The following is a 72,089-nucleotide window of genomic DNA, read 5'->3' on the forward strand; positions in this document are numbered from 1 at the left end:
TTGGATCCCTTTTCATGGGAGTTCTGTGTACCTCTGTGGTCTGAGAGGCCGTTTCCTACCCTAGTTTGGGGAAGTTTTCAGCAATTATTTCTTCAAAGACACTTTCTATCCCTTTTTCTCTCTTCTTCTTCTTCTGGTACCCCTATAATGTGGATATTGTTCCTTTTGGATTGGTCACACATTTCTCTTAATATTGTTTCATTCCTGGAGATACTTTTATCTCTCTATGCATCAGCTTCTATGCGTTCCTCTTCTCTGGTTTCTATTCCGTTAACTGCCTCTTGCATCTCGTCCATTCTGCTTTTAAGTCCTTCCAGAGATTGTTTTATTTCTGTATTCTCCCTCCCTACTTTGTCCATTAGCTCTTGCATTTTTCTCTGCAGCTCCATCAGCATGGTTATGACCTTTACTTTGAATTCTTTTTCAGGAAGATTGGTTAGGTCTGTCTCCCCAAGCTACTTCTCAGGGATTTTCTCTTTTAGTCTGGTCTGGATCAAATTCTTCTGCCTTTTCATAGTGATAGAGGTAGTTGTGGGGAGTAGGCACGTGTGTCAGCTGGGAGATCGTCCCTTCTTGCTAGTTTGTGGCCTTCCTCTCCTTGAAGAACGGTGACCCCTAGCGACTTGTGCTGGGCAACTGCGCACAGATGGGGTCTCTGATTCTTGCTCGGCTGCTGTGGGCATGGCTGGCCTCAGGCTTCTGCTCTGCTATGGTGGGGCCACGCCGGAGGGGTAACAGGCGGGAGGCTGTTTAATCGCTGTGAGGGGCCTCAAAGCTGCGCTGCTGCCCAGGGGGTTAGCACGCCCAAGTTCCCTGGGACTCCCAGCTGCTGGGCTAAGTGTCCCAAGATGTTTCCATCCAGCTGTGGGGTCCCTGTCCCTTTAAGACTTTCAAAGAGCACTCGCTTTTCTTTGTCCCAGGGGCACCGGCTGCGGGGACCCACTCAGAGATTTTACTGTCCTGTTTCCTTAGTATCCAGCACACCATGCACTGTGTGTCTGCGCTCCGATGCGGATGGCTAGGGCTGGGTGTTTAGCAGTCCTGGGCTCCCTCTCCCTCCCCGCTCCGATTCCTCCCCTCCCGCTGGGAGCTGGGGTGACGGGCGCTCGGGCTCCGCCGGGCTGCGGCTTGTATCTCACCCTCTTCGCGAGGCGCTGGGTTCTCGCAGGTGTAGATGTAGCCTGGCTGTTGTCCTGTATCTTCTGGTCTCTCTTTTAGGAATAGTTGTATTTGTCGTATTTTCAAAAATATATATGGTTTTGGGAGGAGATTTCCACTGCTCTTCTCATGCTGCCATCTTGGCTCCTCCCTCTAAAATTACAATTTTTATATAAAATTATTTTAGAAGATTTAATTAAAATAAAAATGAAATATAAATTTTAGCTGTATTTAACCAACTCTGATTTTAATTTTCAATTTTCATTGTTGTATTTTGACTTTTGAATTCTAATAAATCATTTAAAATAGTTAGATAAATGGCATATAGGTCTCTGTTTATATCCTTGTCTTAGAATTAGGGGTGAGCTTCATTTGACAATCTTCCCTCCCCACTTTGAACTAACTTTCTCAGTGTCCTTTTTCAAAGCAGTATCTAAAGCTGGTATGTTTAGTGTGTTATTTGCTGGGATGTTGGTTACAAACCCTTTCCTTGTTTCAATCTAGTGTAGTTATTTCAGCAACAAGATCCAAGTAAGCAACTTGGGACAAGAAATGTAATCATAAAGTAGTGCTCCACACACACAATAAAAATATTTGGAATATGAAAATAAAGTCTGAATCTGTTACTTAAATGCACAAAATAATAACATTCATCCACTTTTACTATCTGGCCCAGAATCTCCATAAAAATGGAACCTCTTTCCGCATTATTTATTCTAAAACTCCTGGGAATTATGACTCCCTATTTTTCCTCTTTCAGAAAAATGCTCACTTCAAGTTAAATGCCGAATTCAACTTAAAATTCCAAGCTTTCACATCTCCTGAAAAGAAGGGTTCTTTAAGACAATTACAACTAACTAGCTGAGTTGAAATCTGCTTGAAAGTTGCAAGACTCTGGGCAAAACCTTAACTTTTCTGAGATTCAATTTTCCTGTTCATGCAAGAGGGATAAAATAATTCGTGTGTCATAAGTGTAAGATGCCAGGCACAGACTTAGCAGCTTAATATTAGTTAGCTATTATTAGAGCAGAAAGGAAATCTGTGCAGAACATACAGACTTCAGAGGAAGGTGGACCCAGGTTTGAATCCAACTCTGCCACTAACTGAATGTGTGAATTTTAGTCACATACTTCACGTCTCTGAGTCCCAGTTTCCTCTGTAGCATGGTCATCAGGAGGATCCAGATTTAATAGTTCTTAACACATAGTAGGAGCTCAATAAATTGTGGTGAATTGCCCTCACTACTGTAAAAGGGGTCAATTACACCAGAGAATAAGTATATGTTCCCTATTGCAAACAGTTATTCTTGTACCTTAAAAAATGTTTCTTTCTACCCAGAGAAACTGCTCCCTTCTTATTCCAACTTTTCTTAAAAACTTTGCTACCGTTCAACAAAAAGAAAACAATTAGCTAATACAGAGGAGGTCATTTATTCATCTACATAATGGAAGAATTTCTAGTATGCTATATAACCTCTGTTCATATTTAAATGATCTTAGAAAACCTAGTTGATGGGTGAAAATTCATCTTTCAGATATCATGGGGTTTGGCTGGAACCCAGGAGAAGCCAGGAGTAAAATGATTTCTTAGTGTTTTTTTGTCTGTTTATGGTTGTGTATGGGTTTGTGTTTTAGGGCTCAATGAACTTGAACTGGCCACTGTTCTTTCGGCCTTTAAGACAAGCTGAATTCTACATAGGTATAAAAAAAACTCATAAAAATTGAGAATTAGGTTTATTGTGTCCAGGACTGATCTAGTGGTGGTAGGGTGGACATATGCAAGGAAAGATGTAGTTGAGAGGGTTAGGGCAGGTTTAGCATGTTGGGCACTTCCTAAAAATGATGGAACGTACTGGTTATCACCTTAGGAAACTCCTTGGGTCACTGATTATAAAAATCATCTGTAGGTCTTAAATTTTATTTCTAATAACGGTGAATCATTCAGAGCAAGAACTGCAACAGACTAATCCCTCCCGGCTCATTCTCTGGGATGCTCTATACTTCCTCTCCTGAGAAAGACCACTCACATGGGTAATAATAACTTAAGCCTTCTAGGAAAAGAATGCCAACAAAGAAATAGTTTCCCTACTTTATTTACATGAGTCTCTGTTTTGAGACGAGGAGAGGAAGTGGAGTTTGCATTTTGCACCTTTTTAAAAAAATTTTTTTGTCATACTAAGCTCTGTAACCAGCAGGGTGTAGAGGTCAGGGCATGTCCTGAATATCAGCCACAGATATCCCCAGACACCCAGCTGGAGTGTCCCTTTTCATCTGAACTCCAAAGTCAGGGTTACATGGAGTAAGGGATCCACATGCTTTTTCAATTAGACTTTGTCCACTTCCTCTCTTGCTTCAGCACAGGGCAAGTTCAGCTTTCCGGGTCAGGGCTGATTCCAGCCCCAGTCAGCCTCTCTGCCCACCTTACATCCTCTACCTACCATTCACTGGGAGCAGTGGCACGACTTGCCCCATCACATTCTTCTTTGGTGTTGGCTTTAAAATGCTCCGGTTGTGGTTAAATATATGTTGGAGGGGGAGGGGAAAGGGCTTGGTCAAAACACACACAGGCCGACTAGTGAGAGAGAGGCCGCAGAACCTGCGCAGCGCTTAGGAAGTACTAAGAGGGGCAAAGCCTGACTTTTCTCCAAGCCATTTCTCCCTGTGACTCAGAAATGTGGAATCATGTCAGTTTTGTGCAGTTCTTTAACATTTAGCACTGCATGTGTTTGACACCCACATCTCAGCAAAGAAACTCTTTAGGACAGAAACACATCTCCATTTCTTCCTCACCCCATCTCAGCAAAGGACACCATCATCTCTGACTGTGGTAATCATAAATCTAGGAGTGTCCTTGACTCTTCCTTCCTTCTTACCCCTTTTTATCAATCCATCATCAAATCCTATAGATTTATACCTTCTAAAATAATTTTTCAATACATTGACTCATCAGTAGTTTCAGCTGGGGGTGATTTTATCCATATGTTGTCCAGCAGCTGTCTCTGGGGAGGTCTCTCCCTGCACACTAGGTGAAACCTCAGCCTAGACAGAGGAGGGTTCTTGATGCTGATGATAAAAAAAGAATTTTCAAACAGGTCAGAGGAGTAGAGGTAAGGAAGAAATTAATTAAAGCTAGGGTAGCAGCAAATAGCAGCAGTGCAGGCAGCAGAGCACAAGGACGAGCAGAGGGGGAAAAAGGAAGCTCATTGCATTCCTGCTCAGCATAGGGCAGATCCCTTGCCAACTTCTGAAGCCAGGGTCACCTGGCATCTGGTGTCTGCTTGAATCTTCCGGGTGTGGGTACTAAGCCCCTACCACCCAAGGATTTGGGGGAGCCATAGAGCACTGGATGGAGTGAGATTAAGTTCTGAGAACTTCCCAAAGGCAAAGAAAGTAGATTTGGGGGCAGGCTACCAAAGAGCATGATCTTACAGCTGCAGTCCTATCTGAGTAACCCACGTGACAGTGAGATAGGGAGGCAGCAGGGAGTAACTCTGCCCAGTTAGAGTATAGTGTGGACCCTGAAAAAAGACAAAGTCTTGCTGAGGCTTCAGAAATGTAGAGGAAGAACAGGGTGCTTGAGATTGAAACAATGTAACAATGTACACCCCATCGGGACCCAGTGATATGGAAAAGCTTGCTGGCAATAGTCACAGTAGGCCCATTAGTTTACATTAGGGCATCCGGGTAACCTTTACAGAGATAGGATAAAACATAACTAGCATTCTGCTAAACCTATAGAAAACTAACAGCTCCCACTGTAACAAGCATAAAACCCTAGACACTGAGACCCCAAGCGGCAGCCTTGCCCCTCCCTGCACCTGTGGGGAGTTCCAAACTTTCTCTTATCCTGAATAAAACTCTCTGTAAATCTCCTACCTTGCTCATTCATGAAGTTCATTCTTCAACTCTGTGAACAAGAACCCCAGTATCAACAGGAACTTGCAAGCCCATATCAGAGATCCCTGCAGCCCTTCCATCCTTGTCTGAAATAGAACAGAGAGAGTAAAGACTTGTGCTTAAGTCTAGAAAACTGAATGAAATAGCAAAATAACAAAGATGCTTACCATTGGAAGAGTGAAGAGACAAAATGCAGTAAGTTGAGCAGCAAGAAGTCTTCATTTAAGGCAAAGTACAGACTTGAAGACAGGGCAGTGTGGGCAACCTCAGAGAGAAGGCGCACTTAAGGGCTTAGGGTTCTGTCTTTTAAGGCTCTCAAGAATGGGGCAAAGGGCCAGGGGGAAGCATAGGTTTGACATGTAGTCTCATGATGTCTGTCTCCCGTAAGAGACATTATGTCACCATCCATAGTAAGTCCTCTAGATATTCTGTAAGATAAAGTTAACACAAGGAATTTCTTGCTCCTGTTGTTCCCAAGACAGTGGTTACCCTCAAGCAGTGGGCATATACCATTTAGGACTACTTGCCCTGACGTAAGACAGGGTTAGTTATTGGTTGATTATCATATAGAAAGCTTACCTGTCAAGTCCCAGGTTTTTAAAATGGAATCTAAGCCTTAAAATGGAGTCTCTCCTTTTCTTCCTTTTCATCATAGGCAGGAAAAATTAATCCTGACGCTTGTCTCATTTCCCTGCCCTACCTCACATAGACATTTTGGTTGTCCCATCTGGAGAAGTGCTCCTGGCACCCCCGAACCCCTCTTCCAACCCCAAATGCCAGTAGTGCTGGGCTTGAAAACCCTGCTTTGCTTTGCTTCCCTTGTTAGGACCATGAAATAGGCTCCTAAAAGATCTTCCTATTTCTATTCTCCCCACTCGCCTACCCAATTGATAACCCTCTTGCAGCCAGAATGATCTTTTATAAACATAGATCTGATCATATCATTCTTCCCCTTAAAACCATTTAATGTCTTTCCATGGCTTTTAGGGTAAAGGCCAGAATTCTCAGCCTAACCTTTACCTGGCCCTTGGCTGCTTCTCCAGGCCCATCATCTCCCACTGCTCCAATCACACCGCTTTTCCCAGTTCATCCAATCTGTTGTTCTGCCTTAATACCTTTACAAAAACTCTCAGCCCATTTCCCCCTTCCCCCTTGCTGTGCCTCCAGCAATCACTCCTCTTCCTTCTGAGCACGTGCGCAGACAGACCATCTGTCACTGCCCATCCAATTAGGTGAGGACCCTAACAAAAGCGCTCATGATATCAATTGCCTTTTCTACTTACTTCAGTCTATAAATTCTATATTTGTATAATGAAGTGGGTGTCTATTCTCCTCCCTGTAACTAGTTTCTAAGTTCCAAGAAGAAAGGAATTTTATCTGTTTTGTTCGTTATTTGTTCTAAGTGACTAGCACAAGGCATGGGAGGTACTCAGTAAATATTTGTGAATGGAATGAAGGCAAGCAGGTGGCTAAACAGCCAGAAGAGACCTAAAGAAGGAAAGAGGACTGGAAGGGAGGAAAGAAGGAGAGAGAGAGCAAGGGAGCGTCTGAGAGGGAAGGGAAGAAACAAGGACACGCAGCCCCTTCGATCAGGTTACTTCCAGAAGTGGTCTGCCTCCTTGAAGTGATGGAGGGTCTATTTCAAAGGGTAATGTAGCAATTAAAGCCTTGGAGCCCTAGATTTGGATTAGACCTGGCTTGAATTCCACTCAGATTGTAGCCTAGGGCAATTTACGTCTCCCATTCGCACTTCACTTTCCTTATCTGTGAAATGGGGCTGGTGAGGGATTGGAAGATTAAATGAAATAGTGTCTGCATGGCGTTTGAAACAACGTCTGGCACAGTCAGCACTCATTATTAATTTCTTCCGCTGGTGTCTATTAATTTTGTAATTATTTGCCCTGGTCTGGGCTACTCGGCACCCACCCGGGGGGCCCGCCCTCGCTTCGTTTTCCACTCGCCCATTGGCCGAGACAACAGCAGCGCTTCCGCCAACCCGCTTGGCTTGAGAGGGAGGCGGCCGACAGGGCGGAGCCAACGGGAGCCGGGCTTGCGTTCTCCTGGATACGGTGTCAACAGCGGCGGCAGCGCGGGCTCGGCTGCCGGGGGCCGCGGGGTAACCGCTGCGGACCCGAGCCGGGATCCGGCGTTCGCTGCCCGCGGTCGGGCTGAGAGACACCTGGCCGATGGCGCAAAGGCCGGGAGCGAGATGAGTCCGTCTACGCAACCAGCCGCTCAGCCCTGTCCGTGAGGTCGGCGTCCACCGCCCTGCGACTGACTGCGGTCTCGAGGAAACCCTTTCTTCCGACCTGCATCCCCTTCCTGCCTTCTTCCTCCTACCATTCTTTAGATCTGCTCTTCCAGAAACTTCGACGTCTTCTCCTTCAACCCCGACGCCTTCCTACGAGCTCCTTCCCTGTGTGATCTCTTTGCTCCACCCGCTCAACCCTTATCCGACGACCACATGCCCGGCAGTCTACCCCCGCCCTGTTTCTGCGACCCCACCCCTAGCTCGCTGACCCAGTAGTGCTTTCCTCCACTTTTCATTTCTGCCTCCTCTTTCTGGCTCAGTGTTCCCTTCAGTGACTTGCTGCCCCCCGACCTTTCATACATATCCCCAGCCCATGCTTGTCCCACAGTCTTCCCCCACAGGGCCATCAATTCCTGCCTTCTAACTCCTATCCACTAATTTTGGATTTACTTGCATTTATAGTGGCCTTTGGAAAGCATAAAGTGCAGCACAGATAAAAGGGGGTATTTCCTTACACATTCTAGACTGTTACATGCACTCTGTTCCATACAGCATCGTCCTTCTGTCCTGGCTGTATACACTCAGTTTCTTGAAGTTTCTCACCAAACGGGTGTCCGTCTCTTGCCCTCTCCACCATTTTTGAGCATAGCTTTAATATTTAAAAGTAGAATCTCCCTTCATCTCAGATTCTCATTCCTTGTAGAATACACCCACAACACACTCCTTATTTAAAAGTATGTTCCTCTTGTGTTCTAACTTTTCCATTCATGTTGACTTAATTCCTTTTATTTCTGCATTTATCTGTATTTTTAGATCTAAAATATAGCTACACATGCTTCATCTCTGCAAAGATGCAGTTTTCTACCCAACTCACAACCACGAAGCAGGGCTGCCCTATTCAAAGTTGTTTTTTAAAGTTTATTTTTAAAATCAAAACAAATGATGAAAGAAAAGCCTAGGATATAACCGTTTTCTATTAGGATCAAGCTCTTCTTTCACTCTGTTGTTCTCCCTTTTTCTTTTCCAAGTATACAAGACCCCACAATGCTTTCTGAGACTTTCTCAAGTTTGTTCAGAGGATTTGCTTCACTGAAAAAGTTCTCTGAAGGTGGCTCTTGAGACTTATGGAACTTTAGATCTACTTTTAAATTTCTGTAGTGCCTGGACTAAAACTGTCTCACAGCCAATATGTGTTCTTTTATGTTTTTTCTTTTTCATCTTAGAGATTGTTTTGGGCAGAGAGGGGGTGAAAACCAGATAGATGTGTTTCAGAGAACTTGATGACCTTTTGTTTGCTTTGTTAAAAAAAATAAAAAGTATTTGAAATGTATTGATGGTGAACTATCTTTTCCCAAAGATGGGTGCAAGGATTCCCTAAGCAGAATGTTCATTTTGTCAACAACAGCACCATTTGCTATCCTTGTGGGAATTTCATAATATTTATTAATATTGAAACCAAGAAAAAGACTGTCCTTCAGCGTATGAATGGAGTTGTGGGCGTCGTGGCAACTAATCCTCCTTATGAAGTTGTGGCTTTTTCTGACCGGAAGCTAAGACCTATCTTCTATATATGCAACTTCCCTGGTTTGACCAGAAGGACCAAATTAAAAGGTATCCTGCAAGCCCCTTCCTCTGCCATAACTGAAAGATTTTGTTATAAGATGTGACCAGATCTAGTTCTTATCAATGAGGGGTTTTGGGGGAAGGGTTTTGTAATATACATTTTTAAAGAAGGAATCAGGCTGATCATGGCTGATTTAATCACCTGGGCTACAGCCTTGCTACTCAAAGTGTGGTCTGCTTACCTTCAACATGGCATCACCTAGGATGGTACACATACAGAAACTGTCCCATCCCAGACCCAGTGAATCAGAATCTGCATTTTAACAAGATTCTCCAGGTAATTCATATGCACATGAAACTTGAGAAGCACTGGATCAGAAGACTATCACAGCACTTAAAGCAGTTTGAGAACCTTTTTCAGAACATTTTTTTCTTTCCTGTTGATTTATTGAAAATCTTGGTGAATTGATACTGTGTAACTTCTAAAGATAAGTCTCCGAGCCTCAATTTCCTTATCTGTGAATGGGATAATAGTAGTATCTACTGTTAAGTCTGTGTTGATTATAAGTGAAATTGTATGGATATATGTATATACATACAATTTCATTTATGTAATGTGTCAATCAATGTTACCTATTGCTTAAATTATTGCTGAATCCTTATAGAAACAGCTGACCCAGACCGGACAGCTGCATATCTACTGGAGTCTTCATCTGATTCCCTCACTTAACACATTAGGGCAGAAAGCTCCAGGGAGCTTGAGGCTGGTCCTAGTTATGTAGCCTTACAGGTCAAATACGTGTTTGGGTCAAGCCAGGGAATTCCACTATAATTAATAACATCTTATTTGTGGAGAATTAAGTTTTCCTCATTATTCAGACTACACTAAGTAAATTCAGCAAATAACAAAGTTTAGTGTTATATTATGCTCAGTTAAAGTGAGAAGAGTAAAAAAAAAAACAGAAACAGAACCATTAAAAATAAACAGAACTTGCAATAAAGATACTAACGTAAAAAAAGACAGATGTAGAGAAGTCAAAGCTCGTACCTGTCTGTGGAAGCACACTGAAGAACAGCAGAGAGGAAGACCAGAGCCCCACACAGGCAGGCAGAAGCACACACCTCCTTGTCTTAGCATCCTCATAATGCACATTTTAAATACAGTGTTGCTAAGACTTAAAGTCATGTTTCATTTCTTCAACTACAGGTACAAACGAGAGTAGAACTTTGTATAGTTCTTCCAAGAACTGGAAGATATTAAGTAAAGTGCCAGATATCGCCTAAGGTACAGAGATATGGAAGTAAGCTAAAATGATTACAACTCCCCAAGTATTTAAAGTTGTTTGAATAACTTTTCTAATTACAGAGTTTCATAAGTTTATGGAATATTTTATGGTTCTTAGGTCATTTCAACTCACACTGGGACATACACACTGCAGTATGCTCAGTCCTGCATGGAAGTCTCCAGACAGTGACCTAATGGTCTTAATTTACTCTTAATATTTTTTAAAAGCAGATCTTAACTTTGCTCCTAGTTTTCTATTCCTAGTCTTAAAAATCAGCCCCAGGAGATCACTTTTTCCAAGAGCTAAATGCCTTTGAATTATGTGAAAATCTTTAGATAAAGGAAATAAACTCTGGTCTGGGCTTAAACTTAATCTGAGCATGATAATTAAATCCTTGTAATGGATTTTGTATTTCAGGCAATGTTCTTCTGGACTACACTTTGCTTTCATTCAGTTACTGTGGCACCTACCTGGCTAGTTACTCCTCTCTTCCAGAATTTGAACTGGCCCTCTGGTAAGTTGCAGCATCCTGCAGATATTCTTTCACTGAGTTAACATTTTAACCTTGTCCTTCTGGGTGTTATCAAAGGATGAAGACATGAAAAGTCTGTAACAAAGAAAAATGGAAGGAATCAAAGCCCTAATCATAAGGTTTAATATAGTTGCTACTTTCAGGCATAAAGTTTGGCAGGGCAAAAGCTATATGAGACTTAAATTGCTTACTGTCCTCCTCTTTTTATTAATATGTTGTATTTCCTTTGTCAGGTAAAGAATACATTAATAGATACATAAAAGTTTCATCTTCAAATAAATAGTAACTGAGTTGTTTGCATATTTTCCACTAATGTTGAAATTAAGGTAGTCTCTATATAGAGCTCAATTTGAAGTAATTGTTTTTAGACACATCGAAACAATTATATGTCCAGAGAGTGGAACATTCTACCACATTTGGCAGCTGCATAGGAAATACCTGTGGGCAAGTATTGTGTCTTTGCTGGATCATTTCATGTGACCAACTTCAAAGCTGCACTTACCCTTCCATCCATAATATAAACTTCTTCAGGCAGAAATATGTCTTTTAAGAAGTACAAAATGTTCCAGCAATAATTGAGGGTACACCTTACATACCAACATTTCTCATACAAAAATGTAATAATCTAGATTCAGAGAGCCACATTTAGTTTATGCAGTTTCTTCTTCTAAAAAGTTTTATTCAGGTACAACTAATATTAATAAACTGCTCATATATAAATTATGCAATTTAGTAAATTTTGACTTGTGTATACACCCCTGAAACCATCACCATAATCAAAATAATAAATATATCCATCACCCCAAGAATTTCCCTGTGCCCCTCACTGGCCTTCCTTATTGGCCCTTGCCACACATGCCCCTCCCCCACTGATGCCATTCCCCCACCCCCAGCCCCCAGATAACCACTGGTGTGCTTTCTGATGTCCTCTGCATTAGTTTAGTTTGCATTTTCTAGAATTTCATATACAGGGAGTCACACATTATATACTCTTTTTTTGTCTATCTTTCATGTGGCGGCATTATTTGGAAATTCTCTTATGTTGCTGTGTGTATCAGTAGTTCATCCCATTCCATTCCCTGGTATGGATATACCACAGCTTGTTTATCCACTCACCTGTTGGTAGATATATTATTAGTTTGCTAGGACTGCTGTTAACAAAGTACCACAAACTTAGCGCCTTAAACAACAGAAATATACTGTCTCAGTTCTGGAGGCCGGAAGTCTGAGATCAAGGTGTCAGCAGGATTGGTTCCTTCCGGGTTATGAGGGAGAATCTATTCCAGGCCTTGCTCCTTGGCTTGGAAATAGTTTTTAGAGACATTAAACATGTCTTCATCAACACGTCTTCATGTTCACATGACGTTCTCGTGCACGGGTATCGGTCTCTGTATTTCCCCCTTTTATAAGGATACTAGACGTACTGAGTAAGGCCACACTAAATGACCTCATTTAATTTAGGAAAGACTCTACTTCCAAATAAGGTCACATTTTGAGATGTTGACGATTAGGGCATCAACATATTAATTTGCCTGTGGGCAAGTAAATGGGGAGGATACACAATTCAACTCATAGAAGTACTTATGAGTAGGAATCAGCCTCTGAAGAGCAGAAAGAAGATGATTCCAAGCAGAGAAAGGCATTTGCAAAGGCCATGAGGTCAGAGAAAATATGGCAATTTTGAAGATTTAATTAAGAGGTCATAAATGGAACAAGTGCTTGGCCATGAGAGGCAAGCCTGAAGGGACAGTCTGAGGCCCGCTCATGAGCAACCTTGTAAATGAATAACCATGTAGTTTTATCATCCAAATCAGGATACTTGTGGAAGTGACAAGGGCTGTTATTAATTAATACAGAAGGATACTTTCCCTATCTACGAGCCATGCTAATGAGCACATCCTTTATCCTAAGGGCGATATTAAAGGGTTTTAAGTAGGAATGTGACATGCTCAGATCTGTGGGTAGGAAGACCCCTAGCCATACCGTGAAGGTATACTGGAGGGGATTAGTGAGAACATGAATTAGAAGGCTGTGGTGGTCCAGGTGAGAGATGATAGCAGCACAGACTAGGGCTGTGGGAGTAGGGATGGAGGGCAGTGGGGATCCTGGGAGTGTTGAGGAGGCAGCACCATGGCACTTGATTACTTGGCTGTATGTTGGGTGTGGTGCTGAGGGAGAGGAACAGTCAAGGGTCATACCCAGAGTTGTGATGGGCAACCTGGGGACATTATGGTGCTATTTAGAAAGATATCCCAGAGGGAAGTTGGGAGAGGCAGTCAGGGAAGATGAGTCGAGACAAGCTGAGTTGAAGGTGCCTGTGACAATAAACAGATGTGATCACCCTACAGAAGTGGCTTAAACAAGACAAAAGTTTCTTTCATGTGCCTAAGTCTGGGTATGAGCAGCCCATGGCTGGTATGGTGTTCCCTGGTGTCAGGGACCAGTCACCCATTATCTTGTTGCTCTCCCACGCTTAATGTGCTGCCCTCGTCTCTAGTTTAAAGTGGCCACTGCCCAAGTAGTTTTGGGAGCCAGCGGGAAGGGAAAGGGATAAGGGAAAGGGCACAAACCTTTCTTGGAATGCATAGCCTGGAAGTTGCACACATCACTGCCACATGGTTCCCACTGGCCAGCTTAGAAGCAGGCCTTGTTGAGCTACAAGGCTGGCTGGGAAACATGGCCCTCACCATGGGTGACCATGTGGCTGGCTAAAAACCAGGGGTTCTGTGACTTGGAGGGAGAAATGGAGGATAAATGTTGAGGGCCACACTAGCCTCTGCCACAGATATCCAGGGCTGGAGCTCAGCAGAGAGGGCTGGAGACAAACATTTGGGAGTTGTTAAATCAGACTGGTAATCAAAGTGCTAAAAGTGGTTAAGAACATCTAAAGGGTGGAACCAAGAGGAAAACAAATAAAAGGGACTGAAAGAGGACAGGGAACCTAATATGAGATTCAGGAGGAGCAGTTGTGGATGGAAAATGGACACTAGGCACGAGGGTTCCAGAATATGGCTGTGTTCTGTGAAAGCAGAGCCTGAGGCAGCAACTCGGGAACCCCACCTTTAGTTGGGGTTCCCCAGGAAGGAGGAAAGGAGGAGAGCTCAACATAATGAGGGCTCGTTATTTTGCTGGCCACCACTTAGCACCAATTGACGGCTTCATCTCCCAGGTGGTCTTCTGAGAGGCTGTATGAACTACGTGAACGGGGACAGTCCTCAGACAGTGGGCTGGGAAGGGCAGAGGAAGAGGTAAGAATTTACCAGTTCCTGCTGTCCCACCAGTCAGAAGTTCACTGCACAGGGTGGTAACTGCTGCATTTTCAGGTTTAGTGAGACCTTCTGTGTGTCATGCCCAGGGGCCATGCCACTAGGCATATGGAGCAGGCATGAGGGGAGGCACATGTACCCACGTGAAGTCAGTCGGAGCCTACCCAGTTGGACAGCCCCTGAGTCAGCGAGGCAGAACAGGCTCCAGAAACTGTGGAAGCTGAGAGGTTTGAGATGTCCTGTAAGAGGTGTGTGCCAGCGAGGCATTCCAAGAGTCATTCCAGAGGCAGTAGTGGTGAGCTGCATCAGATCCCACAGACGTGAAGTCAGACAAGGACCAAGAAGAGCCTGCTGGAATTAGAATGAAGCCAGATACTGCATTTGGAGAGGCTGTGTCAGTGGAATGGTGGTGGGTCCTGGGACAGGAAGAGATGGGGAGCAAGGAAGAGGAGGCAGCGAGCTTAGGACAACCCCGTCAAGAAATTAGGCTCGAGGGAAAGGGAGAAAGACATGGAAGGGTAAATTTGAAGGAGGCTTTTTTACAGTTGGTACAGATGAGCACTCAAGTGTTGACAGGAAGGAGTCAGGAAAGAGTCTAAAGATGCACAAGTGAAGGAATAACGGATGAACTAATGCTCCTAAGAAGGTGAGACCCAGCGCCCAGAGCACAGGCAGTGCGAGTGGCCTTAGGTAGGACATGCCTTCCACTGTGATGGGAAAGGACAAGGAAAGAATGATACAGGGCCTCACAGGTTGTTATGCTTGGTAGCAGAAATTTGGGGAATCATCAGCTGACGGCCTCTATCTTCTTCATGGGACCCAAGGCCATTTAGTGGGAGTAAGAAGGAAGTGGAGGAGTTAGAGGCTTTGGGAAAATGGGCAATATTGAAAATGGCTGCTTTTGAGAATGGGAGAAAGAACTGACCAGAGAAGCAGCAGGACCAGAGGTCGTACTGAGGGTCCAGTGGAGTGATAACCGTGAATGTATAATGTCACTAACACGTGGTCCTGTGTTCTTTGTTCCTCTCTCTCCAGCAGCCTGGGCTCCCAGTGGTATGTCTCCAGGGCTGATGGGTTTTGCCAGGCATCTGAGGCAGAAAGTCAAAAGATTCCGGGAATCAGCAACGCTGGTTGCTGGCTGATAAGATGGACAGGACACTTGTGATGGGGATGCAAGGACAGGAGAGCCAGAAGGGAGCTGAAAGACAGGGCAAGCTCAGTAAGCAGCAGTGCCAGGTTCTTAGTCACAACTCTGAATGGAGTGCTGGTTCCTTGCATGAGGGGGCAGCTCACATTTATTTTTTCCTCCCATTTCATTTAGCAAAAGATCTTGCCTGTGGAAGGAGTTCAGGATATTCTCTTCAATGGGTAAATGAATGAATCCATGTTAAAGTACTAATACTGTGATTTAAAGTCAGGAAATGATCAGTTGGTATCAATGTGTATAGTACACCTAGATCCACACAGAGTATTCGTATTTAGTAATTAGAGATTTAGACACCCACAATTGTTTCTCAGCAAATGCGATGATACATTCCACTTTCTAGATGTGGATGGATTAAATCCACATTTAATAAAGAGGATAAAATAGTGTTAGTAGCATATGATAGAGTGTTATTTTTAAAACACTCAGTTATTTTGCTTTTTTAGAAGGGTATACTATAATTATTTATAAATTTGATATTAATATGGAGTAAATAAATTGCATCATAAGTTAAGTCTCAATCTATGTAAATTATTTTCAAATAATTAAGTAAATGTCCTCAAGATATGAAATTCAAATGAATTATTTTTCACCAAATGCAATTTTCCTCTAAGGAACTGGGAATCAAGTGTTATTTTGTGCAAGAAGTCACAACCTGGTGTAGATATCAGCCAGATGACTTTTAACCCCATGAACTGGCACCAGCTGTGCTTGTCAAGTCCAAGTACAGTTACTGTGTGGACCATTGAAAGAAGTAACCAGGATCATTATCTCAAATCCAAGTAAGAGACTTCGTTACACACAACAGAGTTGTGGTCTTCATTTGCATTCATGTGATGTGACTGGATGCCGTGTGTGTGTGTGTGTGTGTGTGTGTGTGTGTGTGTGTGTGTGTGTGTGTGTGTGCGCGCGTGTGTTTGTGTGTGTGTGTGGTGTGAGAGATACGTGATAGATCCTCTCCTGTGATGCTGGGCAGAGGCAGCCAGCTGCAGCTCCCGACCAGCCAGGTGATCCCACAGGTAAACGACCCATACAATTACAACCATTCCGTACCTGTACAGCCATTCTGTTTTCACTTTCAGTACAGTGAAATATTAAATACTTTATTGTAAAATAGGTGTTGTGTGAGGTAAGTCTGCCCAACTAAGTCCAATGTAAACGTTCTGAGCACCTTTAAGGTGGGCCAGGCTAAGCTATGATGTTTGGTAGGTTGTGTATTAAATGCATTTTTTACTTACAGTGTTTTCAGTTTATGATGGGTTTATCAGGAGGTAACCCCATTGTAAGTTGAGGAATATCTGTATATTTATTTTACTCAGTGTTTTCAAACTTGCATTAATTGTCAACATTTAATATTTGGTAAGATTTCTCATAAATATGCAGATTACGATATTCTCTTGAAATTATGGAACCAAAATTCTCATGTCAATAGACCCTCTTGACTCGAACTGAGTGCCACCTACCACCTTTAGGAGGGAAGACACTTTCCTGTTTGCCACAGTCCTCACCTGGCCACACACATCACTTGCCTGACCTGTCAGTGCTCAAATTTACATTTCCTGCTTTCGATATTCACTTTGAACATTTCTGAAAATCTCTGTGTACTTAATGTATAACTGCATTACTCATCCTTTGGTGATCTAATATATAGTTTAAAATCTACTATTTGGCTTTTATCTGTCTTTTTTCGTAAATTATAACACTTTCGTACCTTGCTTACCACCCATAAGCAGCAATTACATCAGTGACTGGTTTCTGTTAATCTGATTATTCTGATGTCTCTTATTTCTACAGGTTGGTAAAACTACCTATGGAAGATGGGACATTTTTTAATGAAACAGATGTAATTTTCCCCCAGTCATTGCCCAAGGATCTTATCCATGGACCTGTGCTCCCACTGTCAGCCATGGCCGGGCTAGTAGGCGAAGAAGCAGAAACTTTCGGGGTAATCACCCGTCGCCTCTCCCAGTTTGCTTACAGTTCTCATAGTCATCCTATGAGACATGCAGGATAGACAGGATCATCTTGGTTTAGCCCTGGACACCACAGAGAGGAAGGCTCTGGAGATTTGAGTTTGGACCTGGGCGGATGATGGCGCTGACAGCAGAAACAGGGAGCCCAGATGTGATACCCGTTTTGGACACACTGAATTTGTTGGGAAGGCCTGGTGGGAACTGGCCAAGCGGACCTAGCACTGGGGAGAAGGCAGGGCTGGAGACGCAGAGGTCAGAGTCATTCCCACGGACAGGCTGATGAGAGGGCTGGGGAGGGGACCTGTTTCGACGGAGAGGAGAGAAAGGGCATCAGGGAAGAGAGCCGGAGAGGAAACTGACTGCCAAGAGCTGGGAGGAAGAAGACGAGCCTGAGGAGGAGCAGTCACAGAAGCAGGAGCAGGTCTGGAGAGAAGAAAAAGGCCATGGAAAATACGGCCTTGAAGAAAGTTTCAAAGAGAATTTGTCAACTCTCATTCATTCGTCCAGCGTATTTTTCAGGCTCCTCCTATGCAGCAGGCACTGTTTTAGGCACTGTGGTCACGTGGTGACCAGCCAGGCATAATCCCTACGCCTTGGAGCTTCACTCTATCAGGGAGACAGAGCAACACTACCACCACCACCAAGAGTAAAAAGATCCATTAAATCATTGCAAAATGCGATGGTTATAACCTGATAACTGGGGAGGGCAGGAGGTGGAGGTGAGGGATGAGGTTAATATATGGTCAATGGGGAGATGACACCTATGCTACAGGCAGGGTAAAGAACGTTCAGGCAGAGGGAACTGCATGTGCAAGAGCCCTGGGGGAAGAAAAGAACTCTTATGTTTGAGAAGCTGAAAAAAGACCCATGTGGCTGCAGCAAGTAAATGAGGGGACGTGCAGAGCAGGCTGGATCAGAGAATAGCACATTCAGGGCCTTTGCGATGAACCTAAGGAGTTTGATTTAGCTAAGCTCCAAACTGCAGTATACTAATGTTTGTGTTTGAGCTCTAAAACACCAATAATGGAAGTAGAGGCTCCCAAATATCTTTGACCACTGCAGAGAAGGAAGCTATAGATACTAAAAATAAATCAGTGTGGTAAATTAGTTGATTAAAAAATCTCTGGCAAGCAAGAGAATAGGTGGTATGCTCTTAGTATTTCCTCTAAAGGATGACAACTATTCACTTTTAAAATTACAGAATATGCCTAATTCCTTCTAATAGCACAGGTCTTAGCCTTGAAATTCAGCCACAGAGCGGCAGCCAAGTAAAAAATAGATCAGTCATCAAGGTTTACAACTTGAAAAAAAAGTTTCTATGTTTATTATTTGATGCCTAGGAACCCACATTTCCAACTATTGCAGGTCTTTTTTCCTGCAGTAAATTTCTGTAGGAGTCCTCATCTTTCACATTTTGCACCAACATGATCAACTCTGCATAAAATATTTAAAATTCAGGCATTTGTCCTTGTCATTTGAAAAATGCTATGAAATTCCTGCTTTAAATAAGTGGAGTTATCTTTTTTTTTAATGCTCATAATAAACAGGCGTCTTTATTTCCTAGGACTTTCGCACTTAGGGTATTTTAAACTTTTTCTGAAAACGGAAATTTAACGTTAAAGTTTGACATCTCTAAATCATATGTGGAATATTAATGAAGTGACATAATTTAAATCTACATTAGAAATTAATTTTCCCAGTACTTTTTCATGGGATGGGTAAATAAGGTGAGAAAAATGACTAAAATGTTGATTAATGTCTGAACAATGAGTGAAATCATAACCAAAAACAGATCTCAATGTCTCAACTCTATTCCTGCAAATGACAGTTCTCATGACCTGGGTAAAATGGCAAAGAAATCAGTAATGACTTGATCTATGTAAGAGTCTTAAAAAATGTCAAGCTGTGGACTTTTACAAAATTACAAATATTAAATACTCCCATTCTCTCTCTTGTAGCTAACACTAGAAAGGTGCATTATAGGCCTTTAAATAGGCCTGCATCACATTATACAACTAATTTAAGGCCTTAGAAATGGTATCCAGTAATAGCATGGGGGAATCAAAGACAGATGTTATCTGAGCAGAAACTGGATCGAAGATAATGAATTTAATCTCAAGTGTCCACTTTTCTTTTTCTATCTACCTTTTTTTTTTTTTTCAAACAGTTGCTAAATAGGAATTCCTTTTATAAACTCAGGTATTCTGAGACATATTCAGATGCTTACAATTTTTGCAGCAATATTAAGTTAGACTTAGATTTTTCATTTTTGGTGTTCAACTGATCAAAATGTTTGATTTATGATTCCAGAGGACTGAACAAGGAGGTGGTGTTACCAACAAATATTTTTAAACACTATTGAAATCTTTTAAAGTTCTCAGAATTAAAAACAGTTTGTTTATATAATCCATAATATCACATTCATTTTTAAATTGCACAGAACATGTTTATTGATGAAGGGAAATAATAGAACAGGTTTCTTTTAAAGTAAGAAAAGCCACACACAATACTACTTTAACGTACTAAGGCCAGAAAATTCCAAGTTTTAATCCTCACCTTCTGTTGCACACACACACACATTCACTGGTGGTGTAAGAACCATATACATGTGCTTTTTAAGCATTTTTTTTAGCCCATTGCCATACCAGGTAAGAGTATGTCTTTTTGTGATTTATAGTATAAGACTAGATGGCATCAAGACAACTCAAGAAACTTTTAAATAATGGTATATAATTAAATAATGGCATTTAGAGGATAACTCTTTTCCCTTATTGTCAAATCTCAGACACACAAATGTCATCAATCAACAGCACTTTAATCCTCTTGGGTGGTCTCACCCTTTACCCACTGGGTGATGAAACTGTTACTCATGTATTTATTTTCTGACCATCCAAGTCTGTGAGGGCATGAAATAGACCAATCACACACCTCAAGTCAATGTGTCCTCCTAAAAGCTTATCATGATGAGTACTCCTATGTAATGCTCCTGTGGGATTTCTGCCTTAGTCATATTTCAAGGTCCATCCCAAATGATAATTCTCTTTCTCCACACTTCCTGTAGTCCACGGAGAACCAATTGCTTTCTCATCAGTGCTCACATAATATTTAAACACCCTTCTACTAAAACTTACTATGCTTCCCAATTCTGATATTTGTTGATACTATTTCTTCCCTCAATAGGTAAAATAATTACTTTGGCAAAGCCACACCTGTTCTGTGCTAACAGAAAGGGGGATGGCCTCTCCCTTCCTGGACATGAGGCTGCAGAGGGCATAACATTGAAGTATAACTGTTTAATAAGGCAGAGATCAATGAACTATGACCTGTTTTTGTATGGTCCCAAGCTAAGAATGGTTTTTACACTTTTTAAAGGGTTGTAAAAAAAAAGGGGGGGGGATATGTGACAGAGACCTATGTGGTTCACAAAGCCTAAAATATTCACCATCTGGTCCTCTATAGGAAAATTTTGCCTTAAGTCCTTAGTCCATGTTATGTTTAGACTCCAGAGCCAACTTTTATTCTAGGTACCTCTCATAGATTTTGTATACTTCTTTTTGAGTTTTCCATGGAATTAAAGTTACATAGGATGTTTCATGAACCTCACTAGGGAGGCCACCAGAATCAGGCAAGGGATCCTCTTCTCATCCCCAGTGAAAGCTAACTAAGCAGAGGATGTAGGCCAGCCTCTCAGTAACCACTCAAGGAAAACCACATCCATGCCCTCTGAGGAACCAGGAGGGAGATGTGGATGCAGGTCTTCCTCCAAAAGGGCGATTTTAGCTAGACAATGGCTTTCTTAGAGATGCCAAAAAAGTCCACCAAAAAAGAGTACAGAAGTTATTACTCAAAACTTTCACAAAAATCTGTGACATTTGAACTCTTGTTCTAGAATGCCTCATTTTTTCCTGGTGATTTAAAATGTAGCGAGAGAAATGGAGCCAGGAAGTTCACTTAACTGTTGGCAAATGACAGGACCAGTGACTGTATATAGGTCCGTATGCATTTGTTCCTTTTTGGAAACTGTTTTGATGGGTATTATTTATCTGGCTCTTAAACCATGACTGTTGTCTTAACACAAGGTTTCTAATCCTTCCCTGAAGCCTAAAGATGATGTATATCCGTTGCTCCACCCGACTATGCATTGCTGGACTCCCAACAAGTGACCTTTACATTGGCTGTGAAGAGGGTCACCTTCTGATGACTAATGGAGATACCTTGAAGGTGACAGTGCTTAGTAAAACAGAAGATGGACCACCAATGGGTGAGAAACGGCTTTGCTTCGTATCCCCTTAAGTGCAACTACTTCTGGTGTTGGTTTTGCACTCAAAGATGGATGTTTTGTTCCCTGTTTTTCTCTTTCTTGAGACAACGTTGATTCTTCATTCTCCTTTATCTGCTCATTAAGTTACCAGGTTCTGTGGGTATTCCTTGCAGCTATCTGATGTTTATTCAGTGTTCTATGCTCTAGGCATTCTGCTACCATTCTATTTGCATATTTCATATAATCCTCAAGACAACTTTATAGGAGATACATTTTTATCTCCATGATACAGATGAAGAATGGAAGTACTGTGAGGTTCTGAAACATGCCCATAGTCACATAAGTAGTAAACTGTGGAGCTGACACCTGGACCCAAGCAATAAGACTTCAGAGTCCAAGTTCTTGGCTACTACGCTGTATCCTTTCCCATACATATGCCTGTTCTGTTTAATAAGCTGATTATGCCTATTCCTGCTCTCCAACCCTTCAACTCCTTTTCTCACAGTGACCTTCTCTTTTAAGACTATCCACCATCTTTTTACATTTGCCATCAAATTACCCTTTACATTGCTTGGTGAGAATTTTTAAGAAAATCTGATCTATTCTGCTTAGATCTGGTGTCCATTCCTGGTCCCATCTGCTGTGGCCAGGGTTGTGGTGGGTCACAGGAGCCAATGTCCACCCAATAGGGGCTAGGTGGAGATCCTTTGAGAAGGGAGCCTCACTAGGGCAATCTCCCCAAACCTGTGCAATGCACTCTCAATTCCATTTCCTGTTTTTATTTCACGCTTTGATTTCCACAGCAACCTTAGGACCCATTGCACTGGCCTTCAGCTCAGCTGACCCAAACCAGGCATGTCATCCCTGCCAAACTGCCCTCTTGAAGACTGCAACTCAAGGACAGCTCTGCATGATTTCAAGCCCTCTCTAATCTGATCCTACCTGCTCCATTAGTATTATTTCCTACCATTCTCCAGTATGAATGTTTGTGCAGCCAGTCATTGCTACCCATCATTTCAGACATCCCTCCAAGCTCATTCCCTCACTTTATTCTCTGAATCCTCAGGTTCCCTACTCCAATCCCGGCTCCTGCTGCAGTGCCCCTCATTTGCTCCCTCTCCTATTTTCTGACTCTCACTTCACTGATAAACCTGAGGCCGTTAGGTTCAACTGGCCTGCCCAGCCCCTCTTGTCCCTTTGTCATCACCTGTGCTGTCTGCTTTGGTTCGCTCCAATCTTGCATCCATCCACAATGCCATCCCACAGCTGGCTAGAAAGTAAGCCTCGTTGCTGGCCTACCTTTCCAGTTTCAGCTCCTCCCATGTGGGCCTTTTACAAGTTCTCATCATTCCTGTGCTCGCTCCAAATTCTCCCTGCCTACATCTGCTGCTCCCTTTTTCTAGGTAGCTACCTGTCTCTAGGCAGCTCTAGGATGCTTTTCTCCACCTTCTCTATCTGGTGAAACTGTCATCTGTGGAGCCTTGCCTGTCCTCACCCCAACCTTCAGGCAAAATTAGCTGCCTCTGTCTGGGGTTCTGTCATGCTCGTTCCTTTGTCAGAGTCTCGCCCTGGGCTATTACAATGCTCCGTGTGCACGTCTGTCTTTCTCATCTGTCACCAACTCTTTCAAGTCAGGAACTGTTTTACTCATCCTTTGGCTCCAAAGCTGAATCCCAGAGATTGCTACAGAGTAACTCAGCACCTATATGTGTTCATAAAATGAATTATAAAACAATATTTCTCATTTCTAAACTACTGTCCCACTCATAGAATGTAATGTACAATTTTGGACTGACTCATGTGTAGTTTTATATTGTTCACTATTTCCTTCCTGTATACTGTTTCTAATCATTTTCGTGATATATTATACATGCTTTCAAATTAATATTTATCTAGCCTCTACAATGTGTAAGGCACTAAACAAGGTGCCTCAGAATTGCCATGGATGACAAACACAGAATCTCATAATCTCCACCCTTAAGGGATTTATATTTTATTAAAGAGAGTAAGACCAGTAGATAAATAATTACAGCTGGGTAGATTAACATAATATCATTAAGGAAGAATGTCACAAAGTGCTACAGACTTCAGGTGAGGGAAACAGACCAAGTGAAGTCATTTGGAAGGTGGCATTTGAAATGGACCTTGAAGGATAGGCTCACAGGCAGAGATGAAGGTAAGTGGATTTTTTGGGTGATGATAACTGCATAGACAAGAAAACACAGGAAAGGTTGAGATGCACGAAGTGGTCCAGTTTGGAACATGAAGTATTACAAAGGGATAGTGGGGAATGAAGGGACATCTCTGCCATGTGATCTTGAATGCCTAGCTAAGATGTTTATACTTAATTGAGCTAACAGTGGGAAGACATCAAAAACTTCTGGATGGGGATGTACCCCAAGTGGAACTTTGCTTGGGGAGATTAATTTAGCCATCATTCAGGAAAGAACAATCCCAGAGCAGGTGGCTATAAGCAGCAGGCACCTAGACTAGACAGACAAGAACTTGGACTCCAGTGGCTGTTGGATTAGAAAAGAGGCTGCTGGGAGATGAGCAGTCTTTTAAGGGAAGAACAGAATGCCTCTTAGCATCTGGCAAAATGCCAACCATGTGTGCGGTAAACAATTGGATAGGTGCTGTCTGAGCCTTTGATCTTGTAGTTCTCATGTTTTATTTACATAAAAGGTAGGATGCTTTTGTTAGTTTTCCCCAAAGACAATTTTTATTAGTACCACATGTCCTTACAGCACACTTTCTCCTCTTATTTTCTTGTTGTCCACTGTTCATTATTTACTTAAGTATAGAATTTACAAATCATAAAATATACAAATCTTACATATGCAGCTTGATAATAATATAGGTTTAAGGGTTTGTTTTTGTTTGTTTGTTGCTGGCCTCTTAAAATCTCTGACAATGCCTTCCTTAAAAGGAAAATATATTTACTATATAGTTCTACAATATTAGTTACATAGATCTGATGACAGAGAACTTTAAAAATTTCATGTGATTTTTATCAATAATCATTGCTAGGCAGCTTTTATTATTCAGTGTTTGGGAGGCATCATAGAACATAATTCTGACATGAAGTTGGTTTTAGAAAGAGGATTACAAAGAAATGAATAGTCCAAGGAAAGCAAATCAGAATTATTTCTTTTTTCCAAAAGATGGAAGAAATCTCATCAGTCCAGTCACCATGGCATATCAGAAGGGATGCGTGCTTGCTTCTGGAATTGTAGTGTATTTTTTTCTTAAAATTTAATTGCTTTCAAGAAATATACAATTTCCCTTTGCTGCCAGTTACTCTTATGAGCCATAACTTGGGATGTCAGTTTCTTTCTAATAACCTTATAATTAAAGTTGTTTGCTTTCTGGATGGTATTGTAAACTTTTTATATGAAGAATTTCAAATATTATTACAAAAGTACAGAACAATATAATGATGTAGATATACTATGTTATTACAAACAAGCAAAAACAGAATTAACCCCCTTGCCAAAAAAAGGCAAAAACAAAAATCTAATATCTGTACAACCAATACCGTGCCTGTTTGTGCTTTTAATAAATTAGGTTATCAGACACAAGTGGAACCTTTTGTCTAAGCATCAGTTTAGCTTCTTGTGCACATTTAGGTTACATGTATCATATTGTTATTGCTAATATTAAAGTTAGTATTAAGGAGGATACAAAGGAAATAAACAGCATGCTCCTTACCTTTGGGTTATTTAGGGAGGTAAGAAATGCACATAATAATGATCAACATACATTACAGCTAGTGTCCTTTGAAGTAAGGAGACTGCTCTACACAAGCCACACAATAAACTGCCTTATTTGCCGTACCTTCTATATAATGAAGAATGTGGTAAGTAGATGCTAGAGATGTGAAAAAAAAAGAGAAATCAGTAAAATTTTAGGTGACTGAAAAATGTGTCACAAAAGAGATAAAGCTGAAACTCAACCAGGAAACATGGTTAAAAGTTACCTAAATAAGATAATAAGACAGGACACTCAAGATAATGTAAACATGGATGATGATTCCAAAAATTAAGAGTAGATGATAATCAATGAGACTTAGCTTGTCTGATAAGGAAAGTACACTATGCATTGACTGAGACTGATTTTCTATCTTTATCTCATTGTTTTTGGTCTCTAGGATGGCTTTGTTTATTCTGTTATTATTAAAGATTCAAGTTACAAAGTAGAGGATTTTCTTGAGGTTGAAGGGCCTGTGGAACATATGATGTTTTCTCCCAGTTACAAAATGTTGCTGATTCAAACAGACCAGGTATGCTAGCTAGATGGTGATATCTTGATATACAATTTTCAAATATTATTATCATCATTTCATGACAGGAATGAAGGACGGAGTGGGCTGCATAGTGATATTCTACTCTTCAGGACTCTTCAGGTTGCAAATGAAAAGTACCCAATTTAAAAGGCCTAAATAACAAAGAGATTTTTGTTTGTTTTTATGCACATAACTAAAAGGGCAAGGAGTTTATCTGGATCCAGGAGCACACATGTTGCCACTGGTCTTGCTTTTCTGCCATCGCTTAGCTCTGTTTCCTCTCTGCTGCCTCCCTTTCCATGCAAACTCTCTCCCCTATGATGTCAAGAGAGCCTCCCACAACTCTAGTTTATATTTCTATCCTCCTGATGATCCTGGTAGAAACATACCAGCTTGAAAAGATGTCCTGGAATCTAGACCCATTGTACTTACTTGGGTTACCTTTCTACCCCTGGGTCCATTAGTATGTCCAGGAGGATTCTAAGCTCCAACTGGCCAGGCCTAAGTCTCATGCCTATCCTTGGACTCTGGGTAGAATCAACCAGCCCAAACATGGACTGAGATTGGGATCATGGGTGATTCTCTAAGGAAAATACAGGTTCTGAAAGAGAAGAAGGGGAAGAAATAAATGCAGGATAAAACCAAATACCCACTTCAATTATACTGTTAGGAGGACCCCTAGTTAATGGAATGACCCTCAGAGGTCAGGTTTGCAGCAGTCTATATCATTAGGCAATGATTTTGGATACAAATAAAGTTAAATGATTTTCTCCCTAAAAGAAATTTAAATGTAAATATGGAAAGACTTCATGTTCTAATAATTATCAATAGTCAAAACAACTGTGCTATGTTTTAATAAATGATAAGTAAAATGACAAACTTAAGGTATCTATAGAGAACAGGAAACCATAAAAGACTGTAACATAACAGAAGGGAAAAAGTACAAGAAAGCACCTCTAAAGAAGAAAAATATATTAACAAAGTAAAAGTTAAATGAATATGTCTGACAGAAATTGGATACAGCCAAAGAGAGAATTAATAAACTCGAAGATGGATTAGAAGAAGTTATTCAGAATGTAGCCCAGAGATGCAAAAGGATAGTGAATATAGAAAGCAGGATAAGAGACATGAATGATGTGGTGAAAAGATCTAACATACAATCCCAGAGAGGAGAAAGAGTCAGGGAGAGGCAATGTTTAAAGAGCTATTTTCCAGAACTGATTAAAGACATGAATTTACATATTGAAGAGGCTCAATGAATCCCAAACAGAAAGATACCCACAAAAAGTTACCTACAGAAAGATTACACAAAAATATATCCACTCTTAGACTTAACAAAGTGAAATTGTTGAATACTAAAGACAAAGAGAAAATCTTAATAGCAGTTGGAGAGGAAAACAGATTATTTCAAAGGAATTTAAATCAGACTAACAGCTGCTGTGGCAATAATGTAAAAAATAGCAGAACGATCTTCCATGAAGTGCAAGGGTCAGCAAACTATGGCCCCATGGGCCAAAACCAGCTTACTGCTATTTTTGTGAATAAAGTTTCATTGGATCACAGTCACACTCATTCATTTATGTTTTGTCTATGGCGGCTTTCACACTGCATGGTAGAATTAAGTAGTTGTGAGAGACCACATGGCCTGCAAAGCCTAATATTGTTACTATCTGCTCATTTATAGAAAAAGTTTGCTGACCCTGTTGTTGTGAAATAAGTTAACTACCACCTGAAATTCCATACCCAGTGAAAACACTTTTTCAATATAAGAGTAAAAAAAGACATTTTTTAGAGACTCCAGAACAGATTTTTGTCAGCAGCAGTTCATCCTTAGAGAAAATTCTAATGAATGTAGTTCAGGCAGAAGGAAGATTATCCTTGATGGAAAGACTGGGATGCAAGAAGACTAAAGAGCAGTGGTGAGTGCATGGAGACATGTAAGTGAGTATCACTTGTATAAAACAGCAAAACTAACAGAAAGTTGGGTTAAAAATAACATAGAATTAAAATCCAAGACAATAATAATGTAGGTTGGAGGGGGAGAAGTAAATGGAATAAAGCATTCCAAGTTGTTTGTATAGCCCAGGAGGGGAGTAGAGGTTTTAAGTAACTTTGTGATATTTATAAATGAAATATCCATGTTGTAATTTCTAAGGTAACCACTAAAAGAACTGAAACGGAAAATGAAATCTCTACACTATAGGGGGGAAAGTGATACGTTAAAAAAAACGAAACACCCAAAACAAGGTAAGAAAAGAGAGAAGGAGAAACACAAAATAAGTGAGAAAAAAGCATAATTAAAATGCAATGTTTACATTAAAATATATTACTAATTATAATCAAAATAAAACAGACTAAGCTAGTTAAAAGGCAGAGATTGCCATACTAGTCAAAAAAAAAAAGGCAAGCCCAACTATGCTGTTTACAAGTGACCTATCTAAAGATTGAAAGAAAACAAAAATAAAAAATACAGTAACACTGAATGTAAATGTAAAAATTGACAGTAAATAAAAAGATGGAAAAAGATAAATCATGCAAACATTAATCAAAAGAAAGCCAGGTATAGTAATATTAGACAAAATAGACTTTAAGGGAAAACAAAGATAAATGGGCTTATTTCTAAATAGTAAAAGGTTAAATTCACCAGGAATATATAAACATTTAAAATGTATATGTACTAAATAAAATAGTCTCAAAATACATAAAACAAAACATAGTAGATGACAAGGAGAAACAAAGTCATGATCTCCATGGGAAATTTTAATGATAAAATAAATTATGTACCCTCAATACAGCAGCCTAAGTGAGCAAAGCATTTCTTTTTACTAGTCATAGTCCTCCAGATTTCCTCTGTTATTCGGAGCAAAAGTCAAAATACTCACTATGCTTTACAAATTCTCACCCTTCATAGTGTGGACTCCAGTCTTCACGCTGGCCTTGTTTCCTGTTATTCTGCTTCCGGGTCACCCTGCTCCAGTCATGCTGGACATCGTGCTGTTGTCTTGAACTCATCAGTCATGCTCCTCCCCATTCTTTGCAGTGGTAGTTCCTTATGTCGGGAATACTATTCCCACAGACTCCACATGAGTCCTTTCCTCATTTCCTTCAACTCTTTTCTCTAAAGTCACCTCCTCTGTAAAGCCTTTCTTGGACACTCAGTTTAACATTTCACCCTCTTTTTTTTGTCACATCATATCCTCTTTTACTGCTTTATTTTTTTCTCCTTAAAATTATTGCTCTTTAGCTTACAATATATCTTATTTGTTATCTGAATCCCCCAGTAGAATGTAAGTTCCATAAGAGCAGAGAATATCTTTTTTTTATTGAAGTATCATCGATATACAGTCTTACACTGGTTTCAAGTATACAACAGAGTGGTTCAACAGTGACCCATACTATTAGATCCTCACCCCCACCAGGGCAGTTACTCTCTGTCAACACAGGAAGATGTTACAGAATCATTGGCTATACTCTCCAAGCTGCACTACCGTCCCTGTGACCAACTTATCTTACAAGTGAGAATTTTTGTGCCCCTTTATCCTTCCCAACTATCTCAGCCCTTCCCCCATGGTAACTACCAGTCACTTCTCACTGTCTGTGAGTTTAGAGGGCAGGGAATTTTTATCTGTTTTATCCTCTGATGTAGCCCCAGCCTCCAGAGCAGTTCCTGGCAATATATGTTGAAGGAATGAATGAAAGGTAAAATAAGTAAGTACTTAAAAGTTGTAAATTTTATGTAGTTGTATGTTTTAAACGAGCAAAAATGTTTGTGTTTAGCTCAAATAAATTGAAGCACTTAGTATCAGTTGAAGGCAGACTTCTTATTCCTAGTTAAGTGGCTACACCATATTACAGTTACTTTGCAGAGATATATAACTTACAAGGTATTTTTTTTTGAGAGGTGACTTTGGGAGCTGAGAATTATAGATATGTCATAAAGTAACAGCTTCAGCCACACCTCCACAATTTCCACAAAGGCTGACGTAGTTTTCATTAGTGCCACCATGGTCTAGTATGTAATAGGATTTAGTTCATCTTAACAACTTTACTGGTTTTCTACATTTTATAAATTTTCTACATAAATAGACATTATTTTTGAAGTCAGGAAAAAGTGTTTTATTACATTTTGTTACTTTAAAAATGCATGGAATTTGAGAAAAGAAGAAAGTCCTATTTACTGATTATTTTAAATGAATGAATGACTTAATCAATTCAGCAGCTAGATTTTAAGCTTCTCAAGGTCAGAGCCTTACTGAGTTGCTCTCTAATTTTCCATTACCTTTTCCCACACAGTGCCTTGCTTACAGGCATTTAATACATATTTGTTGAACTCAGGGTTGCATTACTTTTGCATTACTTTTCTTTCTTTTTTCTTTTTGGGTATATTTAACAGGGATCTGTTTATATTTACACTTTTGGTGAGGAGCCAACATTTGAAAGAGTCCTAGAATCTTGTGATGGGAAATTTCAGGCAATTGATTTGATCACACCTGGTAATGAATACTGCATGGTAAGGAATATTTTATCATTTTACAGCAGGATTTAAAAATGAGATTTTGGAAGTTTGTGTGTGACCTGATACAAACAGGAGGCACAGGGTATTCTTGAAGATGTAGAAATGCTAGCCACTTCCATCATCAAATCTATTGCCCATTTAGAATGACATCATATTGTGTCTTCATAATATTAAGTCTCTGAAAATGGCCCAAGCAGTTGAAATCTTAGGAGTCATCCTGCTTGTATTCACCATCCAAGCTTTCCAAGCCAGGTCTTTAAACACAGTCATTGCTAATGAGTTGTGAACACTCATTAAACTATTAATATTTACCATCTTTCAGAGTGATGAAGTCCCATCTGAAGATGAAAATGAAATAGTTGCCAAGCATAAAACATGAACTCAGTCTATAGAAAGGAAACACACCCTCTACATTTAGAAAGTAAACTGTTTTTCTGGTGCTTAACTGTTCACCTGTTGTTGATCTCAAGAAACGTATTTCATTTTTCATATGATTTATCAACAAATCCATTAAGATTTTGGGAATTCTAGCCAGAAAAAATATGTAGACTATGGAATAGTTAACATGTAAAGTATTTCCCAGCCTTGAGGTTCTGATTATATGATTTTTCTTCCAGGCCTTCTCTGATTAAGATTTATGTCTATTCTTACGGTTGTTTCAATGTGATATTTTTCTTTCTTTTATATAGACGCTCACACATTCAGGAGAAATTAGTGTTTGGTGTATAGAAGATGGTGCTTGTGTTAGCAGGGTTTATCTGAATACCCCAGTAAGTGTGCCTTGTAAAGGCATTTTTTAAAAATACTGTATCCTAATCTAGTCTACTCATTCAAATCCACGTCAATAGCCCACAGAAATACTTGTTACAGATGTGTTATTGCATTTTACCTTATATAGTAAGAGTAATTCTTGTGTATAAAGTATATTCTATAGCCCAGAGGATAGAAAATAAGGTATTATATTGGTGTATAGAGAGGACAAATTTTTCTGTGGTAGTGATTATTTCTGAAATCCCAGCGGTTTATATCTCACTCATGCTATAAGTTCATTGTGGTCTGGCAGCGTATGTGCTCCACATGGTCTTTCAGGAAGCCAGGCTGATGGAGGCTCTACCCAACAAGAGCTCCTCGGTGCACTGGTATGGGAAGAGAGGGCTGGAGGGTCTTAAATGAGCAATTAAGTGCTTTTACGCAAAAATGAAACATCCCCTTGGCCATAATTAGTTAAATGGCCCCATCTAACATCAAGGGATCTGTTAGAAATGAAAGAAAATTGCTCTCTAAGCAGCTTGAGCCAAAAATAAGAAATGGGAGTTATTGCCTTAATCAACTATAAAGTATAGAACTTGTCTGGCCTCAGGTATAACTTGATCCAGCAACTCAAATCCTACCAAGGATCTTGTCTTTCTGTCTGTCTGTATACCATGTCTTCAGTTTCATCTTAGGCTTCATTTAGTGATACCAAGTGCCACAGGTGCCAACCTCCTGCCAGGCCATCAGGGAATAAAGCCTTCTACAGTGAGAGGAGAAAAGAAGTTTCTCCTTTCCAGAAGACTTAGTAAACGTCTTCTAATGCCTTAATAACATCCCTGAACTAATGTCTGTGGACAGGGGAATGAGAAATGCTAACTGGCTTAAGCTTAGCCTGGAAATGGGTCAGATCTATTTCACTCAACCCTGGAAACAGGAGAGAGACAGTGTTTCCATGGATATTAAAGAAATTTTCCAGAAGGAGGGTGTGTGGATGCTGGGGGTGGCAAACCAGAATTGTTCACAACACTTGCCACAAAGTGATACCATTATTTCCACCATGTTCACAGTGGATTTTATGTAAGATAATATTTTAAAAACACAAAAGTAATAAGAAACTATGATAATGCTATTTTTCTCTTAAATTATCATTTGCTGTATTACACAGTTCTAGATGAGATATGGATCTTGGTAGTAGCTAAGGAAGTTACAATCCTTGCCTTTTATAAAATTAAAATCTCAGTTACAAAACAAGATGAAGCATCATTCCTTACATAAGAGGATTCCAAGATGTAAAAGGTACATGATTCAGTGGATAAATAAAACTTACCCCAAAAGGGAAAGATTAAAAATTCTTACCTAAAAGACTGTGAAATATAGGTAGACTCCTATGTGAAAAGGCTTTTATGTACTCATTTCTATTAGAATTACTAGAACTAGAAGAGATCTTAAAGTTCATCTCATCGAATCTCCTTTACAGATGAAAGACGTACAGACATTAAACAACCCACTGCGGGGCCTGTATAATCAGGACTTACTACTTTGTTCTTCTTGGCTAAGGAGAGAAAGAGGCACCATCAGAAGGTCTGCTCTCTGCTTTAGATATATTCCCATCACCTACCAGAGAGGAGAGATTAAGACAACTTTCACGGTTAGCTCAACAAACCTTTTCTGAGCTCCTAACCAGGCATGGTGCACTCATGTACTTCAGCCCAGGTTGGGGAGAACTGGTGGTTTTTCCTCGCTGGAGGATACCACTCCCCTGTGGGGAATCAGTAAATGGACTGACACAGCCATGCTGAGGCCAGATCTTCCTGCCATACCCAAGACTGTGTCCCCATGAACACTTAGGCAGTGGTCCTCAGAGAACCCGGCCCAGCACCATGATGGCAGGAGACCTGGACACTGCAGCTGTGTGTGACGGCGCCTGCTAAGGCACGTCAGACGCCTCCAGACACTGCTGCACATTTATAGCTCAGGCCATGATTACGCTGGAATGGGTGATAATTTCAACTGATTATTTTGAGAATACATACACATACACAAATGTACACCCAACACACAAGCAAAGCTCCCATAAAAGATTTCAGTTAAAAAAAAAAAAAACCTTACCATTCCACTTCCAGTTTCACACTGAGCTATTGATAAAGGTTCAACCTGTTTAAGCCTTGGAAAATTCACTTTTAAAGATAAAATAAAAATCTGCTCAGTTGGGAAGCTGTGCATTCTAATGAGGCAGGACACCTGATTTCTCATCTAAGCTTTGTCACCAGGTACAGAATCCTGGGGCAAAATGCTGCACTTTTCTTTTTTCTGTTTTGCAGAATGATTTCTATTTTGCCTCCATTTTATATTCTGAAAAACAATTATCTCTTAAGATCTTTTCTGTTTTTAATGTTCTGATTTTATTCAAAACAACCTACAATGTGTAATTATGGAAGAATGAATCCAATTTCTTTTCTTAGACATCGTATTTTGTAAATGATTATGAGATAAGCAAGAATCTGTGATGTATTTCTTTGGTTACTGAATATATGGTCCAGTGATATGGTTATTTTCTGAAGTCTTCCTCAGTCATACCAGCATCCCAGGATCTACTGTTACCCAGCAGATGAATGATGACTTCTAAAATTCACTAACATTCTAAAAAGTTTTCCAAAAGATGCTAGAAATGTGTTTTAAATTTCTTATTTTATTTTTCATTGTTAGTGGTATAATCATTTCATGACCAATTAGGGATGAAAATGAAGCATGGCTTAAAGAAATTTTAACATATTTTTATTATTCTAATTTTAAGTTAAGAAAGTAAAATGTACAGATTCCTGTGACTTTTTATGCAATCAGTTAGCTCAGGAATATTGAGTATGGAATTTTTAATACCACACAACGCTTGCCACTCTTCTTATTCAGCAGGCTTTTCAAATAAATTCTAGAATTCTTATGTGTAGGAAAGCTGGCTTTGTTTTCTGGCACAGTGAAGTTAAGAATCTGGGGGTTTGCTTTAAACAGGCAACAGCTCTGGCTTGTTCTCCCTCCTCCCTCTCTGCAGCCGTGGGGACTGTGGATGGCTCTGTCCATTTCCTCGATGTCCGAGATGCCGAGTCCCCGCAGGCAGTTCACAAAGCCTTTCTCTCCGAAATGTCCGTGCAGCACCTCCTGTAAGTACCGCCTGCTTCTGGCAGCAAGGTTGTCAGGCTTGTCTCTTGAGAATTTCAGGAAAGCCATAATTTTTTACCCAGAGATATTCTGTCCATAAACAAGCAAAAAAATGAGTACTTCTTCTTAATTACACAAATAATTCTCAAGCGCTTAGTGTGTGCCAGGCACTTCTGTTGTATTAACTTTACCAGATAGATACTCTTATTGTCTCCATTTTACAGTTGAGAAAGATGAGGCACAAAGAGTGTAAATAACTTGCTTAATATTACGCAGGTAGTAAATGGCAAACGTTGGGATTTGAACCTAGGCAGTTGGGGTCCAGAGTCACTGCCTTTGCTCCTAAAGGATAGCAACCATATACAATGTTCTGCACCTCATTTTTTGTTTTGTTTTTTTCACATAATGCTGTATGTTGGAGAATGTTTTCTGTTTACACATAAAGACCTTTCTCATTCTTTTTTACATCTACATAGTATTCCATTATATGAATATACCATCATTCTTTAATGGAAAAATTACATGTATTAGGTTTTTCTGTCACTTGTACAGACAGGACAACTGTTGATACCCATTTTTAAATTATTTGATTGAAGTATTGCTGATATACAGTCTTTTATTGGTTTTAAATATAAAACACAGTGACTCAACAGTTACCCATATTATTAAGTCCTCACCCCCACTAGTGCAGTTAGTCTCTGTCAACATAGGAAGATGTTACAGAATCATTGGCTATATTCTCCATGCTGTACTACTGTCCCTGTGGCCAACTGGTATTATGATTGAGAATTTTTATGCTCCTTAATCCCTCTCTTCCCACCCATCCACCCCAACCCCTCCTCCATGGTAACCACTAGTCACTTCTCAGTGTCTATGAGTCTACTGCTGTTTTGTTCATTGTTTTGCTTTGTTTTTAGATTTCACAAATACAAAAGTATTTGTATTTCTCCACCTGGCTTATTTCACTGAGCATACTCCTCTCTTGGTCCATCCATGTTGTCACAATGGCAGGATTTCTCTTTTTTATAGCTGAAAAATATTCCACTGTATATATGTACCACATCTTCTTTAACTGATAATCTATTGATAGACACTTAGGTTACTAAACATAGGGGTGCATGTATCTTTTCTAATCAGGGCTTTTGTTTTCTTTGGGTAAATTCCCAGAAGTGGAATTACTGAGTTGAATGGTATTTCTATTTTTAGTTTTTAAGGAACCTCCATACTGCTTTCCACAGGGGCTGCACCAGTTTACATTCCCACCAACAGTGTAGGAGGACTACCATTTCTCCATATCTTTGCCAACACTTGTTATATCTTGTCTTTTGGATGGTGGCCATTCTAACTGGTGTGAGGTGATATCTCATTATGGTTCGATTTGCATTTCCTGAGATCAGCAGTGTGGAGCATCTTTTCATGTGCCTGTTGGTCATCTGTATTTCTTCTCTGGAGAAATGTCTGTTCAGGTCCTTCGTCCATTTATTAATCAGGTTATTTGTTTTTTGTGTGTGTTGAGGTATATGAGTTCTTTATATATTTTGGATGTTAACCCCTTATTGGGTAAATCATTTATGAATATATTCTGCCATACAATAGGTTGCCTTTTTGTTCTACTGATGGTGTCCTTTGCTGTACGGAAGCTTTTTAGTTTGATGTAGTCCCACTTACTCATCTTTCATTTTGTTTCCCTTACCCAAGGAGACGTGTCTAGGAGAAAACGGCTCATGCTTATGTTCAAGAGATTTTTGCCTATGTTTTCTTCTAAGAGTTTTGTGGTTTCATGTCTTACATTCAGGTCTTTGATCCATTTCAAGTTTGCTTTTGTGTATGGAGTTAGACAGTAATCCAGTTTCATTCCCTTGCATGAAGCTGTCCAGTTTTCCCAACACCAGTTACTGGAGAGGCTGTCTTTTGTCCATTGTAAGATATACCATCATTTTTAAAAGACAGTAAATTGATGAGCATTTAGAATGATTTCAAATCTTTTGAGCAATACTTTTAAGAAGACAGCATAGAGACATTGGACTTATAATAGTTAGTATATAGTTATTATTAGTCTTTCTTTTGTTAATTTATGGTAATAGTATTAATAAGAACTAACATTTGTGCCCTGCTTGAGAGCTTGAGGTGCTGTCACACACTGTGGCTATTGAATGTGAATGTGTCAGACAGGTATTGTTTGTCTCTCTTCCACACAGAGAATTCAGATCCAGAGAGCTTAAGAAAAGCGTTTTCCCAGTTGCCTGGAGGAGCTGGGTTTCTGCGGTCTGTGCTGTTCCTAAAAGCTCAGCTGCCGCCACTCAGTGGGAAGGGTCTGTAACTTGCCTCCATGTACACCCTGTTCCTCCATACCATATTTTTTGATGCCTCTTCTTTCCTAGATCCTTTTTTCTTATCCTAATGTGCATTTTCCCATTTTTTTCTAATTTGGGGAAAGTGTAGAAACCTTTCGCTACATTCTTCCTCCTCCTGCCAGATAGTGGTCCTGAAGGATACTGAAATGTCACACCCATCACTAATTCAAGAATTGCTTATTTCCACTTGCAGTATCAAGAAAGCGCTACTGTAATATTACATTCACTTACAATGAAGTAATTGCCCATCTTTGGTGAATCTTCTTGACTGGATACTATAACTTGCAATTTGAAAATATCATTAGCCTAGAATGTAATGATTACATTTGCATGTAATAGCTTAGCTTTTATAAGGTCTGATAGTATTAAAAAATCACAAATGATAAAATGACTGGTTTTGAATGTATTGCCATGCTGTCAGTCAATAGGTTTACCATTTATTAGTGAAATAGGTAAAATCTGATAATCATATTTTTTCTTTTCCAGTTATGACCAGCGAGGAATGTATCTATTAGTTGGAACACTGGAAGGATACATCTTTGTTATCAATGCCAACCCCTCAAGCTTATTTCAGATTCTTGGATTCATAGGTACTACATAGAATGTTTATTCGTCTAAAATATTGGTCACTTTATTCCAAAGAATTTAAGGTTGTGAAAATTGGCCTATAGTGAAACAATTATTTTCTAAGAGAGAAACATTTAAATAACCGTTAAAAGTTACTTGGGAGAATTCCTAAAGTTTTAGGAGGTTTTGGGAAACATCTGGTGGTCCACAGTTGGTACATGTTGGTACATAGTTGATGTTAAATAAAGTTTCTTGAATTAGTTTAATGAATTAATGAAATGGCTAAATATTCCTAATGTTATTACAAAGGGAAGTTGGGTTGATTATCTTTGAAATGTATGTTAAAATAATATTTGATCTCTATTTAACAAAGATATCTAAAGAAAGTTTTATTACATGTATCTTTAATGCTTCCTCTTTAAACCAAATGATGTCCAGACTTTTCAGTAATGTTCATCCACATGCCCAGCAAAACCACAGGTCTGGTAGATGAGGTAGCACTTGTGTGATAGACAGTAAGAACTAATACTTTTCTCTCTGGCTTTAAGTACCAAATATATGTGTATGTTTTTACCCTAAATATATTTCTAAATCCATTCATTGATTTTTTTTAAAAATTACTGAGTGCCTATTAGGTATAATATGTTGAACTTAGGCCTCGTGGGGGCATGGAAAGGTCAAGGAGACAACTTAGTGAAGGAAGAATAAGTAGAATGCTGTGTAGGCTTAGAGGAAGAAGCAGTTGTGCCAGGTGTGAGGAAAGGAGTGGAGGCAAAGGCAGGGGGCACAGACAAAGGGGGGTATAGGGCTGGGGAGGGTTCGCTGACGGTTTAAAGTAGTGGAGGATGGGCACCTTAGTATTCCAGCTCAAGAGAAAAGTCTGAACAAAGGCCCTTGGAATGGTGGGGAGTCTGGTGTAGATGATCATGGCAGTGGAGCCTGAAAGAAAACAGCAGGTTTTGAATATCATTCCAAGTCTGGACTTTTTTCATGGTTAATAAGTTACCATCAGAGGTTTTCAAGATGGGACTGGCATAATTTGAGTTGTTTTTTAGAGGACAATGCTGGCATGAGTGTGAAGAATGGAGCAGAGAGGCAGGAGAATAGAATAAACATGATGAGTCAGGAAACCATTATAGTATTCCAGGCAAGAGGTGATATTAATCATAACAATAGCTGACAAGCTCTGTAGATTTGAAGCCAGTAAGTTCTTTATTTGAGGATAGACAGCATATGTTTGGAAATAGAGATTTGAGTTCAAGGCTTTAACAGAATTCTGACCTTGAAATCGTGCAAGCTGATGAGATGGCTTAAGACAGAGTAGAAGCAAACCCAATTGCTTAATGATGCCAAAGAGGTAACCTATGTAAATTAGATGACCTGGAGTGTGGTAGGACCTATGGCTGGCCTCAGAGTGGATGCAAGTCCTGCCTAAGGTAGGATGGGAACAGACAGAGGAAAAATACAATGAGTAGGGATAAGAAAGCTGAAGTCCAGCTTGGGTCAGATGTCCTAAGTCTTCAGAGAAAAGATCATCCACTGACCACCTGAAGGCAGAGGCTGATATTGAGGGCCTGAGAAAGTAGACACATGCTGAACAGCCCCCATGGAGAGTGGGAGTAGTGACTGTGGAAAGAATCAAGGTGGGCCCAGTCATGACACCTTGCAAAGGTCAGACTACCTGGATTCTAGAGGAGCAAACTCATTAAGTCATGTGTATATCCACCACACCCACAATACCTTGACTACAGATGCAAAGAACAGATGCCTGACTTGATGCCTGACTTTATCCTGTTATCAGGAGTGGGCAAACTGGCTGGAGTAGACATTCAAGGGGCAAAAGCGGGCAGTGCTACTGAGTTGAGTGGAATGGCAGCCCTCCTTTGCTGGGCCTCCCTTGCTGGGAAAGAAGCTGAGCCCAGCTGAGCTGGGTTGAATATGCCAACCCAGACATCTAATCAGGAGAAACCCCCATCCGTTCATCAAAAATGGCCCTATCAGGCATGAATCTGCAAAGAAGTAAAAAGCTAACCTTTTCAAACAATATTGCTTCTCTCTCACTTACCAACTTTTCATTTCCCTGTATGGCCCCGGAAGATGACTGGTTAGCCAGAGACGGGTAAGATTCCTCAAGGGAGGAACAACCTAAGACAGGCACAGTCGCAGGGGGGCCATCAGGTGAGAAATTGGGGATCAACAGAGGTGAGGCTTAGAACCTCACCCCCTCTGTTTTGAGAGAGATCTTCTGCATCCGTGGATGTTTTATTGCCCTGGTCTAGCTTGGATTAACACATAGTCTACAGGCACACACCTGATCATCTACATTTGCTCCCTTACAACACTAAACTATGTTTTCTACCTTTATCTTGCATCTACCTACCACTTCAGCATTTTATTAAATAATAATAATAATAATAATAATAATGGAGAAATGTGGGATTCACATATAAGTCAAGTATAAAAATCAAACGAATATTCATATTTGACCTGATTGTTTATAGTTCATAATGCTGATCAAAACCAAAAGTTTCTGTGATGACTGCCCTTGTGCTGTTCACCATGTAAGAACTTGTTCGTTATGCTTCAGAAGATTGGAGACTGATGAGAATTAGGCTTGGGGGGATTAATGATTGTGCATTGAGCATTGAGTCCCCTATACAGAATTTTATTGTTGTTAACAACCATTTGATCAATAAATATGAGAGATGCCCTCTCAAAAAAAAGAAAAATGGCCCTATCAGTTATGTTTAAAGGTCACTTTAAATGTAAATAAATTTGGATGTAAAGATTTAGTTAAGGCAGGTTTATGTGATATCTTACTTGGGAAGAAAAAAGATTCTTTAAACTTATCAGTGACCATTGTGGTGCTGATTTCTACTTGCTTTTAGAGGTGAACAAAGGCATTTTACAAATTTCCACGGTGTCTCTTTTGGAAACAGACATAGTGGAAGTGATGGTTCTTTCCCCACTTCCAGAAACAGGAAGAAGCAGGCTGGAGATATTTACTCTGCCTAAAATACTACCACACGGTAAAGAAAAAATAAGAAACCAATTCTAATCTGGGCCCAGATGAATAGTTGCTATAGTTTTTTTTTTTCCCTTGGTGACAGCAATTTTTTCCTCAACATATGAAGAGGTAAAATGGTCATGTTTTATGCATCTTACAAAGGGAATCTGTTGTGGCTGAGAAACAATGTGAAATGTGGAGTTTCCTCTAGATATTCATTCATATGAGTCTGTCATATCAGAGGAAAGAAACAGGATTGACTGGCACTTTTGTTCAACTGATTTGTCATTTTCTGATGTCTTTTGTTTTGTAGCTTTAAGTATACATAGTTAAATTCAGACAGGTTAGTTTGTGGTTGTTTTCACTGATAAAACTGTAAAGAAAGCTCTCTGGATAAAGAGGTCTGATAAACTCTTTGTTTAGATAACAAATATACCTGGGTAGCTATTTTGCAAATATATAGAGTATAAATAAGAGAGCTGAAAACCTCAAAGAACTTTTATGTTTTAATTAAGAATCTCTAGACCATTTATAAGTTTATTTTAGTGATGTCTCTACTTAACTGATGAAATTAACCAAAGCCATATAGAAGATATGTTACTCACTATTAGTCATTTAATACTCAAGTAGTTCTTATGGTTCTAACAGCTCTAATTTAAAGTTGTTTTAAATCATTTTTATCTCCTAAATAGCCTCTGCATTATTTATTGAGCATTCAGATTTTTTATTTTGCTTTTTATAGTTGCTCATAATGGTTTAAAAAAGAAAATCAATATATGGTGCAAGTAATCTTTCCTTTACCCCAAATCTTATAGTTTCTGCAAAGTTTTCTGATGAAAGAGGAAGGCTGAATGATGAATTCATTCATAAGATCCTGTATGAGATAGAGCATACTCTGTCCTCTGCGGTGTTGGACTTTAAAAGTAACCAAATATATGGCTTCTGTAATCAAGTGCCATACATCTGCAGCTATCTTCTTCCTGAAAAAGTATGCCAAAACTTAAGGGTGTTATTATTTATCTTAGCAAAAAGATTGACAAGTTGTATTAATTAGACATAATGTATGCTTTAACATCATAGTCCAGTTAACAAATGGCCTTATTACAGTAACATAATTTCCTTGAATTAGGTATATATTAGCATTATTTGTTAACCCATCATAAAATACATTTGAACAACTTCATATTTGTGCCACAACACATCATACTTGTCAGATAAAGATACATATGACACAATATTAGTTTACTGTCTTTGAAAACAGTCTATCATTAGGAATTTCATCCACAGATGTCAGGGATTATGGGATTAGTGATTTTCATTGCAACATTGCACCTGGACACATGTAGGTCCAGGGAGAGGAAATTCCGGGTCAAAATACCTCTAAAAACCGAAATCAGTCAAAGGGAGAAATAAAGTTTAAAATCCGTTTACTGTTTACAAACTGCAGTCCAGGCCCTTCTCTTTCCTGCTCCAGCAGAAGCAAAACCTGCCTCCCCTCACCTCTCAGGTACAGATAAGCCCTCTTCACCCAGGTAATTGCCCATTGATATGGAGATGAACTTCTCTCCACCCCTGAGGAATGATGCAAATGCACTAAAGCCATACTTGTCTCCGCCCTTGGGCGCCTATTGATATGCAGATGTACAAAAGCCAGGAGAGATATTCTGGAAATGTTACAGTTTCACCCACAACACAACATTGCACGAAACAGTTAAACAATGTTATGCCATCCTTTTATCCACACTCTATTCAAACATTTCCCATTGTGCGTCACTCCTTCTACATACACTGACCAGATTATCTACCACTCTTCCTCTCTAAACCCTTCAATTGAAGCCCTTCTCTCCCAGAGCAGCCAGTGTCAGCACAGTGTGAAGGAGAAATTCAGAGAAGGAAGAAATGGTTTATGGAAAGGAAGATTCAAGGAAAGTTTAATGAAGGAAGTTATATTTGAAATGGTCTCTGAAGAATAGGTCAGATTTAGACATGGAGAAGTACTCTGTACAATCTTGGTAGGCGGGGGTGGGAGGTTGCTGAGATAGGGAGGAGACAAAATAGGTGGGGATGAGGTGGGGATGCGCATTCCAGACAAAAGTCATACAATGTGCAGAGGCTTGTATGTGGAAATACAAAGGGGATTATTGACTGAGGTATTTTGACTCGAGCATGGAGGTAAATGAAAAGGATTAATAAAAAATAGACTCGGTATAGGCTGAGATCTTTAATGGGAGCTAAATATAAAGAAGACTTTTCTTAGTTGCCAAAACAAATTTTTATTTGTAAACAAAGATGAAAAATGTGGTGTAAATGCAGGTCCCCACTTTATCATATATCAGTTTATTTCCATTGGAAGTATTTGTGGATTTGAATCTGACCATATGTGCATAATTGTAAACCCTAAGGTGCCTCTCCCCTAACCTTTTCTATAATTTGGTCTTTTTTTTTTGATTGGCAGGCACATAGTGGTATTTGCATTCTTAAGCTGTACAAAAAAGTGCAGAGTGGACATTATGGACCTGGAATGCTCTCTTTGTCTCCACATGGATTGTGGCTCATAACAACAGCTAAATGTGGCATTCTGTGTATCCGAGATGTTCATACTTTGGTAAAAAAAAAATTTTTTTTTTTTATCTTGGGATGTATAACTTGATCTCATACAAGGAACAAAAGCCCTTAGGAAAGGAATTAGAATTCTTTCTTAGGTAAATTGACCCATAACTTATTTATCACTGATTATCAAGTCAACATTTTGTGGGTGTTTTTACGTGCTAAGGTTTGAGTCTCTAAAGGAGGAAACACCAACCAGTAGACTAAGATCTGTAAATAAAGAGCACAGGCAGGGATATGAAGGTGAGCTCCAAACCAGCTCCATCATCACTTAATTGTGTGTCTTGGAAACTCACTGAGCTTCACTGAGCTTTGGATGGTCATCTGTAATATTAAGGAAACCTTAATCGCTGTCAGTCTGTGGGATTCTGTGAGAGACAGTATGTAACATTGCTCTGGAAGAAGTGAATTGCTGTGCAAACCTAGGAATTACTGCTGCTATCTCCTTGGACGGGAGGGCCTCTGGGCTGGCTGCTGCCCCCCACCTAGCGCTCAGTGCTGGAAGAGCATAAGGGAGAAAGGTGTGGTCCTAGTGAGTCCTCCTCCATCACTTGCAGACCTCAACATCACCACTACCACCACCATTTCTGATTTCCATTGTTTCAGACCTCTGAGCAAGTGAAAATAGTTTCTTCTCCCAAAAAAGTGGAGGATACTTTTCTAGGTTTTAGACCAGGTTATACTGGTTTTCAGATAGTGCTGTCAGCAATTCTTACTCAGAGTTCTGCCCCACCTACCCGAAGCATCACAATCACCCATATGACACACTCCTGAGATCCACAGATGAACTGGGCTCTGTGCAGATTTAGGTCTCCTTGCTCACCTGTGCAAGAAAGTATATTTGGAATACAACAGGGCAAAAGTGATATTATTATACAGGAAAATCTCAAATTTTTTAGAAATTATTTTGAAGTGAACAATTTGCAAACTGCTGTACTCATTCAAATTATTTGTGATGTATGTTACAACTTACAGAGGCATGACATGACAAGACATCAAAGTTTTTCTGGGTGATTCTATGCAAAGCACCTCATATGTGAGGTTCTTCATGGCAGCACTATTTGTAAAAGCAACCTGATGTTCATCAACAGAGGACTTGATAAATAAATTCTGGTACATAAACAGTGCATAAATAAAATATGGAACATTAGGCAGCTGTAATACAGAATGAGGAAATCGAAAGCAATAATATGGAAAGAACCCCAAGACATAGTCCTAAGGAGGAAAAGCAAGGTGCATAATATACATATTATGCTATAGTTTGTGTTAAAAATTATGTTTGTATAAAAACTTGTTTAAATGAATAAAAAAAAATCTGAAAGGATATTGAAGTTACTAATTACATTATTACCTTTAGGAGGAAATTGAGTAATAGAGAGAGGAAGGAAATTCCACTGCATACTCTTCTGTAGTTTTGAATTTTGAACTATATGAATGCATTACCTATTCAAAAAGTTAAAAAATTTAAAAAGGCATCATGGTTGAGAACCAGTGTGACATAGAAATCCCCATTTTTAGTCGGAGAGGTTAAACTGTTGCCCTATGTACCAAATTAGAGCTCTGTTTCATTTGGATTCTAATTAAACTAGTCTAAGTAGCATCCTCCATGTGGGGCATGTCACCCTCATTCTTCACAGCACCCATCAGCTCTCATCACACTCATAAATGGGGCCTGATTCTGAAGGCCTCTGAATTTGCCATCTGTGCTTGCTCAAGACCCCTTCCCTAACTTCATAGCCTTCAGCAACTGTACACACTTCTGTGTCTGATTTTCTGATTATAAATTAGTGATAATCCCTCTCCTTCCATACTACAAAAATCAGGATTGGTAACGTCTTTAGAACTAGGGATTGTCAGTGTTATGTATTACCTAAAGTCTACTTCCATACCAACTAAAATGCTTTTAACAAACAGAAAAAGATTTAGCCACAAGCAAAAGTACATGTAACCCCCTGAGAAAAGCCACATGGTAGAATTGCATGTGTAAGTTCTGCACTCTGTTTCTAAAACTATTTAGGAAACATTTGCTCAGTGTCGGAGTCATTCTCACCAGGCACACGGGATTCAATCAGTGAGAATTTCAATGGATGGACAAAACATTCTGGTGAATGGGAAAGGTGATGGCACCCTTGTTTACCTAAGATGGAGGTATGCACAATATACAATAAGCAACCCCGTGAGGTATGGTGTTTTAAAATAAAGATTTTGTTATTTAGGTATAGCAAGGCCAACATAACAGGACAGAACTGCCATTGAAAAGGTTGTTATCCCCACGCTACCAAGATGAGGGGGTATGCCGTGCTGCGGGGGACGCCATCTGGGGAAGCATCCGGGTGAGAAAGGATGCAGAGGAAACAGGGAAAATGTGGGCAAGGGCCTCTACTGTGCAAGGGAAGGAGCAGACAGGCCTCGGGGTGGCTAGTTGGGATCATTTCAGCGTGTTCTGTGGCAGAGGGGCTGCCCTAGTTGTCCGTCACTTGGCCCAGGGGTGATTAGGGCAGGGAAGTAGTGGTCCTGAGCAGGAAAGCCCAATAGAGGAGACAGTTGAGGGTGCGGGCTGGACTGATGGGTTTGCATTTGAAAAGTGGGCTCCAGGGTTACTTGTTCACTATCTCCAGCAATTGGCTGGTCCTGGCAGTCCTTCCAGGGTCAGCAAGGTCTCAGATGTCAAGGCCTCAAAATACAAAAACTACAAACACAAAGTTAATACATGTTAGATGACCAGCCCTAACTTTTATAACACCTGTTGGAGGAACATAATGAACAAGGACAATTCTGAACAGTAGAAACTATAAAACTTAAAAGCTCCTATTTATCTGTAAAATCCTGATACACACAGACAGATTTACTTTCCTAATTAGACTTCTTTAGACAATATTAAATTATTTAGACTTTGCTTAGATTAACAAAATTCTAAATAAACAAATGTTACCCAGTCATAGAGATGAGGACCAAGGGGTACAGAGCATGAAGATGACAGCCTAGAGTTGAAATGTCACCTTGTTTAATATGCTGACGGACATCAGTAATCATTGTGCAATTCATTTCCACGAAAATAATATCTCATGGTGCCTCCTGTGATCAAAACAATCATAAAGCCTGGTCTTTCTCAATGACCTTGTGAAATATTTAATATTTGTAAATGGTAAATAAATATAAATGGAGATTTTGTATCATAGCAATTTTGTGGCCACTTATTTCAAAAACATTTGAAGACTGCATTGTCATGCCCATTTATACATGGAATAAAATTTATACATGGAATAAAATAAAATACAAATTTGTATCTCATAGACAAGTCCTAACACATCCTTTACGGTAAGTGAACAAATAGCATATCAGGCAACAGCAAACAAGTGCTGGAACCTCATTTATGGAAGTAATATTTTTATCCATTCATAGTTAATCACAAGTGGATTTCTGACTCAAAACAAAGTCAAGTTTGAACCTTGGTCCAGGACTAATTAGCTTGTGATCTTACGCAAGTGGCAACCTGTCTAAATCACCATTGAATAACGATGTGATTCAGGGTGGGGTCTGCAGGAACTGTGAACTTGTTAGAAATGCACTTTCTGAATCAGAATCTCTGTGGGGGGCGCAAGGAATCTGTTTTTGACAAACCTGCCAGGCAGTGCTAATGTGCCTAAAGTTTGAGATGCCCTGATATACTGAGTGGAGGTAATAATACTTCCTCAATGGAGGGTGGGAATTATGAGGACTGCATGTGATAGTGTGATTATGTATGTGAAACAGCATGACACCTACTTACTACATTATAAGGGCTCTACCAGAGTGGTGGCCCTTTTGTACAGTGACCAAGTCAGGTGAGTACAGAGGATATGTAGGGTAAGGTTGTGGGGACAGTGTGAGGAGACATTAGCCCAGAGAGGTCAAGAGGCTTATCGATGTCCTGGAGCCCATGAAAGGGCTCTCCCCTAAGACGTAGAGTCCTAATAACTACAGGGCACTGTGGAGCGGTGCCCACGTATCTCTTTGTGTAGAAATAGTTAGGTATCTGGAAATAATACTGCTAAATGTGACTTTTTAAAATTATGATTTTGTAGCCTGTGTGTTTTCTTTTTATTAATGTAGGCAGTTTGGAGGAAACTGAGCCAATGAAATTCCTGAATATTGCCAACAACTTTTAACTTATTTAAACAACACCATGGATGAGGAGAATAATTATTTAAATATAACCCGAGGAGATGGCTCGGATTTGGGATCAGAATCTGAACACACAGTTGAGTTTCAATAGTGTTTGTTCCTCCTCCTTCTCTTTCTCTCTTTCTCATTCTTTCTCTCTAAATAATATCATTTTCAATTTGTGGTTTTCTTTGAGCAGATAAGTAGTAATATTCCCCTTTATCCAGGTGTCCCAAGATTTTCAAAAAGAGCATAAGCTACATCTGAAAGAGCCTTTCTCAAAACCATCCCAAATATTACATCTTAGATCTTATTTAACTCATGGCACAAGATCTGGGCTTTCCTTAGAAAGATTCTTACTATCAATTTCGGTGCTTGATCAAACCAATATCTCTATATTTTATATCACATACTTTATTTAGGAAGTGTCTAGCCGAAGAACAACATTCATTCATTCAATCATTCATTCAGTCATGTAACACATATTTATAGAAAACCTACAAAGAGCCAGGCTGTGGGGAATATAAGCATAAACAAGATACAAACGTTTCTGCTTCCATGGAGCTTACATTCTAACTGGGGGTTGGGAGTGAGCAGAAAGAGATAGATAAATCAGGAAAGATTAGATAGTAGCAAGATCTATTTAGCAAATAAATATGTGTTGGTATGATAGTGTTTGGCTGGAATAGCCTCTATTTAGTAAATAAGGAGAAAACATTTTAAGCTGAGAAATGAACAAGAAGAGGGTGCCACCATGCAAAGGCGGGGGCAGGGGGCAAGAGTGCCCAAGGCAGAGGAGAAAAGAGCTTGGCATGTTTGAGGACCTAAAGGAGGCCTGTGCGGTTGAAGTGAGCAGGGCTGAGAGTGGTAGGAGATGAGATCTTCAAGGCAGGAAAAGACCAGGTAAATATGGGTTTGTAAACCAGGTAAAGAGTTTGGATTTTATGTTGTGTGTGATGAGAACCTATTAACGTGTTCTGAGCAGAGGATTTAGATCTTGTTTACATTTTGTGAATATTTACTTGTCACTGTGTAGAGAATACTTCCTGTAGGGGGCAAGAGTGGAAGCAGGGAGATTAGTTAGGAGGCTATGGCAGAGGTCCAGGGAACAATGATGGAGGTGGGGGAGTGCTGTGGAAAGGAAGTCGTAGATTCCAAGTAGGTTTCAGTAGTAGAGTTGAGAGAACGCCCTGATACATTGGACATAGAGGGAGAGAGGAAAAAGGACTCAAGGATGACTCCTAAGATTTTTACTTGAACAACTGTGTAGAAGGTGGTACCTTTCACAGAGACGGGGAAGACTGTAGGGAGGGAGAAAGAAGGGAATCTGGAATCAGCTACCTATGCTGAGCTGGAGAAGCCGGTTGGACATCCAAGCAGAGATACCAAGCAGGTCACTGGATAGCTGAGCCTTGAGATCTGGGGAGAGGCCAGGACTGGAGATGTTGATTTGAGAGTCAAGGGCATATGGTTGGGATTTAAAGCCATGAAACTAAGTAAGGTCATCATGGAAAAACAGATGGTGAGAAACAGAAGGGGACCAGGACAGAGAACTAGAGAAGTTCTTCCAGGAGCAGAGCTCAGGAAGGCAAAGGAAACTGAGAAGGGGGCTGGGGGCCAGTGAGGTCACAGGAGGGCCAGGAGAGTGTGCCGTCCTTAACTCTTTGAAGACATTTTCCTACAAAGGAGAGCACAGAAAGGGGGTGGTGCCTAAAAGGGAATGTGGTGGACAATGGAGAGTACAGGAGATACTAGAGCATGTTTGAGAAAGAGTCAGTAGAAGGGAGAAATGGATGATGTAGAAGGGCGATGGGATTTTTATAAAAAGTGTAAAGGCCTTGAGAAGGAGGAAAAGATTAAGATCCTGAGTACAAATAACATGGCAGGCCTTGACAGGCAGGAACATTCTGTGCACAGTCACAGGAAGAAGACAGAGACCGATTGGGTGACCTGTCTGATCATTTCTGCTTCTCAATGAAAAGTATGGCTTATATAAATAAGGACAGATTGGTGGGAATTAAGTTAACAAAACATCACATCTTGGGCAGGCAAAATATTTGATTATTTCAAAAAATGCAACAAGTGCAAAGGGATTCAATGCAGGTATGTGAAGTAGAGTGGGCATACAAGAACTTTGTGAATTTAAAACTTAAGCATCTGTCTTCTTTTAAGATAAATAAGAATATGAGGTCAAGCATTGACTCATTGCAAGAAGAATTAGTTCAAGTTGATGATACAAAGAAAATTCCATGGCTACAACAAAAAAGCCAAGAGGTATTTGTAAGACATGGGAGAGGTTTATAATAATGTTCTATAAGTGTACCGAATCAAGCAATTTTCTATGAAAACTCATTGGAAAGTTAGAAAGTAGAATGAGATACTACTTGGCAGAGCATCCCATCGTACAAGCATAACTTTCCTTAAACAAACAAATACCCTACACATAGCCCAATCTTTTAGAGTAAGTTGCCTGAGCTTTAAGAACTGTATTTAAGCTAATATGAAACCAACAAAAGTGTCCAGGCAAGCTAGAGCCAGGAATGAACTGTGGTACTCGTGCTGGAGTGGGTGTTGGGGAATGCTGCAGGGCCGACTTAATGAGCAGGGGTGGGCTGGGAACAGAAGGCTCGTCGTGGCTGCAGATGTGCAGGAAGGTGACAGTGGTAGTAGCTCACGCCTGGATTTTGCTTCTTATCTAGTCTCACTCAAGTTCGCAATAAAATAGAAATAGCAAACTGGTTTTCCTTTGTCAACTGTTCTCTATTTAATTTTTCACTCACTATTTTCTTTCCATTGGCCTTATAATTGCCATCAGTTCCCAGTTGCTTCAGTAGTCGCCTACATAGGAGCAGGTGACTTAAGGTTTTGCAGTGGTGTTATTTCATGTATACTTTATATCATTACTCTTTACTTTTCTTTTCCTGCTTCTAGAGAAGTGCTATCTACATGTCTACATAGCTATGTATGTATGTGTGTATGTGTGTATCTGTCTATATATCATATAATGTATCATATCTCTTGCCTGTTAAAGTGATACGCTTGTTCTATTTCAGGCCATCAAAAAGGAGGTCAAACTGTTTTCTGAGAAAAGGAAAGAGATTAGAAAAGGAATCAAAGCCCTTGCTAAAACTGTAAGTGTTGTGATTTCATATATGCATACATTTCGTCCTCAGGCTACAATTACTTTTGAACTTTATTTTGTTCAACACAGCATGAGGAACTATACCTATTTTGTCCTCTGCCTGTAAGCTCAGTGTTCTGGGGTACTTAACAGGGTAGAATTTGGGCCATACCATACTATATAAAAACAGGTGTTTTTTCTCTGTCTTCCTCAAATACTGAGTGTTGTTTTTTAGTACTTATTTTTATCAAAGTAATATGTTTACATTTTTACAAATTCAATAACAAGTTACACAATTAAAAATAATGTTTTTAAAGCTGCAGCACTGTTGTGCTTTGTTCCTGCATTCCTGTGGTAACTTTTTTCAATTCTTTCAGCTTTTTTGTTGGGACATTTACTCCTTCTTTCTAAATAGTCCTTTTAATACTGCTATTTCTTTATATTTTTATTTTGACACTATCTATGGGCTTCCTGGTATGGAAGATGAATGTGTAGGTTCTTTTATACTACCTCCTCCCACTACAACTTACACAAAAATCCATAATCAGTATGCACACTGAGTATTTTACAGTTATGTAACTATTCTTCAAAGCTAAGCCGCATGGTACGTGATGATTACATTTCCATTTTTATAACTTTTATTTGTTGCAATATGTAACGTTTGTCTCCGAGTTTTTTTTTTTTGGTCCTCCTGGGAAGTTTTATTTTATTGTATATTTGATTATTTATTTATTTATTTATATTTTTGAGAGGGCATCTCTCATATTTATTGATCAAATGGTTGTTAACAACAATAAAATTCTGTATAGGGGACTCAATGCTCAATGCACAATCATTAATCCACCCCAAGCCTAATTCTTGTCAGTCTCCAATCTTCTGAAGCATAACGAACAAGTTCTTACATGGTGAACAAATTCTTACATAGTGAATAAGTTCTTACATGGTGAACAGTGCAAGGGCAGCCATCACAGAAACTTTCGGTTTTGATCATGCATTATGAACTATAAACAATCAGGTCAAATATGAATATTCGTTTGATTTTTATACTTGATTTATATGTGAATCCCACATTTCTCCTTTAGTATTATTATTATTTTTAATAAAATGCTGAAGTGGTAGGTAGATGCAAGATAAAGGTAGAAAACATAGTTTAGTGTTGTAAGAGAGCAAATGTAGATGATCAGGTGTGAGCTGTAGACTAAGTGTTAATCCAAGGTAGACAAGGGCAATAAAACATCCACGGATGCAGAAGGTTTCTATCAAAACAGCGGAGGTGAGGTTCTAAGCCTCACCTCTGTTGATCCCCAATTTCTCACCTGATGGCCCACCTGCGACTGTACCTGTCTTAGGTTGTTCCTCCCTTGAGGAATCTTACCCGTCTCTGGCTAACCAGTCATCTTCCGGGGCCATACAGGGAAATGTAAAGTTGGTAAGTGAGAGAGAAGCAATATTGTTTGAAAAGGTTAGCTTTTTACTTCTTTGCAGATTCATGCCCTGTGGCTTTTATGCCCAGTATTTGTCTTGAGGTATCTTTACCACTTGGAAGAATTATGATACTCTGTAAATTTGATATGAGGCACCAATTCTATTTAAGGGTTGTAATTAGGAAGGAAGAAGAAAAGCTATAGAAGTAGCAGGCGGAAGAAAACATGGGAAGATTGATTATTTCTTTGACATATCTTCTTGTAGAATAACTTAAGCATGTATAGGTTTTGGACTACTAATTAAATTGCGCACACACATTAACATAATAGGAATACAGTTACATAACCAAAGCAGACCTATAATTACCAGCCATCTCCAGTGAAACCAAGAAAACCAGTTAGGCACCTTAGGCATTTGTGAAAATTTATCTATGATATGATGGATATTGTCCAACTGAACTTGAACAGACTGAGAGAAATCAGACAAATTAAAACAACCCACTCCTGGGGAATGTTCACATCCCATATGTTCTTTTAACAGTAGATAGTCTGTATTTGTAAGATTTTGGAGCACTACAACTTGCACTTCTCCTAATTCTTGTTTGAGTCCCAACAGTAGAGATCCAGTCAAATTTGTTGTTTTACTGTATGCACAGGCCAGCTTAGATATCTCCTTCTTCATTCCCATGGCAAGTCCAGGAACCAGTGGGATGAATGCAGCTACAACTGTAGCAGCACCTGGATCTTTGTTGAGGTTTTTTGATGATCATCTTCTGGTATGACTCTTCCAGAGCGTGCTGATGTTGGAAGTTCTTCTTCATATCGTATCTTAGTTCATTTTCTGGGTAGCCAAATTAGGCTTTGATCCTCTGTATAAACACAAACAGACCCTTTGCCCATACTTTGATATGCCCTTTATACCATTGTGTAGAACTCATTGGAGGTCACCACACAGGAACTGCTTTTTTTTTAAGAGAAAGGAATATTATCAGAAAAATGTACCTCCATAGCTGATCATCTGACACCCTTTAAGTGATCAAAATTAAGGATATTTAAAGCATGCACTAATCGTTGATTTACAGTTAGTTTTATCCTGTCATAGGGTAATCCCCCTTTTCTTTCTTTCTTTCTTTTTTTTTTTTTTTTGTTATCATTAATCTACACTTACATGAAAAATATTATGTTTACTAGGCTCTTCCCCTATACCAGGACCCCCCTATAAACCCCTTTACAGTCACTGTCCATCAGCATAGCAAAATGTTGTAGAATCACTACTTGTCTTCTCTGTGTTGTACAGCCCTCCCCTTTCTCCCACCCCCACCATTATGCATGCTAGTCTTAATACCCCCCTTTTTCTTCCACCCCCTTATCCCTCCATACCCACCCATCCTCCCCAGTCCCTTTCCCTTTGGTACATGTTAGTCCATTCTTGGGTTCTGTGATTCCGCTGCTGTTTTGTTCCTTCAGTTTTTCTTTTGTTCTTATACTCCACAGATGAGTGAAATCATTTGGTATTTCTCTTTCTCCACTTGGCTTCTTTCACTGAGCATAATATGCCCTAGCTCCATCCATGTTGCTGCAAATGGTAGGATTTGCCCTCTTCTTATGGCTGAATAATATTCCATTGTGTATATGTACCCTATCTTCTTTATCTATTCAACTACCGATGGACATTTAGGTTGCTTCCAATTCTTGGCTATTATAAATAGTGCTGCGATAAACATAGGGGTGCATCTGTCTTTTTCAAACTTGATTGCTGCATTCTTACGGTAAATCCTAGGAGTCCAATTCCTGGGTCAAATGGTGAGTCTCTTTTGAGCATTTTGAGGAACCTCCATACTGTTTTCCACAATGGTTGAACTAATTCACATTCCCACCAGCAGTGTAGGAGGGTTCCCCTTTCTCCACAGCCTCGCCAACATTTGTTGTTGTTTGTCTTTTGGATGGTAGCCATCCTTACTGGTGTGAGGTGATACCTCATTGTAGTTTTAATTTGCATTTCTCTGATAATTAGCGATGTGGAGCATCTTTTCATGTGTCTGTTGGCCATCTGTATTTCTTTTTTAGAGAACTGTCTGTTCAGTTCCACTGCCCATTTTTTAATTGGATTATTTGTTTTTTGTTTGTTGAGGCGTGTGAGCTCTTTATATATTCTGTACGTCAAGCCTTTATCGGATGTGTCATTTTCAAATATATTCTCCCATACTGTAGGGATCCTTCTTGTTCTATTGATGGTGTCTTTTGCTGTACAGAAGCTTTTCAGCTTAATATAGTCCCACTTGTTCATTTTTACTGTTGTTTTCCTTGCCCGGGGAGATATGTTCAAGAAGTGGTCACTCATGTTTATGTCTAAGAGGTTTTGCCTATGTTTTTTTCCACGAGTTTAATGGTTTCATGATTTACATTCAGGTCTTTGATCCATTTTGAGTTTACTTTTGTATATGGGGTTAGACAATGGTCCAGTTTCATTCTCCTACATGTAGCTGTCCAGTTTTGCCAGCACCATCTGTTGAAGAGACTGTCATTTCGCCATTGTATGTCCGTGGCTCCTTTATCAAATATTAATCGACCATATATGTCTGGGTTAATGTCTTTAGTCTCTAGTCTGTTCCACTGGTCTGTGGCTCTGTTCTTGTGCCAGTACCAAATTGTCTTGATTACTATAGCTTTATAGTAGAGCTTGAAGTTAGGGAGTGAGATCCCCCCTACTTTATTCTTCTTTCTCAGGATTGCTTTGGCTATTCGGGGTCTTTGGTGTTTCCATATGAATTTTTGAATTATTTGTTCCAGTTCATTGAAGAATGTTGCTGGTAATTTGATAGGGATTGCATCAAATCTGTATATTGCTTTGGGCAGGATGGCCATTTTGATGATATTAATTCTTCCTAGCCACGAGCATGGGATGATTTTCCATTTATTAGTGTCCCCTTTAATTTCTCTTAAGAGTGACTTGTAGTTTTCAGAGTATAGGTCTTTCACTTCTTTGGTTAAGTTTATTCCTCGGTATTTTATTCTCTTTGATGCAATTGTGAATGGAATTGTTTTCCTGATTTCTCTTTCTATTGGTTCATTGTTAGTGTTTAGGAAAGCTACAGATTTCTGTGTGTTAATTTTGTATACTGCAACTTTGCTGTATTCCGATAGCAGTTCTAGGAGTTTTGGGGTAGAGTCTTTAGGGTTTTTTATGTACAATATCATGTCATCTGCAAATAGTGACACTTTAACTTCTTCTTTACCAATCTGGATTCCTTGTATTTCTTTGTTTTGTCTGATTGCTCTAGCTAGGACCTCCAGTACTATGTTAAATAACAGTGGGGAGAGTGGGCATCCCTGTCTAGTTCCCGATCTCAGATTAAAAGTTTTCAGCTTCTCGCTGTTCAATATAATGTTGGCTGTGGGTTTATGATATATGGCCTTTATTATGTTGAGGTACTTACCCTCTATTCCCATTTTGCTGAGAGTTTTTATCATGAATGGATATTGAATTTTGTCAAATGCTTTTTCAGCATCTATGTAGATGATCATGTGTTTTTTGTCTTTCTTTTTGTTGATGTGGTGGATGATGTTGATGGATTTTCGAATGTTGTACCATCCTTGCATCCCTGGGATGAATCCCACTTGGTCATGGTGTACGATCCTTTTGATGTATTTTTGAATTTGGTTTGCTAATATTTTGTTGAGTATTTTTGCATCTACATTCATCAGGGATATTGGTCCGTAGTTTTGTTTTTTTGGTGGGGTCTTTGCCTGTTTTTGGAATTAGGGTGATGTTGGCTTCATAGAATGTGTTTGGGAGTATTCCCTCCTCTTCTATTTTTTGGAAAACTTTAAGGAGAATGTGTATTATGTCTTCCCTGTATGTCTGATAAAATTCTGAGGTAAATCATCTGGCCCGGGGGTATTGTTCTTTTGATTACCACTTCAATTTCGTTGCTGGTAATTCGTCTGTTTAGATTTTCTGTTTCTTTCTGAGTCAGTCTTGGAAGGTTGTATTTTTCTAGGAAGTTGTCCATTTCTCCTAGGTTTCCCAGCTTGTTAGCATATAGGTTTTCATAGTACTGTCTAATAATTCTTTGTATTTCTGTGGGGTCTGTCGTGATTTTTCCTTTCTCGTTTCTGATACTGTTGATTTGTGTTGACTCTCTTTTCTTCTTAATAAGTCTGGCTAGAGGCTTATCTATTTTGTTTATTTTCTCGAAGAACCAGTTCTTGGTTTCATTGATTTTTGCTATAGTTTTATTCTTTTCAATTTTATTTATTTCTTCTCTGATCTTTATTATGTCCCTCCTTCTGCTGACCTTAGGCCTCATTTGTTGTTCTTTTTCCAATTTCGATAATTGTTACATTAGACCATTCATTTGGGATTGTTCTTCCTTCTTTAAATATGCATGGATTGCTATATACTTTCCTCTTAAGACTGCTTTTGGTGTATCCCACAGTAGATGAGGCTTTGTGTTGTTGTTGTCATTTATTTTCATTTATTACTGGATCTCTATTTTGATTTGGTTATTGATCCATTGATTATTTATGAGCGTGTTTTTAAGCCGCCATGTGTTTGTGAGCCTTTTTGCTTTATTTTTACAGTTTATTTCTAGTTTTATGCCTTTGTGGTCTGAGAAGTTGGTTGGTAGGATTTCAATCTTTTGGAATTTAGTGAGGCTCTTTTTGTGGCCTAGTATGTGGTCTATTCTGGAGAATGTTCCATGTGTACTTGAGAAGAATGTGTATCCTGTTGCTTTTGGGTGTAGTGTTCTGTAGATGTCTATTAGGTCCATCTGTTCTAGGGTGTTGTTCAGTGGCTCTGTGTCCTTACTTATTTTCTGTCTGGTGGATCTGTCCTTTGGAGTGGGTGGTGTGTTGAAGTCTCCCAGAATGAATGCACTGCATTCTATTTCCTCCTTTAATTCTGTTAGTATTTGTTTCAGATATGTTGGTGCTCCTGTATTGGGTGCATACATATTTATAATGGTTATATCCTCTTGTTGGACTGAGCCCTTTATCATTATGTAATGTCCTTCTTTTTCTTTTGTTACTTTCTTCGTTTTTAAGTCTGTTTTATCTGATACTACTATTGCAACACCTGCTTTTTTCTCTCTGTTGTTTGCATGAAATATATTTTTCCATCCCTTGACTTTAAGTCTGTGCATGTCTTTGGGTTTGAGGTCAGTCTCTTGTAAGCAGCATATGGATGGATCTTTCTTTTTTATCCATTCTATTACTCTGTGTCTTTTGATTGGTGCATTCAGTCCATTTACATTTAGGGTGATTATTGAAAGGTATGTACTTATTGCCATTGCAGGCTTTAAGGTTGTGGTTACCAAAGGTTCAGGGTTAGCTTCTTTACTATCTTACTGTCTAACTTAACTTGCTTGTTGAGCTATTATAAACACGGTCTGATGATTCTTTATTTCTCTCCCTTCTTATTCCTCCTCCTCCATCTTCATATGTTGGGTTTTCTGTTCTGTGCTCTTTTTAGGAGTGCTCCCATCTAGAGCATTCCCTGTAAGATGCCCTGTAGAGGTGGTTTGTGGGAGGCCAATTCCCTCAACTTTTGCTTGTCTGGGAATTGTTTAATCCCTCCTTCATATTTGAATGATAATCGTGCTGGATACAGTAGTCTTGGTTTGAGGCTCTTCTGTTTCATTGCATTAAGTATATCATGCCATTCTCTTCTGGCCTTTAGGGTTTCTGTTGAGAAGTCTGTTGATAGTTTGATGGGTTTTCCTTTGTAGGTGACTTTTTTTTTTTCTCTCTGGCTGCCTTTAATACTTTGTCCTTGTCTTTGATCTTTGCCATTTTAATTATTATGTGTCTTGGTGTTGCCCTCCTTGGATCCCTTTTCATGGGAGTTCTGTGTACCTCTGTGGTCTGAGAGGCTGTTTCCTACCCTAGTTTGGGGAAGTTTTCAGCAATTATTTCTTCAGAGACACTTTCTATCCCTTTTTCTCTCTCTTCTTCTTCTGGTACCCCTATAATGCAGATGTTGTTCTGTTTCGATTGGTCACTCAGCTCTCTTATAATTCTTTCATTCCTGGAGATCCTTTTATCTCTCTCTGCATCAGCTTCTCTGCGTTCCTGTTCTGTGTTTTCTAGTCCATTAATGGTCTCTTGCATCTTGTTCATTCTGTTTTGAAGTCCTTACAGAGCTTGTTTCATTTCTGTATTCTCCTTCCTTAGTTCTTGCATATGTCTCTGCAAGTCCATCAGCATGGTTATGACTTTTGTTTTGAATTCTTTTTCAGGAAGACTGGTTAAATCTATCTCCCCAGGTTCCTTCTCAGGGGAAGATGTAGCAGATGCTGAAGCTGTCTGAGTTAGTCTTGTCTGGATCAAATTTTTTTGCCTTTTCATGTTGACAGGTGCTATTGACTGTCAGCTGGGAGAGCCAAACTTTCCACTTGCTACTGGCCTTTCTTTACTGGGACAACTGCGACCCCTAGTGGCTTGTGTTGGGCAATTGCGTGTAGACTGGGTCTTTGTGTCTTGCCCGGCCGGTGTGTAGGAAGCTCCCTTGCTGAGGGCGTGGCCAGCCTCCCGCTGCTTCTCTGCTTTGGCAGCGCCCCGGAGGGGTAATGGACAGGGGGCTGTTTGGCTTTTTACCTCTGTGAGGGGTCTCAGAGCTGTTGCCCAGGGGGTTAGCGTGCCTGGGTTTCCCTGGAGTTTCCAGCTGCTGTACTGTGACCTGGGTTATTTCTATCCAGCTTTTGCGTCCCTGTCCCTTTAAGACCTCTTTCAAAAAGCACTTGCTTTTCTTTGTCACAGGGGCATCAGCTTTGGGACCCGCTCAGAGGTCTTGCTGCCCTGTTTCCCTAGTTTCCAGCCCTCCACGCATGTACTGTGTCTGCGCTCTGGTCCGGATGGCTGGGGCTGGGTGTTTAGCAGTCCTGGGCTCCCTCTCCCTCCCCGCTCCGATTCCTCTCCTCCCGCCGGGAGCTGGGATGAGGGGACTCGGCTCCCGCCGGGCAGCGGCTTGTATCTTACCCCCTTCGCGATGCTGGGTTCTCGCAGGTGTGGATGTAGTCTGGCTGTTGTCCTGTGTCTTCTGGTCTCTCTTTTAGTAAGAGTTGTATTTGTTGTATTTTCAAAAATATATATGGTTTTGTTAGGAGATTTCCTCTGCTCTACTAATGCCGCCATCTTGGCTCTGCCCAGTGCAGAACTTTTTAACCACTTGATGAAATAAACACATGGCTAGAATTTGAATCTCATCAAAAACAGAAATTGCGGCCAGACTATGGGTGCCTAACTCAAGGCAGGTATATAAAATATTTTTTAACTTCCCTAGGGCAAGTGTATGTAGAGAGCAAACTTTTAATAACTACATGAGTACATGAAGAATGGAAGGGAAGAAGTGAAGAAATTCACAGTTTTAAGCTTTGGATTTATAAGCATGTTTTGTAACTCTGGGGCAATTATTGTGTATCAGAATTTTTGATCTTTTAAATGGTCGTATCTGGGTGAGGGGTGGAGGTATCACCCTTTTGTCTTTGAGGTTAGTTTTGTAATGAACTTCAGGATCATCTACTCTATTTCTAGTATTTACATTTTAAGAAATCTCAGGATTGGAGAAATTTAATAATTAACAAAGGTTGTAACTCTAGTCAGTGCGAAAGGTAGGATTAAAATCGGTATTTCCTGACATTCTCATAAGTGGTCATTTGGACTTGTCATTGATTTGACCCCAGAGTCAAAGTCAGTAAAATGTTTGTTATTTACAATTCCTCCTGTTCTATTCTTATTTTGTATCATCTAATTTTATTCACTTTTTTCTTATATCTGTTGAGCACTTTTTGAGTGCCAAATACCACGCTAGGCACTAGGATTCAGCAATGAAGGAGGCAAGTATGGTCTCTGCTGTCATTGAGTTTACATTCTTAAGTCAGAGAGATACATACATACTAAATAAGTATAAGTATAAACAGTGTTTGGAAAAGTGGAGTATAGTATGATCTTTATCAGGGCAAGTTTTATTATATCTCTTTTATAGATGAGGAAACAAAAAACCTTCCAGGAAATCGTTAGGCAAATGTTGTAGCAAGAAACTGGGACTTTAACTAATGGTCCAGGATTCTTGACATCTTATTCCTTACATGTTTGTATAGAGGATCTTAGACCTTTTAGAGTTTTTAACTAGTTTAAAGTTAGATTACAAAAAAAGATTACACCTGGTGGAGTTGAACAAGCAAGGAAGATTTTATTCAAGGCTTAATTGCAGTAGGGGAGAGGGATTCAACTCAACTCTATTGAAACAAAGGATAGGGGAGTTTGAGCCTCTGGGGTAAACTGTGGAAAAGGGCTTTAGGGATGAAGTTGCTGAAAGTGATTGGACCATCTGAGTTTTCTAATTGTTACTTATGGAAGTTAGGTTCCTACTCTTTCACAAAGACTCGGAGATAGGGTCACTGTCTTTCTTGATGCTTACATTTCAAATGGATGGCTTCCAGGTCCTTGAGAAAGAATGTTTTACAACATTCCTGGGTTATAAAACTGGCAGAAGGCTAGAAGAAAAGAAAGTATTTAAAATTGCAAGTTTTCTAAAGTAAATGGTCTAAGAAAAGGGAGGTTATATGTACCCAACATCATGAAAGGACCTCTCTGAAGTTAAGTGAGGCGGAGGGAAACAGTAAGTCCATCTTGGTCATAGACTATATTAAGGAGCTGATAAAGCTATGAACCCTCTTCTCCCCCAAATACACATATGAACTAGAGTAGAAATCTGATCTTTTGCTTTAACATCAATTCGCACTGCTGTTTTAGGCAGCTGAATTTCTATTTCTGAAACCTCCTACCCCTACTCTAAGTCTTTGTGGTTAGGTGGGAGACAAGAGGTACATACTCAACTCTCTGGCTACAAAGGTTGGTTAAGGAATGAGCATTTGACACAACTGGCCAAATATGGAGGTATTGTGAAAGAAAAAAATTTTTCTTACTATTGGAGAGGAAGGAGGAACAATCTAAGACTGGGTTGCTAGGATGACCATCAGGTGGAGGGAGCCCGTTTGAGAGTGAACCCAGCAGATGGGAAAGTAGACCTGGGAGACTGACAGCAACAGAGTCCTGATGACATCATTGCAGCCTCTGGATCTAGCCATGCCTTAAGCCAGCAGGTTCTGTTATGTTTTGTTTTGTTTTTAATGAAAGTGAATGTAGTCCCTACTTTAACTGAAACCAGTTTGAGTGAGTTTTCTGATATTTTCAACTTGAATGAAAGACAGGAGTGGGAATGAGCATTTTTTTCTTTAATCATCTAATTTTTTTTCTGAACCATGAAAAGATAATACATATTCAACTTATTAAATATTGTACAAGTGTGCTACTGAGTACAACACAATATGCAGGGCACTGAGATATGTTTGTCACCAGACTCTTAATACAGAGCTCAACCCAAAGTTAGGAAAGAAGTTGCTGAGGACAATGGACCTCCATGCATACTTGGAGCCACTTAAGGACATTAATCCTTTCAAATACCTTCAGGAGAATCCCTCTGCTTCCTACTTTGTGCCATTGGGCAAAGCTGATTTTTCTCCCATTACAATCACAGACCTCTAAGAAGGCTTTATAGCTGTGGGCTGGTGTGTGCTCAAGACTAAAGATGTCATTATGATGATGGGCTGTTCCTCACACCCAGCCCTACTTGTGGGAAAAAGGAGACAGTCCAGCATCAGCTAGTTCTCAGAGCTCAGTGGTCATCTGCCTGCAGCCCCATTACATTCTAACAAGACATGAATCCTCCAATATAGAATAATCAGGACAGTATTGGGTAATATTTCTCAGGGTGTTCAGTGTAGATGCATAAAGGGAGACAGTTCCATAAAAACTGCTTCCACTTGTTTAGATGGTTCTACCTAAAACCATGGGGTCTGCTTCATTCATTTTTAGGTATTATTCAAATTCTTTTAAAATATTTTACTGATCAATTTTAATCACTTATTTAGCAAGTTCCCCCCACATGATTGGGATTCCAATGCATAACTCGAGGGCTTTATTTTTCTAGATGCCTAAAATTTATTAAGCCCTCACTCTAGGCTAGAGTGTGTACTGAATGAGTTTGTATAGATCCTTATATTTAGTATTCCAGGAAACTCTGTAAGTACTGCAATCATCCCTATTCTAGAGATGAGAAAAATCAAGGTTCAGAAAATTTAAGTGCTTGATTCTGACTCAAATAATGAATAATTGGGAGCAGTGGGATTCAAGCCCTAGGCAGGATGCTTCTGGATCCATGTCTTTATCCACGATTCTTTGATGCCTGTATGAAAGTTTTAAAGATCTAGGTATTTATATTAGTTTTCTATTGCTGCTATAACAAATTACCCAAACATAGTGGCTTAAAACAACACAAATTTATCATCTTGCAATTTTGGAGGTCAGAAGTCCATAATTGGTCTCATGGAGCTAAAATCAATGTATTGCAGTCCCTAGGGAGACTTTGAAGGAAAGTCCATTTCTCTGTTCCGGCTCCTGGAGGCTTCCCCATCCCTAGACTTGTGCCTCACTCTCATTTTCAATGCCAGCAATGGGCAGTCCATTCTTCCTCATATCACATCACTCTGACACTTCTGCTTCCCTTTCCCACATTTTTTTTCAGCTTTATTGAGGTATAATTTAGAAATAAAAATTATATATATTTGCAGTATAAAATGTGATGTTTTGATAAACCTTACATTTTGAAATAATTACAATTAAGCCGATAACATATCCATCACTGCACATAGTTATCAGTGTGTGTGTGTGTGCATGCACATGCATGTGTGTGTGTGGTGAGAACATTTAAGATCTACTCTCTTCCTCTTTCACATTTAAGGACCCTTGGGATTATGTTGAGTCCATCTGGATGATCAAAGATAATCTTCCTATCTCAAATTCAGCTGCTAGGAACTTTAATTCCATCTGCAACCTTAATTTCTCTTTGGCATGTAACTTAATACGTTCATAAATTCAAGGGACTTGGTCACCCTTGGCAGGTCATTATTCTGCCTGCCTTCAGCTCAAGGCCTAGAGATACTATAGTGATCAGTTCTTATTTCCTGGTATACCCTTGGTTCTGCAAGACACAGAACATAAAACTTTTCCTGGGACAAGAAGTGTTGGTACTCCTTGAATTACTTATTTAATGTAACTGGCCCCTAAAATGCCATGAGGCAGCATTTCTTTTTCCATCACCTGCCTACATCATCTGTTAAGTTAAACTTACTTAGCCAAGTATGAATAAATGAAATCCACAACCTTTGCTGTGTATTCCATGACAAGAACAGCACCCTCTATCATAGATAATGGCATATCTCATAGCTTCTCAAAGGGGCTAGATTAGCCAGACACACCAGCAACATCTGACCTATACCTGTCTAGGTCATGCTTTAGTCTTGCCGCTTACCAGGTGTATCATGGAAGAATAGTAGTTTCTCAGAGTGAGGAAGGAAACAGGTTAGGCAGGAACCGAGCTGGGATACAGGCCCAACAGCAGCCTTGGCTGATCCCATGGTGAGCTCTGGAGCTAGAATGGCCCTTCGGAGTTGTCCAGGTTGGGCTAGATGCTGTTTATCAGTCATTGGATATGGTCCACCTTGCAAGAAGCATGTCATGGGTGAGGCAACTGTCTCCTACCACAGCAGAGGGTCCCTCTGCTGACAGCACTCAGAACAGTTGAGCAACAAGATCTTCATTAAAGGATCTGGGTGGCATTTTAGTGTTGCTCTGCTCTCACCGAAGGGTAGTTTCATGAGGTCCAGTCACATATCTCTAGGGGCCAAATAGGTTGACCCATTTTGCCACAATGGAGAGAGGAGTTGCCTCTGAAAGTAGCTACCTAATGAGGCTAAGAAGTGCCCAGCAGATCCAGGTTGGAGTGAGATACTTGCCCTAATGGTTCTAAGGATATGTGTGGTTATGGTGGTTAATAAAAGTCACTTAAGTTGCATTAGGCTACTTTGTTGTAACTTCCCCTGTAATTATGCATTGTAATTGCACAAAAAGGACAAAGGCTTTCTCTGAATCCTTTCAGGTAAAGACTTCCTCTGCCGGAGAAAGCAACCAACATTGCAACTCCCCATTTCCTTCTCTGGGGAAGCTAATGTTTTTTAAACTCACATAAACATAACACACCCATGCATACACACTCAAGAGAACACCACCACCAATATCACATACTAACATCAATACAAAAAAGTGGATTGTTGTTACCCTGATGGCCTTTTGAGCTCAAGCCCCTAGAAGGAAGTTTCTGTCTCTCAAAGTCACATTTTTCTTGAATGAGAAATTCTCAGTTTATTTCAAGAAGACCTCAGATTATGGGATGGATTCTTCTAGAGTACCCTGTCTCAGGTCTTGTATTGAATGGTGTATCTGGGTTTTTCTTTCTTTATATTCTACCTCCCCCCCCCTTCTTATTCTAAGTGTATTCATTTGTTTATAAAAATAAATACTTTGCCAGTAACCCTAAAAGTAGGTAATATTATTGAACCTATTTTAAATATGCAGACCCCTAGACTCAGAGATATTAGGTAACTTGGCCAAAGGTTATTGAGCCTGAGATGGAGCTGGGGTTCAAACCAGGTCTGTCTGACTCCAGAGCTCATGTCCTTCACAGCTCAGATACACTGTCTTCCCTAATGAAAGGGTCACAATTGTAAAATGGGCAGCCTTGCAGAGAGGCTCCCTACCCTGTTAAAGCAACACTTAGAAAACAGCTGACTCAGCTTATAAGGGCTGATTTTTTTTAATCTTTATTTTTATTTTTATTTTTTTTATTTTTTTGTAGATAATTATTTTTTATTGAAGGGTAGTTGACACACAGTATTACATTACATTAGTTTCAGGTGTACAACATAGTGATTCAACATTTATATACATGACAATTCTAGGTACCAGCTATCACCATACCAAGCTGTTACAATATCTTCACTATATTCCTTATGCTATACATTACATCCCGGTTACTTATTTATTTTACCATTGGAAGTGTGTATTTTTTTTTTTTGTGAGGGCATCTCTCATATTTATTGATCAAATGGTCGTTAACAACAATAAAATTCTGTACAGGGGACTCAATGCTCAATGCACAATCATTAATCCACCCCAAGCCTAATTCTCGTCAGTCTCCAATCTTCTGAGGCATAACAAACATGTTCTTACATGGAGAACAAATTCTTACATAGTGAATAAGTTACATAGTGAACAGTACAAGGGCAGTCATCACAGAAACTTTCGACTGCATTATGAACCATAAACAGTCAGTTCAAATATGAATACTCATTTGATTTTTATACTTGATTTATATGTGGATACCACATTTCTCTCTTTATTATTATTATTTTGAATAAAATGCTGAAGTGGTAGGTAGATACAAGATAAAGGTAGAAAACATAGTTTAGTGTTGTAAGGGAGCAAATGTAGATGATCAGGTGTGTGCCTGTAGACTATGTGTTAATCCAAGCTAGACCAGGGCAATAAAACATCCACGTATGCAGAAGATTTCTCTCAGAACAGGGGGGGTGAGGTTCTAAGCCTCACCTCTGTTGATCCCCAATTTCTCACCTGATGGCCCCCCTGCGACTGTGCCTGTCTTAGGTTGTTCCTCCCTTGAGGAATCTTACCCATCTCTGGCTAACCAGTCATCTTCCGGGGCCATACAGGGAAATGTAAAGTTGGTAAGTGAGAGAGAAGCCTTATTGTTTGAAATGGTTAGCTTTTTACTTCTTTGCATATTTATGCCCTGTAGCTTCTATGCCCAGGATTTGTCTTGAGGTATCTTTACCACTTGGAAGAATTATGATACTCGGTAAATTTGAAATGAGGCGCGAATTCTATTTAAGGGTTGTAATTAGGAAGGAAGAAGAAAAGCTATAGAAGTAGCAGGCGGAAGAAAACATGGGAGGATTGATTATTTCTTTGACATATCTTCTTGTAGAGTAACTTCAGCATGTATAGGTTTTAAGCTACTACTTAAATTGCGCACACACATTAACATAATAGGAGTATAGTTACATAACCAAAGCATATCTGTAATTACCAGCCATCTCCAGTGAAACCAAGAAAACCAGTTAGGCACCTTAGGCATTTGTGAAAACTTATCTATGATACGGTGGATATTGTCCAACTGAACTTGAACAGTCTGAGAGAAATCAGACAAATTAAAACAACCCATTCCAGGGGGCTGTTCACATCCCATATGTTCTTTTAACAGTAAATAGTCTGTAGTTGTAAGATTTTGGAGCACTACAATTTGCACTTCTCCTAATTCTTGGTTGAGTTCCAACAGTATAGATCCAGTCAAATTTGTTGTTTTACTGTATGCACAGGCCAGCTTAGATATCTCCTTCTTCACTCACATGGCAAGTCCAGGAACTGGTGGGATGAGTGCATCTACAGCTGTAGCAGTGCGTGGATCTTTGTTGGGGTTTTTGATGATCATCTTCTGGCATGAGTCTTCCAGGGAGTGCTGATGTTGGAAGTTCTTTTTCATATCGTATTTTAGTTCATTTTCGGGGTAGCCCAATTAGGCTTTGATTCTCTGTATAAACACAAACAGACCCTTTGCCTACACTTTTATATGCCCTTTATATCCCTGTGTAGAACTCATTGGAGGTCACCACACAGGAACTGCCCTTTTTTTTTTTGTTTTGTTTTGTTTTGTTTTGTTTTGTTTTTGGTATCACTAATCTACACTTATATGACGAATATTATGTTTACTAGGCTCTCCCCTATACCAGGTCTCCCCTATAAACTATAAGGGCTGATTGAAATGTGAATGCCCCAAAGGAGGCTTTTGAAGGACCGAGGTTCATTCTGGGTCATGGCAATGCATGGGTCATCCAACTTGAAATAATGGATGTAGTGGTAATAATTCTTCTCAGGGTAGATTGTGCAGTATTTAAAACAGGGTTCAGGGAAAAAATGTGTTATTTAACAAAGCATCATTACAGCTTTAGAGAAAAATGACCCATCATTTGTCTTTAATTCTATTTTTTCCCTCTGGTCCCTAATTTGGACCCAGGGGTTCCTCATTAATTGTGTAAATGCGATTAATGACTTCATGCCAGTAGAGAACATAAAGTACTTAGGAACTCCAGCCATGTGACATATTATTGTAGTAGCAAATGGTGAAGCATTTACCATTTATATAGTACTTTATTTGCAGTGTGCCTATTCTGATGGCATAGTCACATACACATTATAACCCTAATGATCACTTTGTGCTTCTCTATTTGTTATACTTGTATGTATTTGCGGCACTTGAAATTTGTAATATTAAGCAAAATTAACGCTCATGAAAGCATGCAGCTGCCTGCCCTGTGTGGTTTGGTGATTCATGTATTCACAGACCTTTGCCTCTCCTGCTGAGGATCCTAACCCCAAGTATCCCAACCAAATGTTTGGACTGTTTGGGATCAGGGACTCTAGATCAGTTATCTTCTGTTGATGGAGATTTTCAACAATGCCCCAGGGTTATTTGGTTCACTGAGCAGCCTTTGTTTCTGAGCAGCTTCTCCATTGAGAGATCTTAATTTCTGGCTGCAAACTCCATAGCCTTTAATCCACTTAAATAGGCTTAGACTTTCCTTGAGGTGCTTTAATTCTGATTGACCAACTTCTTACTGACAACTATCTAGGAACATGCAGAATGGACATTAGTGCTTTTTCACACTTTTACCCTTGAAGGCTATTTATAATTCTTCCAGTTTCTGTAATAATAAACATTCCAGAATATTAACAACAATAATAATGTAAAAATAAAGATTGTTTAAGCAGTTGGGTAAGTACTCTATGTATACTGTTTTGCTTACTCTTCAGAAAGCCTTTTGAGTTAATGACTAGTATCATTCCCAGGTTAGAGAGGAGGAGGCTGTAACTTGGAAAGAGTTCAAGTGAGTTGCCTGTGGTTCCATATCTAGGAAGTTTTATTCTAGTGTTTAGACTCAGGCAAAATGTATTCCAAAACAATTATGAACCTTACATTTACCCCATAGCAGGGAGAGGATTTCATGCTGGTTGTGGAAAACAGTGTCATCTCTGATCTGCTTCATGTACGCAGATTGCTCTGATGCCTACAGTTAACAGTCAAGGAGTTATCCTTGGCAATACACTCCTCTTTGTCTTCCCGTTTCTCTCCTGCCCCTCATAGTCTTCCTTTAAAGAATGATTATCAGTTTCTTAGGATTGTGTTTTTCCTGTTCAGTTTTGAATTCAAGAGTTTATAAGTTTATAATTCAGCTTTTTTAATCCCATATTTTAATAAGATTCAAGGGTCTTTGTAGCATTGTTGTTTAATGACATATCTATGATACTGAGATAATATCTGGAAATGGAGTCTTATTTTTCTATAAAAAAGTGAATTTCATTGAGATTTGAGAAATTGTAACCTCTTTTTTGTTTGCTCCATCCTTTACCCTCTTACCTTACAAAACTCTAGCTTCCCCAAATCACTTCTCACCTATGATGGTGATCTGGGATACAGATTGACACTTGCTGTGGTCACATCATGAGGCCTCTCTGTATCCTTTGAGGTGGGTATGCACCTGGCTTCTGGAGCTGAGGTGGCAGAAGGTGGAGGGATTGCTGCACCCTAGCTATTGGTGACAAAGTAGTTTTCTCTTACAGTCAGGGAATCTGTAGGTGCAGCTCCTCTTTGGGAAGAACTAACTGTTCTCTTTTTCCATCCTAGTCGGTGACTATGAGGAAGGAAGATGCCTTTTTGATCAACTATTATGTGCTAGTCACATTTAGACTTATCTCATGGAAAACCCATTGCTTTTTCTCTTTTCCCTGAAACCCTGCTTTATGAGGCAGACAGATGTGAAGCAACCTAGAAAACTCAGTTTGCAGAAGTTGCCATTGGTTTTCTCATGCTCTTTTTTGTCCAGGAGGAGGTTTTAGATTGAAGCATTGCTGAACCTGTCTACTCTAGAATGCGTCAGGACACAGATCTGGGAGTTGCCAACTATTGAATAAAATATTACTCCTGCTTTTCTCCCAAGTAATATTCCCAAATTCTCAACATTTACCTAAGCCCTCTTCTTATCTATTACTGTCCCCTTTAATCTGGAGTTGAGAGGATCATATGGTTCTGAGTTTTTTTACTATCACTCCCACCCTACCCACAGAAGTCACAAAAGAAAGCAATGTGGCTGAGCAGTGTCCTCAGTGAGCTGGGGTTGCATGTCACAAGCCCATTTTATAGTGTTAACCCCTGTAAATGCTATTTGGGAAAGCCTGTGTCACTTAAAGAGCTGCTGCAACTCAGGACCTCAGACAGCTACCATTTGTAACATAAAACCAGAATGAATAAATTCCTGTCTGACAGATTTAAAGTCTGTTGAGACCCAGGGAAAAATCATCCAAAGCACCTGAAGATTGACTGATCTTCCTGTTGTCAACAGGAAATGAGTAAAAAATTCAATGAATGAAAAGTGTCAGCATGTTGAATCTCATAAATCTGTTAGCAGTCTTAACTCTCCATGTACGTGAAATTAAGCAAATCATTTTTCCTCTAACTTGAATTATGTACTCTGAATTATAGATAGATTAACTACTTCCCAGCTTGTAGCCGTGCTTATGGAAAACATGGATATATTTTATGTTAATTTCAATGTGTTTCTGATTCAGTGGTTAGGTTGGCAATTGGCCAAGCATAAGGTTAAGAAAATTACCTGTAATAGCTAAGTGTAAACCATTTTTAAGTATGCACACTGAGATATAATTGGTGATATTGACAACACTTGAATTGCATTGATTTTCCTATCCAGCTGAAAACCTTGTTGCCACTTTTATTCTATTCCTCTTTTTTAATGAAACAATTTGTACAGTGAAAAAGAAGTACTAGTTAAAACTTCCAAATGCACTTGGATATAAGTTATCTTCAAAGATATCAGAATAGTGGTCAGTTAACGATTGCTGACTATGCAGGGCCTTCATGTACTGTTGTGCTAGTTGTACATCACACAAGGGCACCCAGCCAAGGAGAAAAACAGTGTCTGGAATCCTGCCCATACTTAATTTGCCAACTTGGCCACCCAGATGAAGGGCCTTCTTTAATTTACACAAAAACACCATATGAGCAAACACAAGTCAGCTACTATGTGCCAGGAACAGACTAGAAGTTCTATAGGCTGAATTATATATAATGTGTATGAAACCTGTAGAAAATATTTATTCATTTACCCACCTAGAGATATGGGGACTGAAGCTCAGAAAAGTGAAACAGCTAAGCCTGTTACATCGCTAGTAGGTGGACACGCTGCTTTTCAAACCTTGATCTGTGCCACTACAGAGCCCTGGGCTTATTTTCCTGGGTTCTGAGTCCACTGCTGCAATTCTGAAGTAGTTTGCCAGGGAAAGGTGCTGTGTCATACCACAGATGTAGTGGAGAAAAGGTAGCTTTCCTGAGCTGCCCCAGACAGTTACAGGCTTTTTGTTCGTTTATTTCCCCACATCACTGTCACAGCATTAACCACTGTTCACTGGCTCTTCCAAAAAAAAAAAAAAAGGTCACTTTACTGCTCAGATTCTGTTTTCAGAATGAACACAGGGCTACTCTTCTAATCAGGGCTCATTTTATACCAAGAAAGACAAGTCAGACACAGAGGGTGGCTGGAGGGATTGCAATGAGGTCTCTGGCGAAGACAAGGAATACTGAATACCAAGCCTCAGGAAGATTAAGACTTTAATTTTTCTTAGTTTAATCTCTTCTTCTCATGGCTTCTATAAATTTGTTGATTCATATGTTCCATTTTGTTTTACTTACCTGCTTCCTCAGGGAATCTAATTCTTCCTAAACCTGTGTGCATGTGTTCTGATACTAGGAGCCCCAACCGTGTCCATGTAGCACCCCTCACACTTGGCATTTGTAATTTAATTCTCTGTCTCCTGAGTTGAATTCCCAACTATGGGAATCCCACTGACTTACTGCTCTTCTCATGCTCGATATGCTGTTCAGGTATTTTCTTCTGCATTATTTAGCTGCGGCTGGTTCCTGCAGATACTTGGTTGCCAGAAGGGATTTAGAATTTGGGCACTATGTAACACGCACTCCAAGATAGGCATAGATTGGCAGTTTCCTAAACTAGATTTAATGTGCTTTCTAGAGTTTCCAGCTGATATTATATGTAGGAAGGGTCATTAACAGATGCAACACATGGCAAAGGCTACAATATCTAAAATTCTAGTCCAAGGATGGAGTTTGACAAAATAAAAGAATAAATGAATCTTAGGGTGTAAAGATGCAGAGAATGAATGGCTACCAGAATTCAGGAAAAATCTGACTATCTTTACTGTTTGTTGCCCATAATAATACCACCCCTTTAAAAACTCCAGCCCTATTAATATCAGTGGGCAGCAGACCTATAGTGCCTTCAGCCACCAGCATGTACATGTGATCTGATGCTAGGCTGTAATTCCCACACTCTGCTTAATACCTCCCTTGTCACTTGGTTCCCTCAGCTGCAGCTGTCTTTAGCTTGACTGGAGTAGCCCATTTGGATTGTACTTCTTGGGTAGTCTGTTTGGATTGGCAGTCAGATTTCAGATGATCTTTGCCCTGGTCTGGCACACTCTTAAGATGTGGTTATGCATGTGGATCCTTTACCTCCATCTGGTCATATCCAGCCTATCATTTTATAGGTCTTTATGTAACATGTATTGAACATTCACTTAAATCAGAACTAAACCTGTTTGTTCTTCACTAATTCGTTTAACCTTCAAAAAGACCCTGTGTGATAGCTAATATCGTTATCCCTATTTTGCAGAGTGAAAGAAGGTTTCGGAAAGATAAGCCGTAATATTCAAGACAAACCAGAAACTAAGAGGCTTAGGTGGGATGTAAGCCCAGACTCTGGAGCCTGTGCTCGTGCGCCGCACCGCCCTGGGTGGGGGCAGTGTGCCAGATGAGAGCACCCGCACTGAAACCTCCTCTATACGAGGGTGCACTGCTTGTTTCTTGAGGTTTCCTTATGGAAGAGTTTCCTCTCCACTTAGACCTAAACCGTGGACCTTGGCTATTTGGAGGCACAGATCAAGTTTTCAAATATTTGTCTAATGGGACCTGTGCTATACTTCAGCTTTCATCGCCATCGAAGGAAAGTCGTCACTGTGACGTATATGCACGTGTGTTTATCTGTATGTGTATGTTTGTACGCTTTTTGCTCAGCTTCAACTCGTTTTTCCTCGGAGGAAACTTAGAGTTGTTTCTCTGAGCTTGTGCTGTCAATGATCAGCTTCCCCAAAGTCTAAATTTTATTCTGAAGCAGTTAGTACTTTATAGGTAAGTGTCATTGTGTGGCTCATTGATTTCTTTTGGTGATTAATTAACTTAAGTCATTTGACGATGGTAATGTATGTGAATAATAATAGTGTATTATTATCAAAATTTTATTTATATCAATATACTATAAATGATACAATTTAAATTTATATCATTAATTATATATACTTATTTTGATTAATGTATTTATATGATTTATTATAGTATATATTATACTTATTCATATATTAATATACAAATACATATTTGAATTATAGTGGTATATAAAATTATATAAAAATATGTTATATAATTTTTATATAATCATGTAGTTAATTTGTAGCATTACTCTTATATTTTAAAATGCCAAAAAATTTTAAATTTCTGCTTCCACTGAAATGGGGCTCTTTGTGGTAAAAAACTTGGCATCACTTTGATGATACAATATTCTTTTAAGCCATCTAAATTGAAAGCAGATGTTAATAACATGCTTTTAATCACTAGTGGGTGATTTAAAATAAAAACTAGCAAACAAA

The 72,089-nt window shown here is 39.6% G+C and overlaps 1 protein-coding gene and 1 long non-coding RNA gene across 3 annotated transcripts; both read left to right on the plus strand.

Annotated features, from left to right (window-relative positions):
- Window positions 1-8,878: 8,878 nt before the first annotated feature.
- On the plus strand, window positions 8,879-17,838 carry LOC130684506 (uncharacterized). Its single transcript, XR_008998783.1, has 4 exons — window positions 8,879-8,916; window positions 10,572-10,668; window positions 15,771-15,938; window positions 16,951-17,838. It is a non-coding gene; the product is annotated as an uncharacterized LOC130684506 (long non-coding RNA).
- Window positions 17,839-21,249: 3,411 nt separating this feature from the next.
- LOC130684645 (cilia- and flagella-associated protein 43-like) lies at window positions 21,250-49,911 on the plus strand. 2 transcript variants are annotated; one of them, XM_057506290.1, is made up of 13 exons: window positions 21,315-21,390; window positions 24,555-24,622; window positions 25,541-25,672; window positions 30,069-30,185; window positions 30,881-30,961; window positions 33,951-34,099; window positions 36,938-37,041; window positions 39,907-40,047; window positions 42,481-42,630; window positions 44,650-44,780; window positions 46,725-46,872; window positions 48,948-49,049; window positions 49,829-49,911. In XM_057506290.1, exons 1-9 carry the CDS (start codon window positions 21,327-21,329, stop codon window positions 42,486-42,488), a joined length of 864 nt encoding a protein of 287 aa, XP_057362273.1. In that variant the 5' UTR covers window positions 21,315-21,326; the 3' UTR covers window positions 42,489-42,630; window positions 44,650-44,780; window positions 46,725-46,872; window positions 48,948-49,049; window positions 49,829-49,911. The 2 variants fall into 2 exon arrangements, with proteins under 2 accessions (XP_057362274.1, XP_057362273.1); XM_057506291.1 differs by lacking the exon at window positions 24,555-24,622 and having other exon boundaries at window positions 21,250-21,390.
- The last annotated feature ends 22,178 nt before the right edge of the window (window positions 49,912-72,089 follow it).

Source organism: Manis pentadactyla, chromosome 8, assembly GCF_030020395.1.
Source record: "Manis pentadactyla isolate mManPen7 chromosome 8, mManPen7.hap1, whole genome shotgun sequence".
Classification (NCBI taxonomy): domain Eukaryota; kingdom Metazoa; phylum Chordata; class Mammalia; order Pholidota; family Manidae; genus Manis; species Manis pentadactyla.

Bases quoted from the DNA above. Each gene is read 5' to 3' on its own strand.
- LOC130684645 (XM_057506290.1), top strand. From the start codon at position 21,327: ATGACTAATGGAGATACCTTGAAGGTGACAGTGCTTAGTAAAACAGAA. The intron at 30,962-33,950 runs GTAAGTGTGCCT...TGCTTTAAACAG, and splicing joins GGGTTTATCTGAATACCCCA to GCAACAGCTCTGGCTTGTTC. The intron at 34,100-36,937 runs GTAAGTACCGCC...TTTCTTTTCCAG, and splicing joins ATGTCCGTGCAGCACCTCCT to TTATGACCAGCGAGGAATGT.